Source organism: Chenopodium album, chromosome 3 (assembly GCF_948465745.1).
Source record: "Chenopodium album chromosome 3, dcCheAlbu1.1, whole genome shotgun sequence".
In the NCBI taxonomy this organism is placed as follows: domain Eukaryota; kingdom Viridiplantae; phylum Streptophyta; class Magnoliopsida; order Caryophyllales; family Amaranthaceae; genus Chenopodium; species Chenopodium album.
In genome coordinates, this window is record NC_137836.1 from 30,597,766 (window position 1) to 30,669,854 (window position 72,089).

Genomic DNA, 72,089 nt, shown 5'->3' on the forward strand with positions numbered 1-72,089 from the left:
GCAACTAATAAATGACCTAATATGTTCAGCATCTATTGAATTCTCATTTGCTTTCATGTTGCTTTTCCTCAAGTAACTTACGTGTTTCTCAACATATGGCATAACTTCATCCTAATTATGAAGAATGTATAAATGAGCCTTATGCCAATCAACATAGGATAGGTCACGTACTTTTCGACCTATGTGTCAAGGGAATAAACGTGTCGTCAATTGTCTATCCCTAGATCAAATACAATTTATACAACCTAAACAAACCTAATACGAGTATAAGGCAAGCATAGGGGTCGAACCACAGAGAACGGATAAACACCACCAAATGTTATCGACAATTAAGCTAGTCCGGAATAGGGGTTAAATAAACTAAAGTCTAAATATGCTAAAACAAGAAATAAAACATAAAGGAAAATGGTTTAGGTATAACATTCACTTGAACAAAAACAAAGGCATAGAAATTGAATTAATTATGAACTAAACATGCTCGAATATCGAAATAAAGGATCCAATCTAGCCGCCTTCCGGGGTGAATTGGCTTCTCCTAACATAGCCTCTATGTTTCCACATTAGAACCATATACTAGGAGGTACTATTAAATAACAATCGATAGTAATGAACCTTAACTAAGTCAACTTCCGTTTCTTGTTAGCAAAGATTCACCTTTAATCAACCAACAATGTGCACTTGCAAGAAGATTAAATAATATCAAGCATATAAAGACTTTAATCACAAATAAATCAATTCTAAACCCTATAACATGCTCAAGGTCCAACTACGCCACAACCATTCCCTTAATGGGGAAATTACTCACTAATCATGCTAATAACAAGATTAATTAACAAACAATCAAGAATAAACATGATTAACAAGAAATACCAACAACTAAAATAATAATCAAAATAAAAAAAATAAAAATAGAGGAGAGAGAGTAAGAGATTGCTCATTAATTGAAGATGAAGGTCTACAAAGGATTGAACAAGCTCCTTCTTCAAAATCCAAGTTCATTAATGAAGAAAGTCCCACTTTCTCTCTCTACCAATGAAGACTAATCCTAACCTAAACTAAAACTAATTAGAGAGTAGAAAAATGATAGTTATTCAATGTATCCCCCCTTGTTTTCCCCCAAAATTGGGTATTTATACCAACTTAATAAAACTAGGAAAAATAGAAAAAGAAAATAAAATAAAATAAATTAAAAAGGAAAAGTAAAAAAATCAGAAACTAAAATAAAAATAAAAATAAAAGAAAGAAAATAAGAAAAGGGAAAAGAAAAAGAAATAAAAATAAAAGAAAAAAAAATAAAAATAAAATAAACCCACGGATCCTAAATTCCTAATTCTCACCATAACCAATCAGACCCTATTTCCCCTTCTTCTTCGAAATTGGCTGCTTCAATATCAACACCACCGTTCATCAATAATCATCATAGAATCACCACCATCGATCATAATCAATGCTCCAAATCAATGGCTATCAACACCAATTGCATCATCATCGTTAGATCCTCATTAAAAATCATGTGCGAGGCTCGTGAAATGGTTCGATCGAACTACGGGGTTGGTTCGGTCGAACCATGGGTATGTTCGACCAATCCTCTTCGAATAACAAAACCCCCAAAGTCTCTAACTCGACGTTCGGCCGAACACTCATTGGTTTGCTTGAACTTGATTAATTTGCTAATTGCTTTGATTTTTGGGTCGATTGGTTGCTTAATTGGGGGTTTGATATGGCGCAAAGTGCTGCTGCTGGTTGTGTGTGGTGTTTGGTTGTGGTTGCGTGAGGTGGTGAGAGCTGGGGGTTGCGAATTGGAGCAGGGGCTGTTGCGGCAGCTGTGCGGTGGTGTGAGGGTGGCAGCAGGTGAGGATGGAGCAGGGGCTGTTGTGGTTGGTAATTGGGTTGATTGGAGGTGGTGGTTGTTACGGGGATGATTGGTGGTGTATTGGTGTGGGTTTGGTTGATGTGGCTGCGTGGTTAATACGGGTTTGGTTTGGGTTGTGGTGGTGCGGCTGCTGTTGCGGGGTGTTGGTGCGAATTGGAGCAGGGGAAATGGAGGTGAGTGGTGGTGCGGCTGCTGTTGCGGCTGGTGGTGTTGTGAGGGTGCCAGCAGGTGAGTATGGCTGTGGTTGGTGCAGGTTGCTGTTGGATGTTGCAGGTTGCAGGAGCTGGGGAGAAGGTGTGGTGTAGGATAGGATATGGTGGGGTGGAGGATAGGAAGGGCAAGGCAGCAAGATGAGCAGCAATTACGTGGAGCAAGAGGCATTACACATTTGACTCGAACCTCGGACCTCCGAACACGCGCGATCCTACAAAACAAAATATACACAAGGGAGAATCGGGAAAAATATAAAATGAAAATAAAGAGAAACAAAACAAAAACCAAAAATAAATAAATACGAAAATAAACTAAAACTAACAAAATTAAATACAACTATACAAGCAAATAAAGTGAAATAAAATAGACTCAAAACTAATTAAAATAAATAAAATTAAATTAGAATACTTTCAAGGAAAAATAAAGAACGAAATATAACAAATCAAAAGCAAATAAAATACGAAAATAAACTAATTCTAATAAAAACTACGAAAAGAACTAAAACACGACAAAATTACCAAATAAACAAGAAATGTTATTAAGAGAAAACAAGAGAAAGAAAGGGAAAATAAGATAAAATAAACGCGAAAATGACTCTAAAAATACTTCTTAAGAGTGACATAAATGTCACTCATCACTATGGTCCCCTCACCATCCATTCTTCCACTATGACTAGATACGGGAAGCCCTATTTGTATTGCATTTAAAAATAGTCATTGGAATAAGCAAAAACTTCTTCGTAAAATAGTAGTTTGGCAATACAACCTTTAGGATGAAAAGCGTTCTTCACATATCCCTTATAGGTTCTCATTTGCCTTTCAAAACACCATTGATTTCTCATGTAAAATGGACCACAATATCTTATCTCTCTAACCAAGTGAATCGGTAAATGGATCATGATATCAAAAAATTATGGAGGAAAAAACATCTCTAATTGACAAAAAATTGCAACAATTTTATCCTCTAATGCAGTCAACTCTCTTGGATCAATCACTTTGCTATAAATCACATGAAAAAATTCGCAAAGTCTAATTATAGCATAACGAACATTTTTAGGGATAATAGAACGAATTTCTACAGGTAACAAGTGCTGCATTAAAACATGGCAATCATGAGACTTAAGGCCTACAAGTTTCAAAGTTTCCATGTTCGCAAGGCTACAAATATTTGAAGAATAACCTTCCGACACTTTTACTCTAGCAAAGTTGTCACAAAACTCGATTTTTCTTTTCTAGACAATGTGCAAGCAGCAGGAGGCAAGTATGCTTGACCTTTCTCGTTCATAACAGCATGCAATTCATCTCTAATCCCCATATGCTTCAAATCATCTCTAGCTTTTTTACCATCCTTGGTCTTACCGGGGATATTGAGTAATGTACCAATCAAACTAACACACACATTCTTCTGAATTTGCATAACATCAAGTGAATGTCTCACAAAAAGAAATTTCCAATAGGACAGTTGCCAAAAATATGAATACTTTTTGAAAGCCTTCTTTGAAAGAGTGGATTTGTGTTTCTTTCCAAAAGTAATTTCTATGTCCTTCACCTTTGCGAAGACCTCTTCACCTAACATGACTTTTGTCGCCCTTTGAATTCTTATGTCCTATCAAACGCATTTTTTCTTCTTCGATATGGATGATCAGACGGCAAAAATTGACGATGAACTAGATAAACATGCTTTCCAAATTCCTTAACCATTGTCCTTTGCAATCCTCCATACCAATAGGACAAGCTGATTCCCCTTTCACAGTATACCCCGAAAGATTTACATAAGCCGGAAAATCTTGAATGGTATAAAATAGCATTGCTTTCATATTAAACTTCTCATTGAGATGTGCATCAAACACTTCCACACCTTCTTCCCAAAGCATAATCAAATCGTCAATAAGAGGTGCCAAGTACACATCAATGTCATTTCCCGGCTATTTTGGCCCTGAAATTAGCAACGAAAGGAACATATACCTTCTCTTCATGCACAATGATGGGGGTAAATTGTAGGTCACCAACGTAACGGGCCAAGTACTATACGTACTACACATGGAACCAAATGGATTGAAACCATATGTAGACAATGCAAGGCGTAAATTACGCTTTTCATGCACAAATTCGGGGTATTTTGCATTAATAAACCTCCACTGCGGAGAGACTCTAAGCATTCCATCGTCTATTCGACCATCAAAATGCCATGTTAACTTCTTTGCATCTTCTGCTTTTGAAAATAACCTCTTAAACCTTGGTACTCGTAGGCGTCGTTCGAAGTGCACCTACGTTAAGCATATGGTGAATATGCTAGGCACTCATAGGAAATGGGAATTGACATAATACGATTAGGGACAAGGAAAGTAGGGAGCCGCCAACAAGTTTTTAAGGAATTTGTAACCCGTTCACGGATCATAAAAAGCAACCACGATAAAGGGACAACGATAGGCAACAACGATTGACCCGTGAAGGTTACACCCCATTCATAATCCATGAGATTACTAACTCCATATGGTTCGGAACCACGAAAGGAGGATCGGGGATGATGGTACGAAGTGAGTCATGGAGTCACATTCACCCGTATTGGCCTATACTCGATTCTTATAGTGAAAAGTGATTCCTGTGATCTCAAAGGCATACAAACAAAATATTCAATTTGCTCCAAACTATTATTAGGCTAAATTGGTTAAATATTAATGCAACACATAATTCTAAAATATTTGTGATCACTTGAATAAAATAACAAGATTAAAAAGGAACCTAAACCGCTTGTCCAAATTATCTTATTAGGCGTGATTTTCAATTACATATTCCCTTTAACATGCAATATGATGATCATAAATAATAATAGAATACACATTTATATTGGTAGAAATTTAACAATAATAGTGTTAGTCAAATCGAATATAAAATAACCCTAATCATGATACTAGCAATATTAAAATAAAATAAGAGTAATTAAATTAATTAATTACTCACATTCCGCACGTTCCTTTAAATTGCTACATCATGAATAAACTGTTAGTAACTTCAATTAAAATATAAATCAAATGAAAATTAAATTAAATAAAAAGTAGAGTGGATTTTGTCCAAACCCTCTGTCTATTTTACCTTTCACGCCTTGGTTTAAGTATAGAACTTTGGGTATTATATGGACTCCTTGGAGTGCTTAAGGAACAATGGTATAATTAGGAATATAGGTTTAAGGCTTAGAATAAGAGAGAAAAAGAGAGAACATAATGATTTTTTGTGTAAAAGAGAGGAAGAGAGAAGGATTTGATTATCAAGCTTGTTGATGATTAAAAAAGGGGAGATATGACCTCTATTTATAGAGAAAAAAGAAGGGTCAAAAAACAAGATAAGATCCGAATTAAATCGGAATCAAACTCGATAGACTGCAATTTTTGCGGTTTTTGATTTTATCATATCTTTTGATCCAAAAATTGGAATAAGATAAATAAGATATCGTTGAAAAGCTCGTGAAGTTTACTTTATAACTCAATTAAAATCAGATTAAAATATTAAGTAGAATAAAACATATGGCGGAAATAGTGAGACAGTGTTAGTTTTGGATAGAGTTTGATATTTCATTCATATCTTTTCCGCTATAGCTCGGAATTGATATTATAATATATTATTGGAAAGATACTTTCAAGGGCTATCCAACCTTTTAAGATTCAGATAAAAACTTTTAAGAACGAAAATAATATCTGTCTATCTTTGAACGTCTTTCAATTCGAATAGAATTAGGACTTTCAAAAAAAGAAGTTTTATTCAATTTCAAACTATTTCATCTTATCTTTTCAAAAAGGATAATTAAGATCTCTTAGAAACTTATATAAGTTTCTAATTAATCCTAATTGGTTTAGGAATGAGATTAAATAATTTGGACCCTCCACATGATCATTAAGTCGTAGGTAAGGTGGGCTTAGGTTCGGTTTGGGCTCAATTTAATATTTTGGCCATAACTTATTCGTTATAACTCGGATTTGGGCTTAAAATATATCGCTGGAAAGCCCTTTTAAATCCCCATCCAACTATTTAATCATTGAACCCAAATAATGGACCAAAATAAAGTTGACTAAACGTTTTTATAAAAAGGACACGAAATGAATGATTTTAAAGTACACGAAATGAATTATTTTGGGTTTAAAGGAACAAAAAGAGGAAAATAAGTTATGGTTTGGAGAAATGGGATAGGATTTGGGTTTGTTTTATGAAATGTATTGGGATTGAATGTGGATTTAAGCACTCGAAAGATTAAATACTCAACTTGTCCAATATTGGCGGTTTTGGGGAGACATTTTTAGGTGTCTACAGTACTATCGGAAAATACCATAATGTTTTGGAAGGTACTCCCCGATCCCCTTTCTTATACCATGAGGCTTTACAAATTGGACAACTCTCTAATGATTCATATTGATTACAATACAATACACAATCATTAGGGCAAGCATACATTTTCTCATAAGGTAAACACATAGAGCTTAGTGTCTTTTTTGCCTCATATGTACCAATAGGAAGGACATTGTCTTTGGAAAGCATGTCTTTCACCAATTCCAATAACACATTAAAACTTGTGTCTGTCCAACCATGACCAGCCTTCAAGTTGTATAATTTGAGTATGGCTGATAACTTTGTGTACTTGGTGCAACCTTCATACAATGGTTTTTTAGAGTGGTTTAACAAGCTCTCCAACATGGAAGGGTTGTTATCAAATTGATCCTCAAATTCATGCAACATGTCGTCCAACTGATCACCCTCATCATTATTATGAACTTCGCGCACATCACCCCTTTTCTCACCACTACCACTATGTTGTATGTCCCTAAACTCTCCATGCCAGATCCAACGGGTATATGTTTTATCAAATGCCCATTTACTCAAATGATTGAGAATTTCATCGGGTCTCTTATATATGCAAAAAATTATGGCACATAAAACAAGGACAACGTAGCTTGGAGCGACCTCCACTGTTTTCTACTGCAAATTTAATAAATTTCTTAACTCCTGCTTCATATTCTGGGTCACCCGGCTTTGATGTTGATATCCAATTTCGATCCATTTCTAACCACATAGAAAGAGACCTCAATATATATATATATTATATATATATATATATATATATATATATATATATATATATATATATATATATATATATATATATATATATATATATATAACAATAATTGCATGAGTATATATTAATACATATATAAAACAATAAATATATAAAACGATAATTGCATGAGTATTTTGTTAAATACATATATAAAACAATATATAAAACAATAATTGTATGAGTACATTGTTTAAAAGTCGAGAAAAAATATTGTGATAAATTAACTTACTTATGCAAAAGAATAGTACCTCAAATACTAAATAACGGATTGAATACGCGCTTCAAAAAAAAATTTACTTGAAATTGTATTCCCTTAAAAAACAAATACAATACTCATTAATAAATAGCATTTTTGTATCCATTTTTCTATTCTTTTTTTATGGAAAAAATATATAATATACAAAGTAAAGAATACAAACATGGGACCACTAGTCATTTTCTACTTTGTTTTTGAATGTGAGGAACATGAACAATTTTGGGAGCTTGTAAGTTCATGTTTTGCCATTTTTTATAGCACAGATTTTTAGCCATGCAAATATTTTATCATTACATGTAGGGTTAGCTTATATACTTTATTATATACTTCTTTTACAAAGGTACAAATGGAACTTTTGCGGGAAAATCAAATTCCTAAAAGGCACTATACGTACTACTAGTAGCTCATAACTTACACAAAGCTCTACTCTAAGCCAAATCAAATAACTAGTAGTGTAAGAAGAAGATTGACATACAAATTTTATGCAAACAAATAAAACAGAAATAATGAAAAGAATTTTAAATTAAACAAACCAAACAAATTTCAAACTTTAATCAAACCTGCATTATGCAAATTCTTATGCATTTTTTACAACGTTAGAATTTCTATTTAGCAAAACATGCAAACAAGGCAGAATTCTCAACCAATTTAGCAAAACAAACAAACGGTAGAATATGAAAAAAAACAATCAATTTTATGAATTATATGTAGACGGAAAACCGAGAAAAATAAAAAGGAAAAAAATACCTTAGCTTTTCCAAAGTTATAGTTTTAATTGAACAATAGCAAAATTCTAAACCTCCAATTACTGAATTCAAAATCGGCACTTGAGTGGTGGAATTGCTATTGCGATGGTGTGCCAGCATTTGGAGTGTGATGAGTGTAGTCACGACGGAGTGGGATAAGTTCGGTGGTGTAAGTAAGCAAATGAGGTAAGCCCGCAAATGGAGGTGGAGGTACGGCTTTGACTTCGGCTATTGCGGTGACTTTCGCAGCCGCAGCCTGCAGGTGGAGGTACGCCGGCAACTCGAGATGTAGGTGGCGTATGAGAGGAGAAGTACGAGTAGTAGAGGAACGAACGCAAGCAATAGGATTAAGGAGGCAAAGCCAAAATATCAAATTGAAAAATAAAAAATTTAGGGATTTTTTGCTGTTTGAATGAGGGGAAGCAGAGACCGGTTGTTTCTTTACACTGGTCTCTGCCAATTTTTAATGAGAAAAAATAAAATAAAAACCACCAAGAGACTTGTTTTCTAAAAGAACCGGTCTCAACCTATATTAATTTTTAAAAAAAATAAAACTCTAAAAAATCGGGAGAGACTCATTATATTGAAAAAGTGGTCTTTTAAATTTTTTTTAACCAGTAAGTAGTGATAAAGGGTCTCTTGAAACAAATAGACTGCTTATGTATTTGACAGGTCTTTTATATTGGGTCTCCTTGGCAATTTTTGTAGTAGTGAATTTTAGGAATTAAAATAGAAATCCTCCCCAGTGGAGTTGCAAAAATACTATAGGGAATATTTCAAGCATTCTATAGTTGAGCCCCACTGTGATCATATACTTAAGCATGGTGGCGTCCAAAGGGAATGAAGTTATAGTAAAATATTCACCAACAAGTTTTAGGAACTAGTAAACCGTTCACAGGGTGAAGGTTACACCCCTTCACGATCCATGAGATCGCTAACTCCATATTGGTCTGGAACCATGACTGGATATTCGGGGATGAAAGTACAAATCCAACCTAAAAGAGATTGAAATGCCCTAATAATAGGCCTCTACTTTATTCTTCTCATATTCATGTGCGCTTTCTGACTAACATGCAATCATTAGGTTAACCCTAAACCTGGTTAATCTATGTTAGTTAAATATTAATGCACAAACAAATCTATTATTATTGACCACTTGAGTTATTATCATATTAGCCTAAACAAGATTTTTAATAATAGGACACATCATAGAAACATGATACTAAGAATCATAAAGACATCCTAGCATCATACTAGGAAACAAATTATTCAAAGCATGCTTTCTATATCCAAATAATAATTAAATTACTTACTTACTTAGATGATTGGTATCTCTTTCTAATAACAAAATACACATGTTAGTAACTTCAAGGAAAATAATCAACGAAAGAATTAAATTAAAAAATTGAAATAGAGATTTGGGACTGTTGGGAATTTTTCAAGTATCCCACACTTGTGTGCCATTGTGAACATACACTTAAGCATAGTGGCGTCCAAAGGGAAGGAAGCTAGAGTAAAATAGTCGCCAACAAGTTGTAGGAACTTGTAAACCGTTCATAAGGTGAAAGTTACACCCTTTAACGATCCAAGAGATTGTTAACTCCAATAGGAATGGAACCATGACTGGAAGTTCAGGGATGAATGTACAAATCCAACCTAAAAGAGTTTGAACTTGCCCTAAAAATAGGCCTCTACTTTATTCTTCTCGTATTCATGTGCGCTTTCTGACTAACATACAACCAATATATTTACTCTAAACCTGTCCAATCTATGTTGGTTGAATATTGATACACAAACAAATATATTGTTGGTGATCACTTGAATTATAATCATATTAACCTAAAAATATTATTAATTATCTTATTAAGCGTGATTACAAGTACAAATTCCCTTTAAACATGCATAAAAGGTGTGATAAAAAAATAAAAATAAGTAATATCAAGCAACAATGATAATTAGAATCCTCATCATAATATTCTCAATAAAGCGTAATGATAATAGCAAGATCCTAGGCATGATACTAACATGATTAATAACAAACCCTAGCATGTCACTAGCACATCAAAGACCAAGTCTTTAACTCTAACATGATACTTACATGATAGAAGGAAAGAATAGGACGCATCATAGAAACATGATACTAGGAATCATAAAGACATCATAACATCATACTAGGAAACAAATTATTCAAAGCATGCTTTCTATATCAAAATAATAATTAAATTACTTACTTACTTAGATGGCTCGTATCTCTTTCTAATAACAAAATACACGTGTTAGTAACTTCAAGGAAAATAATCAAGCAAAGAATGAAATTAAAAAATTGAAAAAGAGATTTGGGACTGTAGGGAATATTTCAAGTATCCCACACTTGTGTGCCACTGTGCTCATACACTTAAGCATGGTGGCGTCCAAAGGGAAGGAAGCTAAAGTAAAAGAGTCGCCAACAACTTTTAGGAACTTGTAAACCGTTCATAGGGTTAAAGTTACACCCTTTAACGATCCAAGATATTGTTAACTCCAATAGGTCTGGAACCATGACTGGAAGTTCAGGGATGAAGGTACAAATCCAACCTAAAAGAGTTTGAACTTGCCCTAAAAATAGGCCTCAACTTTATTCTTCTCGTATTCATGTGCGCTTTCTGACTAACATACAACCAATATATTTACCCTAAACCTGTCCAATCTATGTTGGTTGAATATTGATACACAAACAAATATATTATTGGTGATCACTTAAATTATAATCATATTAACCTTAACAAGATTATTAATTATCTAATTAAGCGTGATTACAAGTACAAATTCCCTTTAAACATGCATGAAAGGTGTAATCAAGAAATAAAAATAAGTAATATCAAGCAACAATGATAATTAGAATCATCATCATAATATTCTCAATAAAGCGTAATGATAATAGCAAGATCCTAGGCATGATACTAACATGATTAATAACAAACCCTAGCATGTCACTAGCACATCAAAGACCAAGTCTTTAACTCTAACATGATACTTAAATGATAGAAGAAAAGAATAGGACGCATCATAGAAACATGATACTTGGAATCATAAAGACATCCTAACATCATATTAGGAAACAAATTATTCAAAGCATGCTTTCTATATCAAAATAATAATTAAATTACTTACTTAGATGGCTCGTATCTCTTTCTAATAACAAACTACACGTGTTAGTAACTTCAAGGAAAATAATCAAACAAACTGACGTGTCCATTTTATATAGTAATTTATCCCCGTCCCTTGGTCATAATTAGTACTTCTTTTGGATTTTTCGAGACACTTTTATTACTAATTGGTGTTTTCTACCGTTTTTGTAGTCTTTGTTTAGTTTTGTAGGAAATTGCGCCTTTGGAGCATTTTCACGGGTTTTTCATGGAGCGACTACGGAAATTAGAAGAGCACGACCATCTTTGAAGCCCAAGGCCGGTTAGAGTCATCGAGCCGGTTATTAAGGGCTCGTAATCGGGATACCAAGGTATTTGGACCGAGTATTCAAGACCCGAAGAGGAAATCCGGATTGGGCCGAGGAATCAAGCTCAATCGAAGTCCAAGCCTCGAAGAGAAGCAAAGGCCCGATCGGGCAAGCATTAGCTCGATCGGGCGCGGTGTGCAGCTTTGGTGCTGCTGTGTTGCCTAAGGCGCGCCCGATCGTGCGAGCATTTAGCTCAATCAGGCGTTGCTGCTGAGAAGAGGCACGAGGAAAATGGCGCGCCCAATCGGGCGCGTGTTTTTCTTAGAGCTGATTAGATTAGTTTTAATTTTTGTTTTGAGGAATGTTTAAGTACGAATTATATACGTAATATTGGATTACCTTCTTTTTTAGATTTTCTCTCTCTTAAATTCTCTCTCAACTTTTGTTCTTAATTACTTCCATTAATCCAGATTTCCTTTGGTAACAATTTCTTCTCCTTTAATTTCTGCTATTTCATTTACTTATTTGATTATGTTTTGTTTTATTTATTTGATTAGTTTAGTTATGATTATGTCTGAGTAGTTTAATTCTAGGGTTTATGGGGATCCATAATTAATATGAAGGGATAATATGTTATTATTGATTATTGGTATTGCATGATAATTTGTTATTGAATTGTTTTAATTCTTTGCAATTAGATTATGAATCGAGCAGATGTAATTTGATTGTGAATGTTTAGCAATATTGAATTGATGAATCGAGCAGATGTTAATTTAATATTAAAGACTATTTTTAATAGGAACTTAGATCTAGTAAATTGCGAGAGTTTTTTAGATCTACGTTGATTAATAAATTGCGAGAGCCTGTTAATCATGTTTTTTGTGCAATGTCAATTTTTAATTATTATGTTTTATCCCGGAAAATTAATTATTGGTGAACCTGTGACCCTAGGCTTTCTTATTATTGTTTTTCTTTCTCCCTAAACTTATTCTTCGTAGTACAGAATTTATTCCCAAAAATATTGGTTATTTAGTTAAATTAGATTATAATAATTATTTAGGAGTAAAAAGACTTGTTTCCCTGTGGAGTTTGACCCTACTTCCCTATCTACTTTTGTTAGAGGACTTAGGTATTTACTTTTGATTAGGGGATACGACTTTACCCTGTCAAAATTTGGCGCCGTTGTTTTTAATTTTCTCTATTTTTACTTTTTCTTAGAGAGGTGAGGAGAGTGAATTTTACCTTTCATGAGTGTTTTTGTACAGGTTTAGATCACAAAGTACGGAGGTTTCAAGAGAAAAAGAAAAAAGAGGCGAAGATAGAGAACTCCAGGCCTGGGTACGGGCCCGATCGGGCAAGGTTCGCCAGATCGGGCGCGCACCTAAGGTCAGATTTGAGCGAAAATTTCGCCCGATCGGGCAAGGAGTCCCGATCGGGCGCGAAATGTTGATTTTGTCGAAGCTAAATTTTGCCCGATCGGGCGCGCAAGTGAAGAAAGAAATTGAGGAAAATTTCGCCCGATCGGGCAGAATTTTGGAGAAATCGAATTCCACAAAAAGAAGTATCGGGCGAAGCTCGCCCGATCGGGCGCGCACTTTAAAAATCCTCCTGAACCACTTTCGCCCGATCAGGCGCGCCTATTTTTGGGCGTCCCCTTTTATTCCTTTCCCTTCTTTCTTTCCTCACTTTCTTCTTCTTCCATCTTCTTCATTACTACTTTCTCTCTCTAAAACCTCCATTTTCACACCTTCAAACTCCCTTATTTTCAAGATATTCTCCAATTCTTCCATCAAAAATCAAATATTTTTACATATTCTTAATCCTTTCATCTTTCTCTACAATCTACACTAAATTCATAGCACTTTCTCTCAATTTTTCTCAAAACCCTAAGAGAGAAAAAGCTTCAATTCCTATCATTTCTCATCAAAAATGGATCTCAAAAGATCTAGGACCATAAGGGGGGAAAGCTCAAGGCAACAGGCACCTAGGATTGACCCGGAGTTGCAAGTTCCGGGATGGGAGAGGGTGGTCATCACCACCCAAGAGCAAAGACAACGGATGATTAATCTCACGTCAAGGCAGGTAATTCCTACACGCTTTGTTCATCACCCCACCCTTGCTAGATTAGGAAATGATAAACCCGTAGAAAAATTGTTTCAAGGAATTGGCATGAGTGGTTTGTTTAACTTGCATTATGATACTTATGACTATTTGACCTTGGAGTTTATTTCTAAATTTAATGTTATAAAATCTATGCTTTGATTACTCATGTTCAATTTAGATTGCTTAATAATGATGTTAGATTGTCTTTGAAAGAATTTGGCAAATTATTTGAGTTAAAATCGGATAGACCAATCGAACCTCCTCAAGACAACATTGTCGTTGTCTATCAATCCCTTACGGGGGATGCCAACTTGAACCTCCAACATGCCAAGGGCACTTGGATACAACATCCCGTGCCAAAGTTTTGGCAACGGTTTGTTGGCCTTACCATCTTTGGGAGGCATGAACCCGCCAACGTTAGGAGGGATGAACTAGAATTGTTAGGGTCATACATGATACCTAGGAGTGATAAGCTCAACATTGTCCATAGGATGGCCCAACACTTCCAAAGGGTGGCCAATGCGGCCGATGGGGGTAGGTCTAGGGTACCCATTTATTTTGGTGGTCTAGTAACTCCCATAACGGTCAAACACCTTAACTTTGTCCTTAACAACGAGGGGAAGGTAGCCGGCCCAACACTTATGAACCTAGCCTATTTAGGAAGTCTAAATTGGGTGCAACTCGTGGGGGGTGACACTTGGTGGATAGTCCACCGACAATCGGGTAGGAGGGACCAAGCCTTCTCTTTACCCAACCCCGCCTTGACCAAATTTGAGAAGGGGAAGCCTTCTTATACTTTCGAGATTAACGGTCAAGGTGAGGTTCAACCACCTCACCCTTCACCACAACCCCACCAATCTCCCCAAGACCATTCCCCCCATCACCATTCACCACACTACCCACCACCTCCACCCTTCACCTATGGTGTACCCACTTCCTCAGTCGACTATAACGTCGACCCCAATGCCCCTTATGACTTTTCGGCTTTTAGAAGCCAATTAGACCGTATCGAGATGGGGCAAGGGAGAGTTGAGGGTATGATGCAAAACCTAGATTCTAGGTTAAGCACCTTGGATGGGCGGGTAGGACACATATAGAGGAACCTCGGGAGGGGTCTATACCCCATGTACGATGATTATGCATGCCGAGGGGATATTCCCCCCGAGGCATTAGTTCCCGATTGGTTCCAATACCCCCAAGGAGGGTATTCTCACCCCGGTGCGTATGGTACTTATGTGGACTACTCTTCAGTCCATAAATATGGGGATATGGGGGGGGGAAATGTGAACCCTAACCACTTGGCAGGTGGTTCGGGTTATGGTGGTGCTGGACCGAGCCAGGGTGGTGCCGGCTCGAGCTATGGAGGAGGATATGAGAGGATGGATGACGATGAGGAGTAGCTCCTCCTAGCTACCCTCCCAAGTCAATGAGGGTATTGCTTGATTGGGCTTGGGGGGAGATTTCTTGTATATATGGTAACTTTATTTCTCTCTTCTCTATTTATTGCTTTCGTAGTGTAGTTTTTATTGCTTTCTTATATATGAAAAATACAAAAAACTGAAAAATAAAAAAAATCCAAAAATACGTTCCAATGAATTGTAAATCATACTTCCCTGTGCCCCTTACTTGAGAAATTTTTTTTTGATTCTTGGTTATTGATAATGAGAATTGTGGATTTGTTGGTCATGATTTGAAGTTTAATTGTTTGGATTCCTAAACATGCGTTAATTTTGCCAACTATTTGTGAATATAATGCTTGACTAGTTGATTTGGTTAGGAATGTGTGATAGTTCCATAGTTCCTGGTATGTCAATGAATTTGAGTATTGGTTTGCAACTATTAGTAATGTTTATATAGCTCAATATTATGCACATTGAGGAGGACGAAGGCATTTGTTCTCTTAGGAAGCCTTCAGACGATATAAGATACATTTGTTCCCTTCTTGTTACCCATGTTGTTGCTTGTGGCCTTTTATTGTTTATTTAGCCACATTACAAGCCTATATGAGCCCCATTGGTTACTAGTCCCAAGCTTGGCTTGGGGGAGCTATTAGTTGGTGAGGTGAGGGAGTGTGGTGTGCACATTATTTGCACAATGTGGGAATAAAAGAAGAGTGATTGTTCTTTGATTTTTTGATTGGAAAATATTGATATATTGTGTTACAAAGTTGAAATTTCCAATATGAGTTAAAAAGAAAAAAAGTGCAAAGGAAAAATTTTTAATGTTCAAATGTTCTATTTGAAGGTTGTTCAAGAAAAAAAAAAGGAAAAAAATTTCAAAAGAAAAAGAAAAAAAAAATTCAAGTTTGAAAAGAAGAAAAAAAAAAGAGAATGAGTTCAAAGTTTGTATTTCACTCAAGTTCTACATTATCATATTTGTATGAGTGAAAATTGTAAGTGTTGGGATTGTTTATATTGTTTTATTTGGAGTTGTATTTGGTGGATTTTTGTTGGAGTTAGTTATGTTGATGGAGATGTATGATCATCATTTATTTTGATCATGGGTTTATTAGGATTTGGCTCCCTTAATGCATAGATTTTCTCTCACATTTTCCCAAATTTATCCTACCCTTTACCCTAGCCTTACATTACAAGCTTTAAAGACCTTCCGACCTTTGTGCATAGAGTTGTGTGAATGTGAAAGTGTTGTTTATCAATGCAAGTTATGATTTGACATATTTCGAGTCGACTAGTAGGTTTAGCGTTCATTGTTTTAAACACACGAGAGTGTGAGATGGGTGGGCATTGTTCACAAGTAAAGGGGTTGGTTGGAGAGCGATCGAGTAAATCTATTACTCGCCAAATAAATGAGAGTTGAGTGTGTGAGTACTAGTCTTGAATTCTATATGCTCTTGTGGTTTGCTCTATTTGACAATTGTTGGGGAGGAAGGGTGATTGGATGAATAAGATTGATTGATGTTGAAGCATGTTCATTAGATTTGCCTTGAATCGTTTGTGCTAGATTTGATTATTGGGGTGAGGCATGTTTTATATGTTCATAGATAAGCTCTTTGCTTAGGGAAAAGAAAATGTTAGGCTTGGGGGAGTTTGATGTGTCCATTTTATATAGTAATTTACCCCCGTCCCTTGGTCATAATTAGTAGTGTTTTTGGCTCTTTCGAGCCACTTTTATTACTAATTGGTGTTTTCTAGTGTTTTCGTAGTCTTTGTTGAGTTTTGTAGGAAATTGCGCCTTTGGAGCATTTTATCGGGTTTTTCATGGAGCAACTACAGAAATTAGAAGAGCACGACCATCTTTGAAGCCCAAGGCCAGTTAGAGTCATCGAGCCGGTGATTAAGGGCTCGGTAATCGGGATACCGAGGTATTTGAACCGAGTATTCAAGACCCGAAGAGGAAATCCGGATTGGGCCGAGGAATCAAGCTCAATCGAAGTCCAAGCCTCGAAGAGAAGCAAGGGCCCAATCGGGCGAGGCGTGCAGCTTTGGTGCTGGTGCGTAGCCTAAGGCGCGCCCAATCGTGCGAGCATTTAGCTCGATCCGGCGTTGCTGCTGAGAAGAGGCACGAGGAAAAAGGCGCGCCCAATCGGGCGGCCTCTAGCCCGATCGGGCGCGTGTTTTTCTCAGAGCTGATTAGATTAGTTTTAAATTTTGTTTTAAGGAATGTTTAAGTACGAATTATATACGTAATTTTGGATTACCTTCTTTTTTAGATTTTCTCTCTCTACTTAGGATATTTCTCTGTCTTAAATTCTCTCTCAACTTTTGTTCTTAATTACTTCCATTAATCTAGATTTCCTTTGGTAACAATTTCTTCTCCTTTAATTTAAGCTATTTCATTTACTTCTTTGATTATGTTTTGTTTTATTTATTTGATTAGTTTAGTTATGATTATGTCTTAGTGGTTTAATTCTAGGGTTTATGGGGATCCATAATTAATATGAAGGGATAATTTGTTATTATTGATTATTGGTATTGCATGATTAATTCTTATTGATTTGTTTTAATTCTTTGCAATTAGATTATGAATCGAGCAGATGTAATTTGATTGTGGATGTTTAGCAATATTGAATTGATGAATCAAGCAGATGTTAATTTAATATCAAAGGCTATTTTTAATAGGAACTTAGATCTAGTAAATTGCTAGAGCGTGTTAGATCTATGTTGATTAAAAAATTGCGAGAGCCTGTTAATCATGTTATTTGTGCTATGTTGATTATTAATTATTATGTTTTATCCCGGAATATTAATTTTTGGTGAACCTTTGACCCTAGGCTTTCTTATTATTGTTTTTCTTTCTCCCTAAACTTATTCTTTGTAGTATAGAATTTATTCCCAAAAATATTGGTTACTTAGATAATTTAGATTATAATAATTAATTAGGAGTAAAAAGACTTGTTTCCCTATGGAGTTCGACCCTACTTCCCTATCTACTTTAGTTAGAGGAGTTAGGTATTTACTTTTGATTAAGGGATACGACTTTACCCTGTCACAAACAATTAAATTAAAAAATTGAAATAGATTGGGGCTGTATGGAATATTTCAAGTATCCCACACTTGTGTGCAACTTTGATCATACACTTAAGCATGGTGGCGTCCAAAGGGAAGGAAGCTAATGTAAAAGAGTCGCCAACAAGTTTTAGGAACTTGTAAATCCTTCATAGGGTGAAAGTTACACACTTTAACGATGACTGGAACTTTAACGATGACTGGAACAAGTTTTAGGAACTCCAATACGCCTGAACCTAAACAAGATTATTAATTATCTTATTAAGCGTGATTACAAGTATAAATTCCCTTTAAACATGCATAAAAGGTGTGATCAAGAAATAACAATAAGTAATATCAAGCAATAATGATAATTAGAATCATCATCATAATATTCTCAATAAAGCGTAATGATAATAGCAAGATCCTAGGCATAATACTAACATGATTAATAACAAACCCTAGCATGTCACAAGCACATCAAAGACCAAGTATTTAACTCTAACATGATACTTACATGATAGAAGAAAAGAATAGGACGCATAATAGAAACATGATACTAGGAATCATAAAGACATCCTAACATCATACTAGGAAAAAAATTATTCAACGCATGCTTTCTATATAAAAATAATAATTAAATTACTTACTTACTTAGATGGCTCGTATCTCTTTCTAATAACAAAATACACGTGTTAGTAACTTCAAAGAAAATAATCAAACAAACAATTAAATTAAAAAATTGAAATAAAGATTTGGGACTGTAGGGAATATTTCAAGTATCCCACACTTGTGTGTCACTGTGATCATACACTTAAGCATGGTGGCGTCCAAAGGGAAGGAAGCTAAAGTAAAAGAGTCGCCAACAAGTTTTAGGAACTTGTAAATCGTTCATAGGGTGAAAGTTACACCCTTTAAAGATCCAAGAGATTGTTAACTCCAATTGGTCTGGAACCACGACTGGAAGTTCAGGGATGAAGGTACAAATCCAACCTAAAAGAGTTTGAACTTGCCCTAAAAATAGGCCTCTACTTTATTCTTCTCTTATTCATGTGCACTTTCTGACTAACATATAACCAATATATTTACCCTAAACCTGTCCAATCTATGTTGGTTGAATATTGATACACAAACAAATATATTATTGGTGATCTCTTAAATTATAATCATATTAACCTAAACCAGATTATTAATTATCTTATTAATCGTGATTACAAGTATAAATTCCCTTTAAACATGCATAAAAGGTGTGATCAAGAAATAACAATAAGTAATATCAAGCAATAATGATAATTACAATCATCATCATAATATTCTCAATAAAGCGTAATGATAATAGCAAAATCCTAGGCATAATACTAACATGATTAAAAAAAAACCCTAGCATGTCACTAGCACATCAAAGACCAAGTCTTTAACTCTAACATGATACTTACATGATAGAAGAAAAGAATAGGACACATCATAGAAACATGATACTTGGAATCATAAAGACATCCTAACATCATACTAGGAAAAAAATTATTCAAAGCATGCTTTCTATATCAAAATAATAATTAAATTACTTACTTACTTAGATGGCTTGTATCTCTTTCTAATAACAAAATACACGTGTTAGTAACTTCAAGGAAAAAAATCAAACAAACAATTAAATTAAAAAATTGAAATATAGATTTGGGACTGTAGGGAATATTTCAAGTATCCCACACTTATGTTGCACTGTGGTCATACACATAAGCATGGTGGCGTCCAAAGGGAAGGAAGCTAAAGTAAAAGAGTTGCCAACAAGTTTTAGGAACTTGTAAATCGTCCATACGGTGAAAGTTACACCCTTTAACGATCCAAGAGATTGTTAACTCCAATAGGTCTGGAATCAGGACTGGAAGTTCAGGGATGAAGGTACAAATCCAACCTAAAAGAGTTTGAACTTTCCCTAAAAATAGACCTCTACTTTATTCTTCTCGTATTCATGTGCGCTTTCTGACTAACAAACAACCAATATATTTACCCTAAACCAGTCCAATCTATATTGGTTGAATATTGATACACAAACAAATATAGTATTGGTGATCACTTAAATTATAATCATATTAACCTAAACCAGATTATTAATTATCTTATTAAGCGTGATTACAAGTACAAATTCCCTTTGAACATGCATAAAAGGCGTGATCAAAAAATAACAATAATTAATATCAAGCAATAATGATAATTAGAATCATTATCGTAATATTCTCAATAAAGCGTAATGATAATAGCAAGATCCTAGGCATGATACTAACATTATTAATAACAAACCCTAGCATGTCACTAGCACATCAAAGACCAAGTCTTTAACTCTAACATGATACATACATGATAGAAGAAAAGAATATGACGCATCATAGAAACATAATACTAGGAATCATAAAGACATCCTAACATCATACTAGGAAACAAATTTTTCAAAGCATGCTTTCTATATCAAAATAATAATTAAATTATTTACTTACTTAGATGGCTCGTATCTCTTTCTAATAACAAAGTACACGTGTTAGTAACTTCAAGGAAAATAATCAAACAAATAATTAAATTAAAAAATTGAAATAGAGATTTGGGACTGTAGGTAATATTTCAAGTATCCCACAATTGTGTGCCACTGTGATCATACACTTGAGCATGGTGGCGTCCAAAGGGAAGGAAGCTAGAGTAAAAGAGTCACCAACAAGTTTTAGGAACTTGTAAATCGTTCATAGGGTGAAAGGTACACCCTTTAACGATCCAAGAGATTGTTAACTCCAATAGCTCTGGAACCATGACTGGAAGTTCAGGGATGAAGGTACAAATCCAACCTAAAAGAGTTTGAACTTGCCCTAAAAATAGGCCTCTACTTTATTCTTCTTGTATTCATGTGTGCTTTCTAACTAGCATACAACCAATATATTTACCCTAAACCTGTCCAATCTATGTTGGTTGAATATTGATACACAAACAAATAAATTATTTGAGATCACTTGAATATATAATCATATTAAGTTAAACAAGATTATTAATTATCTTATTAAGCGTGATTACAAGTACAAATTCCCTTTAAACATGCATAAAAGGCGTGATCAAGCAATAACAATAATAATCATTATCAACAAACAATAACAATCATCATCATATAAATAAAGATTAATATTAACAGCAAGACCCTAGGCATGATACTAACAAGATTAATAACAAACCCAAGCATGTCACTAATCAATAAAGATCAAGTAGCCCTAACATGATATTAGGAAAGAAATAGGATGCATTATAATAATATACATTATATTATAAATATTAGTTAACCCTACACATGATACTAAGAAGCAATAAAAAACATCCAAACATGATACTAGGAATCAACAATATAATCTAAGCATGATTTCTATATCAAAAGATCAATAAAGCAATTAGAGTACTTACTTCGATGCCTCGTACCTCTTTATAATAACTAAATACACACGTTAGTAACTTCATGGTAAATAATAAAATCTAACAATAAAATTAAATAAGTGAAATAGAGATTTGGGTCCAAAACCTCAGAAATATTAAACCTTTCACGTCTAGGACAAAGTCAACTTCGAACTTGGGTAGGTGTGTCAAGAGCTAATGTATGAGGAATTTTGAGAGAGGGAAGGTTTAGAAAAAGAATATAGAGAAAGCTTCTAGATTTTAGAGAGAGAATAGAGAGAGATGATGATTGTGAATGATTAAAAACGGGGAGATACGACCCTTATTTACAGAAAAAATAGCTCGGAATAAAAACAAGTCATATTCAGAATAAAATACCTCATGTCGCCAACGACAGGAGTAAGGGCCAGGATTTCGCTCTGTTTCCAGGCGACAGACATTAGCGCCTGGCGACAAGCTTGTCGTTTTTTGCTGATGTCGGGTTGTCCAAAATAAAACCCCTTCTTCCTCATTTTGCTGTTGTTGCTATTCGTGTGCTCGCAATTTGCTGGGAAGTTCAACTTGCTCGTTGTCCTCCGTTTCTCTACCAAATTTGCTGCAAATCAAAGTTTATTTTATCTAGTTTCCCGATCCATGTAAGTTTTACTCAAACTTATCTCGGGTTTGTTGAATTCGAACATATTCATCCGCCAGTTTTCGAAAATTTTTAACCTAATTGTGTTTAATTTTCTCCGTTTGTTGAATCTTGTTCCTTGAAATTGCTTGATTATGTTTATATATTACCTTTAGAGTATTTTGAGACTTGTTTTACTCAATTTGGTGAAGAAAAGAGCAAATTGCCATTGTTGAACCCCTTGAGTTCTTGAGAACAATGTGACATGTTCTTCGTATTTTTGCTAGCCATTCTTGTCCAATTTGTCACAATATTTGTCATAGCATTGCAAGAAATTGTTTGGTTGCTAAAATTTTCTATTTCTGCTTGAATGAAATTACACTCTATTTTAGTACTACGTACTCTGTTTTTTTCGAACATTGTATCATACGGCTAGGCGAACCTTAGAAACTATAGAATCTTTAATTTACTGTTTATTTTGCATAATATAGCATGGCTAGACGACGAGGTTCCGGTTCTTGTTCTAGGGAGGCTCATCAAGAGGACGATCCCGCTGATGCCGGCGTAGGGACCTCTTCCTCTCTAGAAACGTTCCTATAATTAGACGAGCGCACTCTTTACTTTGCACCCGAGTTTCAAATCTCGGAGCGCGTTAGTCGTGGGATCCATAATGGGAGAGTTCGTAGCCATGGTTCTAGCAACATGATCGTTGGCTCCTTGTACAATACTTACTTCCGCAACCATGACGGTCTGCGCCACCTATGGTAGTCTTGTGGCTTGACTCTTATGTTGCGAGCCACTCGGTCTTTGCATTCTTTAGGACAGAGCCATTACGTGGTCCGAGCTTTGGTGGAGTTCTTTTCGGGCACCACCAACACCTTCTATTTTCCATGGGGTGAGATGAATGTTACCCCTACTAACTTCAATCTTATCATGGGATTATTGTTTAGTTCGATCGCGCTTTGTTTTCATAGCGAGATCTCCATCTTTTCTCCAGATTTACTAGAGCTGTTGGGCCTTATCACCATTCAGACTCGTAGTGAGGCTTAGCCGACACACCTTAGCTCTTAGTGTATTCGCCGGTCCACTCTTACGGCAGCTTTTCAAGACGGTGTGACCACCCCAGAGCAGCGGGTGCGCATCTTTGCTCTTATCTTGCTGTATGAGACCTTTTTGCCTGACAAAGGTAGTCGAATGCTACTCTACTACTTGCCTGCTCTTCGTGACCTTCACATGGCCGGGTCATATGATTGGGCTAGATTGGCCTACACGGAATTCCTAGTGGATTGCAACTTTCTAGTCGTCACGGTTCCTTCGAGGGAGATATCACGCTTTCCAGCTTTTGGAGAATTGTAGAGGTACACTTTATTTCCATTATTAAAGTTAACATTTCTTTGTGTTAACATTTATTGACATTTCTTTATTCTCATAGATTTAGTTCTACAAGAATTTTCCGTCTCTCGCGTCGGCGTGACCCTAACCTCGCGAGCTCTTTGTTGCTGCCGGTTGGGGAGGCCGTCAGAGTGATGTGGCTACTACTTAGCGCGTTCGAGATTTGATGCTCTCGGTATGTTCCTCGAATACTTGCGTTTTTGTACCTTTAGTAGGATTTTATCTTATGAATATGCATTTTGTAGGAGCCTGCCGTAGAGTTTCAGCCGTGGGCCGATTTTGATATTCTTGTGCTTGCTGCGCAGTACTGTGCGCACTGTCGGTACTTCCAGGGGACGTATGATACTGCGGTATATCTAGGCGAGAGAGTGGCTGTTCAGCACTCCTCAGAGGCTTTTGTTATTCCTGTTTGCCCTCCTCTGTACATGTTTGAAAAGGCGAGATTGAGTACCCTGGGGAGTGGGTCGCCAGTGGGTACACCTTGGCCGACTCACGCCAGTCAGGAGCTATGCTACATGGAGGCGTAGCTGCCGCTTTTGGCTACACCACCTAATTTCCTAGTGGAAGCGGAGGAGGTATTCCTCATTTTCCGTTTTTGCCTTTTGTATAGCCCCAAGTAGGTATTGACTACTCTAATTTATTTTGTAGGATTTGCGCGCGTAGTTCGTTGCTCCACCTATATCCATCACCTATCAGGGGATGTTTGTTCCTTTTGAGTAGATGATTCCTCTGGCTCCTCCGGATATCTATTTTATTGACCGGTCAATACCTCGGCACCAACTTTGGTGAGTTATTTATTTGTCGTTTTACTTATACATATATGATTGATTTTTACTGACTTGTCTCTTGACAGTTCTCTCGCGAGGTGGTAACGACGATGGCAAGGGGTTGGGACGTCTTTTGCTACCAGCTGGTGAGATTGAGGGACCGAGCGTCTTGTCATCATGACGACACTGCTGTAGTGGTATTTCTCTTATCCTTACCTCATGTTTTATTAACTCATTTTTCATCTTACATGATTTACTTTAGAAGGGATAGCCTATTCCCCTCCACATACTCGGACGAGACCCGAGTCTAGGAGAGAGAGATCCGAGTCTGGCTCAAGGCGTCATCGTACCTCTTCTAGGGTTTAGGGTGACCGATCGGAAACAGCTCCTACTTAGAGATTAAAGGGTTCTAGCTCTTCGTCTGAGGGTGCACATGTTAGGCCGATAGGCCAAGGAGGCGTGACATCGGCTCCTTTACGGGGTGGTGGGATGTACGATGTTGACTCGTCGTCACAACAGCCGACGCAACAGGGTGAGCCCGGATAAGCTGGCCCTACTTTATCGATCCTGACTATCGGCGATCCTAGTGCTAGTCAGGGACATACCCCATGATCTACTTTGTTTGTTGACACTTTGGGAGTGCCTCCCCATTTGCGTCTTCTAGCACCGTAGTTGTACATGTATTTATTTTATTTTACTTGTAGGACTTTGCTAGCTTCTATTATATGACTTTTATGTTAGACACACTGTATATACAAATTTATTATGATTATTTTATCTCTGAATTTTAATTTTTCATTTTATGTGCGTATGAGTGTGTGAAAAATTGTGACTAATTTTGCGTAAAAATTTCCGTCATTTTATTGTCAATGGAGGGTATCCGACTTTCTCCCCCAAAAAGAAAAAATGAAAAATAAAATAAATTTTGACTAAAATAAGTTTAAAATTAATTAAGCTTAAATTAATCGAAAAGTGTTTGGATAAGGTTTTGAGACAAGAGATGAAAAAACGTAAAGTCAATGTACAAAATCGAGTCGTAATCGAAAAAAAAAATTAACAAGATTTTCATAACGCGAAAAGCTGGCGTCGTGCCGATTCTCTATGACCAAACGCTATCCTTTGTCGCCAAACGCTGACCTTTGTCGCCAGACGCTGCCCCTGTCATCTAGCGCTAAACTTTTTTCTCCGAATCCTTTCGGGAAAAAACTATGCCAGTTTTGTGCATAAATAGCCCCCAAATCTGCTGATTTTTGTATATTTCGAACAGATTATAACAATAGTTATAGCTTTAATTCTCATTAAGCAATCAAATCTAACAGTTTTACTGATTTCACTCGTGAGTTGTGCTGATCTTTGACTACTAAGGAGAGAAAAGAGCTTGATTACTTTCACTTGGGAGGTATTTATGGTATTAAGGGGGCAGACATAGATATAGATTTTATTCATACCGCCTTAGAATATTAGGATCCATACACCCATTGCTTTAGACTAGGCTACGATGAAATTAGTCCTTTACAGGAAGAATTTGGTGTCATTCTAGTCTTCCCTTCCATAGATCTTGCATAAATTCCAAATGTGAGCGAATATTATTATAAGGATTTTGAGCGTTTCTTTAATCTTAAAATCAGAGATCTAACAAATATTGTAGATGGAAATGTAGTTAATCTGAAAGAATCTGCGCGCCATTACTTTGATACACCATATTAAGAGTCTTTTCATGTTTATAAGAGGAGAGCTTTCCTCTTTTGTATGTTTAGCCAATATCTCCTCACTAGTGGAAATAATCGTGAGGGTCAAGCAATTTTAGTCTCTGTCATGGAACAAATTGAATCAGGGAGGAATCGAATGCCATTAATTGTTGGAGAAACTATGCTTAGTTTTGATGAATTAAAGAAAAATAAAAAAGCACCTCTTCGAGGCTCTACAATTTTATTACAGATGGAAAAATAATGTTTTTTATTACAAAAATAAAAAATAAATATTTTTGTATAGTAATACTAATTAATTGCATTGAATTTTTGCAAATGTTGCTAATGGAGAGGCTAGAATTAATTAGTCCTCCTGACAATATTGACAAATATACACTAAATTGCTTTGTTAGGCGAAAGAAACGCTTTTCCATAAACACGGGCCACCGAGAGTGGAGAAAAATATTTGCCTATTGTGATTTTGCTATCAACTTGGTCATCCCTTGGTGGAAAATTGATAAGATGGTTGGTGTCAACAAACAACCCTTTTGCTATCTTCCTAGCTTATCAAAGTTGACATTTTATTACCCCTGTAGGGTAAAAAAATAGTATGGCCTTATTCAAACCATCCCCTCTGGAGAACTTCGTTTTCCTTATTAACACAAGACATGGAGAGATTTGATAATTATTGGAGGGAAAAATTGCCTAGAATAATCCGACCTTTAGCTAATCTGCCCAAAATAATCCCACCTTCCCAAAATAATCCCACCTTTCGATTATTTTTTAATAATCCGACCTTTATATCTCTTCCGTTTTAAATGGTCCTAACCGGTCATTAAACTTGTTATTACAAGTTGTTAAACGCGTGTCAGCCTATGATTTGTTTTAAAAAAAATAAAAAATAAAAATAAAGATATTAAAAAAAAAGAAGTTTTTTTTAAAAAAAACCCTAAAATCACATCCAGCAGCCAGCCTGCAGCCTTTACCCAATTCCGACCACCATATACCCTCCTTGTCCGGCCACCAACTCCCCTCCCCTTCCCAACCCCTGTTTCGACCAACTTCGACCCCGACACCAGCCCACTACACCACTAAAATTGCAGTGACACTGCTGCAACTTCGGAAACGCACCACCCACATTCAACCCCAAAATCGCGAACACTCAATCAGCCCCCAAAATGCATCATACAATCGGTCCCAAAAACGCACCATCCAATCAGCCCCAAAATTGCATCATCCAATAAACTCTAGAATCGCAGACGCAAAACACACCACCCAAAATCGCAAACACCAAACGCATCACCCAAAATCGCAAACAGGGTCAATTTCGGTGGTTGGGTTGGGAAGAAGAGGAGGTTCGGTGGTTGGTCTGGGTAGAGGAGAAGATTTCGATGGTTGGGCTGGGTAGGGGAGGTGGTTTCGGTAGGGTGTGCCAGAGATGGTGGTGGCCGTGGGTTTTTGTTTGTTAATTTTTCTTTTTTTTTGTCCAATTACGTGGTGACACGTGTGCAACACAATCACAAGTTACAAATGGTAACTTTTTTAGAGAGTTCAAGTCACTAGGGACTATTGGGAGCAGATCGGACAAATAGGTCGGATAATTAAAAAATAATCGAAAGGTGGGATTATTTTGGACGGAAGAGCTAAAGGTTGGATTATTCTTGGCAATTTTTCCTTATTGGAGTGCTAGGCCTTTATGGGAAGTTGTTACCTAAAAGGTTCCTCCTTCTTTGTCTAGGGATGTGAAGGATTGGCTACTTGATAGACCTAAAAAGGACAAAAAGAGAGTTCAAATTAAAACAAACGTGAAGAATCGTCTGGGAGACAAGATAGCTCCTGTTAAGGAACGCCTAGGTAAAAAGGTAGAATTTAAGACTCCTATTATGCCTAAGAAGAAAAACACTACTAAAGGAAAAGAGAAAATAAAAGCTTACTCTACGGAAAAGAAAGTGTGGGTAGAGAAAAAACATGCAGTGATGGCTAAAGGGGAGACGGTCAACACCAAGATTGAATGCAGATCCTCTAAAGGATGCTTGCTATCAAAAGTGATGGAAGAAGAAGAAGAAGCTGACAAGAATTAGAAGAGGGCAAAGAAAGAGAAGAAAGATTAGAGCATTGCTTTACTTTCAATTTATTAGACAATTTTAATTTTAAAGTTAATTTATTTTCTAAGCGTTCATTTAAGTTCCATCAATAATGCAATTTTATTTTATATTAATTTACTTTAAAGCATTTTAAATTAAATTAACATTTACATTTTAATTTCCATTAAAGCAATTAAAACACTTAATTATTTTTCTTAAAATTATTCGAGTGCAAAAGTAAAAAATTTCCGAAATACACCGAAATTTGCCCAGTTTAATTTAGAATAATCGGCGCTGCAGTTTTAAGCCTGTCGCCAGACGCTTCTGTTCGTCGCTTGGCGCTATATCTGTCGCCAGACGCTGTAGTTGTCGGTCAAAGCTGATGTATGTCGTTAGGCGACAACTTTTCTAACATGCGTTGGTCTTAAAATTTTTCGAGCCAATTGTTCTAAGTTGACTCTTCGACTCTGGGAGACAAGATTTGTATAAATTAAAGTGGCCGCACCTTATAAAGGTTGCCTACGTATCCTTTCCTAAGGAATTAGGTTAAGCGTAGCTCTCTTGAGTGTCCTAATCAAGTAATTATAGGTAGTATTTCTTAAGCTATTCAAGATTTACCATGTTTTAGAACTCATTGCCGTGCATATCATTCAAGTTTTGCAGCACCTTCTGATAGGATAGTTTTGACAATATATGGCCCAGACCAATTGGGTCTACACTTGCCTCTTGGTTCTAAAACATTTTTCCTTAATGCTTTTAACACCAATTTCCTACTTTAATATTTCTTGCCATGACTTTCTTGATTAAGTGTCTAGCCATACCAGTTTGATAACATTGAATATGATGTAGAGCCTCGAGTAACTTTTCATCAAGTAGAATTAGCTCTTCATATCTTGCTCTAGTCCATTCCACTTCATCGAGTTTGCTTTCCAACGCGATGCGTAGGGAAGGTATTTCTAGTTCTACAGGTTGTACGACATCCATCCCATAGACTAAGGAACATGGCGTATTTCTTGTTGACGAGCAAATTGGCGTGCGATAACCCCACAAAGAAAAGGGGAGTTTGTTAGGCCAATCCTTGTATTTTTTCGTCATCTTCTCAATAATAGTTTTTAAATTTTTATTAGCTGCCCAACTACACCATTTGCGTGAGGTCTGTATGGAGAAGAATGATGGTTTTAAATGCCATACTTTTGTAATAATTCTTCACATTCTACATGAAAGTGAGTTCCATTGTCACTTATCATTTCATGTGGGACTCCATATCGACAAGTAATGTTTCTTTCAATAAAGAGTGCAACATTTTTTGCAGTGAGTTTTGCATATGATTTTGGTTCAACCCATTTAGTGAAGTAGTCAATTGCTACTAAGATGTACTCATGGCCTTATATTCTTGGAGGAGTAATTTTTCCAATAGTATCTATTCCCCATGTTAAGAATGGCCATGGTGATGGATAGGTGTAGAGGAGGACTGGAGGAAAATGTTGTAAGTTAGCGTTTATTTGACATTTAGGGCATCTTTTTACATATTGATGACAGTCCCTATTCATGGTAATCCAATAGTACCCTTCGCGCATCATTTTTTGGACAAACATTTTGCCATTTACACGTGTTCCACATACATCTTCGTGTACTATTGTCATAGCCCTTTGGGATTCCTTTTTGCCTACACATAGAAGAGCTCAACCTTTAGGTAGCCTTTTGTGTAACTTGTCGTTTATGAGCACATATTGGGAAGCCAAAAGTCTTAAAGCTCGGTTTTCTCTTTTGTGTAACTCGTCATTTATGAGCACATGCATATTGAGGATGTCCGTATACCAAGGTTCTTCTTCTTCTTCCTCTTTTTCTTGGACCACTTCATCATCCTTTATGGCTTGAATATAAGCCGGTTTATGCCTTTTTTATATTGTTAAGGGCATTTGCTCAATTTCTGTAGGAATCCTAACCATTGATGCTAGTCTTGCCAAGGCATCAGCAAATTGATTTTCTTCTCTAGTTAGATATGTGTACTCTACCTTTTCTAGTTGATTTGTGAGAGTTTCTAGATAGGTTTGGTTAGGGGCCAAGCTTTCACTCCTTACTTTCCATCTTTTGGAAATTTGATTGATGATCAATAAAGAATCTCCGAATATTTAAAGTTTCTTTACTCCCAATGTTAATGCTGTTTCGAGGCCTACCACGCATGCTTCATATTCTGTAGCGTTGTTGGTAACGTCGAAATCTAGATTTATGGAGATTGGAATATGTTCTTCCATTGGTGATACCAATAATACCCCTACACCACATCTCTTTTGGCTTGAGGCTCCGTCGAAATATAGAGTACAAGTATCATCTTCTATGACCATCAAGTATTCATCTGGAAAGTCATTCTCGTGTATGGGTGTGGATTCTTCTATTGGGAAATCTGCTAAGAAATCTGAGACCACGGATCCTTTAATAGCCTCTTAGGGCATGAATCATACATCAAATTAGGCATGAATCTTACATCAAATTGGGCTAAGTTGACTATCTATCTTGATATCCGCCCATTTAGTGTAGATTTCTCGAAAAATATATTAAAGTTGATCCATTCGAGATACCACAAGGAATGTGTGAGCGAGCATGTAATGTCTTAAATTTGTTGTGGCCCACACTAGTTTGAGGCACAATTTCTCAAGCGGTGTGTATCTTATTTCATACTCGAGCATCTTTTTACTTAGATAGTAGATGTTATTCTCCTTTCCTTCTACTTCTTGTGTGAGCATAGCCCCCTTGACGGTTAAGTACAACCTAAGAGGCATTCCTGGGAGTGCTGGTGCTAATACTGAAGGATTAGCGAGATAGTATTTGATCTTTTCAAAGGCTTTTTAACACTCGTTGTCCCATATTACTGGCACATTCTTCTTGAGCTTCTTGAATAATTGTTCACATATTGTTGTCAATTTAGATATGAACCTACTTATGTATTGCAACCGGCCAATGATTCCCCGAATTTGCTTTTTGGTTTTGGGCGGTGGCATTGACATGGTTTCTTTGATCTTGGCTGGGTCGATCTCTGTTCCTCTCGAGCTAATGACGTATCCCAAGAGTTTTTTTGAGGTGACTCCAAAAGCACACTTGGATGGGTTCAACCTCATGTTGTCTTTTCTTAGTCTTTCAAAGAATTTTCTTAAGGCTACCAAATGCCCTAGGCGATCCTTTGATTTCACAATCTTGTCATCTTTATAGACTTCAACTTCCTTATGCATCATGTCATGGATTAAAGTAGTCGCTGCTCGTTGGTAAGTGGAACCCGCGTTTTTCAACACGAATGGCATTATCGTGTAGCAGTATGTGCCCCAAGGTGTTATGAATGTTGTCTTCTCCATGTTTTCTTCTGTCATGAGAATATCGTTATGCCCCGCGTATCCATCCATAAATGAGAGAAGTGCATGGTTTCCTAAATTATCTACTAGAATATCAATGTGTTGTAAAGGGAATTTGTCCTTTGGACATGCCTTATTTAGATCTCGATAGTCGACACACATTCTTACCCTTCCATTCTTCTTCAATTATTGGTTTTTGTTTCCAAGTGTTTCCATTTCTTCAATTATTACCTTGTCATTTTCATTTTTAGTTAAGCCATGCTCGTCATCTTGGATTAAAGAGTGACACGAGGAGTAAGCAAAAAAGGACATATTATTAAATTCGGAAACAATTACATCACATTTCTTCAATTATTGGTTTTTGTTTCCAAGTGTTTCCATTTCTTGGACTTGATTACTAACTATTCTAGGAGAAGGTGCTAAAACAAAAGAACTAAGAGAAGGTGCTATAACTAAGGACTTAGAAGACTCGATAGGGGAAGACTCTGACTCGGACTCTAACTCAGATGATTCTTCGAACATTGGTCCTTGTCTTGTTGTTATGGAGATCATTTTTCCACTTGGAATTGTCACCTTCACGGTCTTTTGCCATCCTTGAACTAGACCCTATGCTGGAGTGATAAGCTTGGAAGGATCAAAGTTATCATTTTGTAGTACTATTTGAATAAGTAAGGAGTTATCCTCGATATAAGTTGGATCATTCTTCTCATGCCCAAAGAGAAGTCCCATGACATTAAAGCAAAATCATGGGGGTGCTTTCTCCTTATGGATAGGAGTTGGTACTGAAAGGAATGGTGTCCTTCAAACAAGTGTATTATTCTGATACCGGGTTCAGAATTATTAGAAAGCTAATATATTCAATAAGGTCAAGTGATCGGAATGCCTAGGTGGAGGCCGCTTCCGAAGAGTAATATTAATATAATTAATATTACAGCTTAATCTTGACTGAACCCTTCAGGTCACACCCAAGCAAAATATACGAATCGACTCGACGAATTAATTCGGAAGAAATTAATTCGCCGCCCGAGTGTTAAATATTTAGACGTCGGTAATTCGAGCTTGGAGCGTCGAAACCGATCGTCGGAAGTCGAGTCAAAAATAAAAAAAAAGACGAGACGCGCAAAATAATAATAAATCCACCATATTCCCAAAATACCCCTAGCATCGGAATGCCCCGAGCATCCGAATTCTAGGGGAAAAAATGTCCAAGCATAGGTGGCTAGCAAGCGCACCAAGCCGAGCCTAACATGGCTGGCTAGGTGCGTGCTAGCGCACCGTGCTAGCAGCCATGCACAGCAGCAGCTAGCAGCCGCTTGCACGTGGTGCGTGCAGCAGCTAGCTGCCGCAAGCTAGGCGTGCTAGCAGAGCACGCACTAGCTGCCACGCACAGCAGCAAGCCCACACCAAGTGCGTGGCTTGCGCGCACAGAAAAGCCCGCATCTTGGTGCGGGGCTGGGTTCGTGGCTGGGCCATAGGGACGGTCACTATGGGGAAGCTTGAGGAATATGGGAGCAAGTGGGTAAGGACATGTTGCACAAGGAGAGTATTGAGTGGGAAGCAAGTACGGTCCCTTACTCTCCATGAGGTCCTCACCAACCCATTTCACATGGTAATGCCACTTGTAGATTTATTATTAGTTTGCAATTTTAATTTAATTTAGTTTTAAATTAATTTGTGGAATTTCATGATCTCACATTGATGGGATAGAAATGCCCAGTCATACTTTCCTTTATAAATACCAACCTTGGGATTTGGAGTAAAGTGCTTGAGTGGGAGTTAGAAAGAGCATTCCATATTTTAGGAAAAACTCTTAAACTCCATTAACACTTGGGTTTTGGTCGGACCTTGCTAACTCCAAGGTAGCGGACCTAAAAAGTCGTGTTGGTCCTTTGTGGGTGGATACCGTTGGAGGCACGTCATTTGCGGTGCTCAAGGCTTTCAAGTAAGAGCCCGTTTTGAGAGGGTGAAGCTCGCTTCAAGGGTATGATTCGTTCTTCCTTTTCTTGTGTTTATTTATTTATGCTTTATGGTTTTATTTTGGCTTGGGTCGGGGTTGTTTCCGCGGTGAGTCGGACTCACCAAAGCCCAACAACGGTATCAGAGCCCCGCTCGTTTATTTTTATAATCATGTTTTTTCAAGGTTTATTTTGGCTTATTTTTCTGGTTTAAGTTGCTAATTAGATTAGTAGCTCGGTTTTATTTATTTTAATCCCGGTTTTAATGTCGAATTTGGCCAGAACCCAGATTTTCGCCCAAAAATAGTGAATTTTGGGTGGAAAAGGTGTTCTGGAAAAGTTGTTGCCCCTTCAGGCCTGTGATTTTAGCCAAATTCTGACCAGAAATGCCTTTTTCGAGGGATTTTTCGTTTTTGACGAAAAATTTGAAGTCTTTTCTAACCTTGAAATTAATGGCATAACTTGTTGATTATGTGGTTGATTATTTGCATTATTTTCTGCATTTTTAAGTCCCCTTAAAGCACACTTACTTGGTAGTATTTGATGCTTAAAGGTTGATTTATTTTCACATAATTGCAAACTAATTGCTTTTTATTGTGAAAATTTTTGTTTTAAGGCTTCCTAAGTGTTAAAGATTCAATCTTTATTTGTGATAAGTGATTGAAACTTTAAAAACCACTAAATTCCATGTTATTTTGTGTTAAACTTTGTTGTTTTAATCATTTTGAGTTGATTGGAAACATAAAGTTTCAATTTTTGTGATAGAAATTTGGTTATCTTCATGTTGGAAGATATAATTTTCAAGGATTCACAAAATTTTGATGTTGGAATTTTCTTTTAAACATTAAAGTTCATATTTTTCCAACTTCCCCTTACTTTGTCAAATTCTCAAGTTTAATTTAAATTGATTAAATTCAAAGTGAGAAATTGCCTCAACTTTGTTGTTGCACCAAACTAAACCAATTTAATTAAGAATGGTTCTTGGAATTATTTTGGTTATTTTCACTTTGAAATTTTATTAAGTTAGACTTGTTTAAAATTTTTATTTCTTGCTCATTAAGTTAGTTCTAAAATTAATTTAGAATTAATTAATTATGTCTCGCAAAATGGGATCAAATCCCAAGGCCATGGCACGCAAAACGAGGCAAAGAACCAACCTTGGCTAGCCGGGCTGCATAGCAGCCCGCATGTGGCTGCCAAGGTGGCTGCCCTGCCTTGCGTGCGGCCACACGCGCGACAGCAGCACTTGGCCGCAGCAGCCATGGCTGTGCGTGCGCGTGCGTGCGGTAGTGGCAGCAGCCCATGGCTGCTTGCTGCGGGCCGTGTGTGCGGAGTTTTTTGTGTGTGCATATGCTTGGTGCGGTGAGGTGAATAGCCGTAGTATGCTTGGTTTGCATGAGCCGCGATTATTCGAGTTTCCTTGGCAAAACGCTTAAAGCAAAAGCCACTTGAAATGCGGTTGGCTTAATATTGCTTATTTTGCCGTTTTATTTATTTTAATTAAAATTTTGGGAGGCTAGACCTCGGTTTTGAGCGGCATTGGCAAAATTTTATTTTGACAAGTTTGTGTGCTACCGACTTAATTAATTGGATTAATTAAGGGAAATGCGGAATTTAGTGGGAGCTTCAATTAATTAATGACGTCAATTACATAATCGGTTAAACATCTTTGACTAGTTTTAATTAGGCGTGTTAATCGGATTAACCACCTAGATTAGTTACTAGTGCGCGCGTTGTTTAAATGTATTTTACTTGTTTGATATTGTAAATTGCATGGGCCATTCACAAATAGTGAATGGATGAATGGAATATATATTCTCTCTCACAGGTTTTATGAAATGTCAACTAGTGGGACCTGATTAGGATAGAAACTACGGACTACGTGCCGTTATGTATTTTTGTAAATCTAAATACGGTCTACGCACCGTTAAGTATTTTTGTACCTTAATATTTAGATTATTCCTAGTCGTAGACACTAGTATTTGCATAGTTTGGTTAAGTCTTGAAGACGATGTATCTTGGAAGAAAAAGCCTTGAATTGCAAATGAAGACCTTTTGAAGATTTGAAGAATTCAAGGGGTCATGCTAGTTGCCAATATGCATCTATAATTTCGCTTTATATTTTATGCTTATATATACATGTGAATTATTCGTTAGATGCATGTTTAGGTTTTCTTTATGTTGCGATGATTAGTTAAGTTAACTTAAATCAACCAACATAGAAATCCTAGGTCCCTAAAAATATTGAATCAAACTTGCCTTTCCAAAACAACACTTACCAACCGAACGACGGTGATGGTAGGCTACGCCAAAGCGAGGTGCCATCACTTCTCCAAGGCTCATAAGGCATACCGGGTGTGCACGTTGGTTTTGGTTTAACTCATCGGTATGAGTGAGGAGTCCTCACATACCGTGGCAAAAGAGATACATCGTCAAAGATGCATTAAATGCGACGATTGTCTAACCAAGAGTGGCTTAGAGCCATTAACAAGGCAATGCTTACCCTAGAAGATTGAGTGTTAAGACAAGCCAAAGCATGCTTAACCACTCTTTGTTTCTTCGGATCTTGGAATCGCCTTATTTTCACAAAATAGGGACAATTTTACGTGTAAATAAGACGCTAAATAAGTATTGAAAATTTGCATGAATAAAATTCAATCTTATTTAAGTAATTTTGAATGGTTTTTTCATTAAAATTCTTTCAATTGTAGAATCATGTCTTCAACTAATGACAATGACCTTATGTACCCGGAACTTCCCGAAAAGTTACCATTTTTGCTCAATTTGGTGAACTTTAAGGAATGGGAAGATGAACTCCGAAAGACACTCAGAAATTGCTACCTAGAGCATATCTTGGACACTCCGATCCCTAGTTTCTACTCGAAAGGGATCATGAGTGATGAAGCTCATGAAGTATGGAGCATGGATTGCAAGAGAGTTTTGAAACTCATGGCAAACTCCATCCCGGTTCGATGGAAGGAGATTTTCTCCGGCTATTTTCCGGACATGATGCTCAAAGCTCTTGAGGATGTAGTCAATTTGAGGGTCACCAAAAGTGCTAGGGGCAATTATGATGGTCACGTGGAGGATGTGACTAGGTCACTCTCCAAAATGAGGATCAAGCCACCGCAAGATGGTTGTCTCTTGAAAGAAAGACAAGAGGTGTGGGGAAAAGTCTACAATGCGAGACTTAGGCCCGGAATGCCACTTCAAGCTCATGTAATTAACATGACTAGGCTATTCAACCATCTGGAGCTAATTGGCAAACCAGTGGAAGACGAGCAAGCGGATCACATGCTTCTTAGCTCTCTTCACTCGGGATATGTGGGGCTTAAAATGCGCCTCACCGCCAATAGGGATACACTGTCCTTAAGGGAAGTCATCCAAGAGCTCCAAAAGACCTATTCTTGCAAGAAGGCTAACTTTGCCCTTAGACCAAGGAAGAAGGAGTTCAAAGACAAGAGGAAGATGCGCTGCTTCTATTGTGGTAACCCCGGACACTACAAAAGAGAATGCAGCAAGTATCTGGATGATGAGGCGAAAGGAAAAGTAACCTCCACCTAAGGTATCATCTTAAACACTTGAATATAAGCAATTTTAAAAGGTATTAGATACCGGAAATTTGACTCACAATTCACTCCTTTTTCAGGAACCAAGTGAGCGGTTCTTTTTCATGTGGAAATGAGTACACAAGTAGGATGAAGGTGATCTATGCAAGAAAACTTGTAATCTCATGATTTTTCTAAATAAGTAGAACTTACTTAGTTTTATGCACCATACTTTTGATGTATTTCCGACGTTAGACGTCGTTTTCATCAACCAAGGCTTTTGTTTTGATTTCTTGAATATATTTATGGAATGACACTTTCACGTGTTTTTAGACAAAATGTTTGATACTAATGCAAAGAAAGCTAAGACTACACTGTCTAGTCAAACTTACTTGTGGCACTATCGTCTTGGCCACATTAACATCAAACGCATCAAGAAGCTTCTTCAAGAAGGAATTCTTGACTCATTTGATTTAGAATCCTTTGAGAATTGCGAAGGATGTTTATTAGGCAAGATGATAAAGCAACCATTCTCCAAGTTGGGAGAAAGGGCCGGTGACTTGTTGGTACTAATACACACCGATGTATGTGGGCCAATGAGTACACCCGCAAGGCGTGGTTATCGGTATTTCATAACCTTCACGGACGACTATAGTAGATATGGTTATGTCTATCTAATGTCGCACAAATCTGAATCGTTTGATAAATTCAAGGAATTTCAGAACAAAGTTGAACACCAACTCGGCAAGAAAATCAAAGCGCTTCGATCGGATCGAGGTGGCGAATATTTGAGCCAAGAATTCGATGACCATCTGAAAGAACATGGAATACTTTCAGAGTTGACACCTCCGGGAACTCCTCAATGGAATGGAGTATCTGAAAGGAGGAATCGAACCTTGTTAGACATGGTCCGATCGACTATGGGTCTTAGTGAACTTCTAATCTCTTTCTGGGGACATGCACTTTTAACTGTGGCACTTACACTGAATCGTGCTCCGTCAAAGGCAGTGGAAAAGACTCCATATGAATTATTGACAAATAAACCTCCAAGGTTGTCTTTTCTCAAGATTTGGGGATGCGAAGCATATGTCAAGCAACTCATTTCTGACAAACTTCATCCGAAATCTGACAAGGTTTACTTTGTGGGTTATCCAAAAGAAACCAAAGGGTATTACTTCTACAACAAATCCGAGAACAAAGTGTTTGTTGCTCGTGATGGTGTCTTTTTGGAGAAGGAGCATCTCTCCAAAACGACAAGTGGGAGGAAAATCGAACTCGACAAAGTTCGAGAGGACGAGCAACAAGGACAAGTTGACAATCAAAGTGCTCACGAAGCATTTGTTGACATTGGTCAAAGTCAAAATATGCAAAGTCAAACTGATAATGCAAATGCTCAGTCCCTACGTAGGTCAACTCGGCCAAGATCTCAACCTGACAGATATCTCGGTGTTGTATTAACCGAAGATCAGGACATCCTAGTAGTGGATTGAGATGAGCCAGCAACCTACAAGCAAGCTATGACGAGCCCCGACTCTGCAAAATGGCAAGAGACCATGAAATCCGAAATGAACTCCATGTTTGAAAATCAAGTATGGGACTTGGTTGATTTACCCATAGGTTACACACCTATCGGATGTAAATGGATTTTCAAGATGAAAACCGACAAAGATGGAAATGTATTCATTTACAAAGCAAGGCTGGTAGCAAAAGGTTACAGGCAAATTCACGGCGTTGATTATGATAAAACCTTTTCTCCAGTAGCTATGCTTAAGTCCGTTCGAATTCTTCTAGCGATTGCTGCATAGTACAATTATGAAATATGGCAGATGGACGTCAAAACCGCCTTCCTCAATGGAATTTCGGAAGAAACTGTGTACATGACAGTCAAACTCGGATTTCGAGAAACACTTCTGGACGTAATAGAGATGACGAGTAATCTTACTCTGTAGTTCATGAAGAGACATAGGAAAGGGGCTATACACTAAATGCACACTTGTCCGGAAGGACAAGTGGGAGATTCAAAGAAATGGTGTCCTTCGAACAAGTGTATTATTCTAATAGCGGGTTCAGAATTATTAGAAAGCTAATATATTCAGTAAGGTCAAGTGATCGGAATGCCTGGGTGGAGGCCGCTTCCGATCAGTAATATTAATATAATTAATATTACAGCTTAATCTTGACTGATCCCTTCGGGTCACACCCAAGCAAAATATACGAACCGACTAGACGAATTAATTCGGAAGAAATTAATTCGTCGCCCGAGTGTTAAATATTTAGACGTCGGTAATTCGAGCTTGGAGCGTCGAAACCGATCGTCGGAAGTCGAATAAAAAATAATAAAAAGACGAGACGCGCAAAATAATAATAAATCGACCATATTCCCAAAATACCCCTAGCATCGGAATGCCCCGAGCATTCGAATGCTAGGGGCAAAAATGTCCAAGCATAGGTGGCTAGCAAGCGCACCAAGCCGAGCCTAGCATGGCTGCCTAGGTGCGTGCTAGCGCACCGTGCTAGCAGCCACACACAGCAACAGCTAGCAGCCGCAAGCTAGGCGTGCTAGCAGCGCACGCACAAGCAGCCACGCACAGCAGCAAGCCCGCACCAAGTGTGTGGCTTGCGCGCACAGCAGCAGCCCGCATCTTGGTGCGGGCTGGGCTCGTGGCTGGGCCATAAGGCCGATCACAATGGGGAAGCTTGAGGAATATGGGAGCAAGTGGGTAAGGACATGTGGCACAAGGAGAGTATTGAGTGGGGAGCAAGTATGGTCCCTACTCTCCATGTGGTCCTCACCAACCCATTTCACATGGTAATGCCACTTGTAGATTTATTATTAGTTTGCAATTTTAATTTAATTTAGTTTTAAATTAATTTGTGGAATTTCATGATCCCACATTGATGGGATAGAAATTCCCACTCATACTTTCCTTTATAAATACCAACCTTGGGATTTGGAGTAAAGTGCTTGAGTGGGAGTTAGAAAGAGCATTCCATATTTTGGGAAAAACTCTTAAATTTCATTAACCCTTGGGTTTTGGTCGGACCTTGCTAACTCCAAGGTAGCGGACCTAAAAAGTCGTGTTCGTCCTTTTTGGGTGGATACCGTTGGAGGCACGGCATTTGCGGTGCTCAAGGCTTTCAAGTAAGAGCCCGTTTTGAGAGGGTGAAGCTCGCTTCAAGGGTATGATTCGTTCTTCCTTTTCTTGTGTTTATTTATTTATGCTTTATGGTTTTATTAATTACGAATGGTTCCTTGGGTCAGGGTTGTTTTCGCGGTGAGTCGGACTCACCAAAGCCCAACATTTACATCATCTAGAAATTTGCAATCCAAGAATATTTCAAACCCTGGTTGTCTTATCCCATTATTAACAAAGCGTTCAGGAAATTCATGGCATGGATAATTCTCTCCTTCTTTCATGAAAAGTTTATTTAGGGTAAGAGGATAATTATCCATTGGGATTGCTTTCTTTTCGGTACGAAAGTTCTTACGCACATTGGCCTTTTCCCGGGCTCACTTAAGGTCTTTCAGAGACGGTTCAAATCAAAGTCCAAATGTGCCCAATTTAGGGAGGCCATGTAGTCCCATTTGCTTTTCTATTCCTTTCTTCATTTCAAGAGTCATTCCAGGAAAGTGCCTATGTTTATTAAGGATAGAATCACTAGTGGAAAAAATCTAATCCGTAATAGGCTATTTGTAACGGGCAAAGCTTTCCTCGTTACAATTAAGATATTCTTAACTGGAAAAATAATGTCCGTTACGAATACGTATGTATTTGTAACGGACAAATTAGTGCCCATTACGAATAAATAAGTATTCGTAAAGGACACTATTTTGCCCGTTATGAATACTATATTACACGTAAATGACCAAACTTGGCCCAACTGATGAGAGGAGCCCAATACTTGGCTTTTTAGGGTTTCACCACTTTCTCTCTCATCAGTCCCTCACTCCCTCTCTCTCTCCTCTCCTCTCCTCCCCTCCCTGTCATTCACCTCTCTCTCTTTTCAAACTCAGGCCCTCTCATTTCGAGGAGCAATGAGAAGACCTCTGTTCTGTTGGTTGTTGTTTTGGTGGTTAACTTGAGCAGCGATTGCTTTCATCTTGAGATGAGCAACTTCACCGGCGGCTTCATACAAGAGCTCCCCAGCGGCGTCATTTTTGGGCGGAGGTGTAATTGGCGGTTATGGAACTCTTGATCGAAAACCGTCTCTGGTTCAACTATGGTCCGAACCTGATTAGCGTCAATTGTGGCGACGTTGAGAACAACCAAGCCCATAGGCTTCTTCCTCTTTAGATCTAAGTCGTTGAACGAACCGATGCTAGGTAAGATTTTTCTCTTTGTAATCATCGAATATTAAGTTGGAAGATTTATCAGCTTGAATGTGGTAAACGATGATTGTCTGAGTTGATTCAACTTTATTTTTTGAAATTTATGTTGTTTTTAATTAATTTAAGTTTCAGGGTACTGGATTTTTGGGATATTTTTTGCTGAATTTTTGCAGATTAAGGAATGATTATTGTTTTTTTTAGATCTAAAGTTTTTTATTTTATTCCAATTCTATCTTCATTTTGTATTTTAATCTCCTCAATTATTTTTAGCTCTCTAATTTGAGTGATTTCTGATTTTTCATTTTTAGTTTTATTTTTTATTTGAATTATGTTAGATATAAAATTTTTGATTCTCATTTTAAAATTACCTAGATCTATATTTTCTGTTTTGATGCAATTTGTTATGATTTTGTGCGTTTGATGGTGTAGTTGTGGTTGTTGGTGCGGTTACTCTTATTTGTTATGATTTCCACGCAATAAATCTCTTGCTTGTCAAATTCTCCTCTCTCTGAGTTGTTATCCTTGATGTTTGCGTATAGTCTTTGGATTTCTAGAATCTGGTCTTTGAATGATGTAACTCACCCTTTGTTAAGTGATGGAATCAAGGAATTGGGGTGGTGGGAATCTAATATATATTATTTATTTTAATAAAGCAATCCTCTCTTCCTCTTGATAGTGTTTTCCTGACAAGTACATGTATACCTGCAAGGTTAGCTAGTACTTGGGTGCTGACCAAGGCTCTCTCCATATTGTTCCTAGCTGAAAATTTAAGCTTTTAATTCTTTCTTCTTCCTCTTCATTAATTGAACTTCTGTTGTATGAATTTAGGCTGTCTATCCAACTTATGTGAGTGGCTGATTTGAAAATCATATAAGTGAATTGGAATGTTGTTCATGGATAAGAGAGGTATCCCATGTTTGAAGGCTGAGGCTCGGAGTGGGTCCAGTATCCTAAGTTGTATCTCGAGTCTGTTTTGGTCTGCATGATTATGGCTTAAACTGCTGCAGTGGAGTTGGCTTAGTCGTGCTTGATAAGATGCAATTATCCCAATCCTTGTCAATTAGAGAGAGGGCGGGGGGTAGTAAGCCGTTTAAAGGAGAAGTCTTATCCTGCTCTGTTGAAAGCTATAGAAGTTCGTGTTATCCGACTTTCTTCATTGAGTACTTTTTTTCAAACCTCATTTATTGTGAGGGATCGGATACTAAAGGCAGCAGTAGACGTATATGATGCATTGCATCTTATTTACTCTACCTCGACATTTGTATTCATATCGAACTTGTGTGTGAAGTTTATGATATGGATGTATAAAAAACTTAATTGGAACAACCTTACTAGTTACTAGGAAATTGTTGCTTCAGGTTATCTTATAACTTGCATGCAAATTTTAGTTCTCATACTGCTTACATCTATGGTTTTCCAACTCGGAAATCCTAACTTATTATCATAACATTGGTGTTAGGGAGGTGAACATGAGATGGAAGTTGATACTGCAACATCTGTTGTGCAACCTTCAGGGAAAAGCACTTTACCAGAGCTGGAAATCTTCTGTTACTTGATTGTATTGTTGTTTCTAATTGATCATAAAATGCACAATGAGGTGTGCTCTGTTCCAAACACTACTTTTGTACACTTCATTGTCATATGTGTTTCAAGCTAACTCTGAAAATAATCATGCTAAATCTTGTGCTTCTGCAAGCATTGCTCGTTTAAAATCATTGAAAAGAAGGGTTGTTGATGTGCTGGCATCCAAACTGTATTCTTTCTATTCATTGAGCTATGAGCTCACTGGCGATCTTGCTGAAATCCGTTTGCTATTTGCCTTAATATCTTGTATTGATATAAGATTAACCCTAATATACATAGGCAATCAAGAAATATGTTTCATAAAGTTATTGATTTTGTTGTGCTTCTGCTTTAGCGCTTTAATTTAATTCTTTTCTGCTCTAGTGAAGTTCTCACCTTGCATCGGCTGGCTACATTGCACCATGATGAGCTTTTATGCGGTCAGGTTATATTATTAGCAGATTCGATATAATATAGATAATTTATTTTATTAAGCTAAATTATTGGCTTGAAGCACTTTACATTGATCTATATTTTTTTAGTGAATGGATTGTTCATCTTTATAGCCAATAATGTATAAAGCATGAGAGATGCATACAAGTCTAATTGATTTGATGTGCTATACTTTAAGGGAATCAATCATCATTATTACTAGGCTAAACTTAAAGAAACTCCAACCCAAACCTCCCTTTCGCACAAGTACAACTTTAGAGAAATGATGATGGAACCAGAAACACCAAGAGAACCTAGCTCTAACCTAAACCATCCTGAAAGGTTGAAGTCTTCTCTAGGGTTGGAATGTTATATTATCTAACAAAAATGCAAAATTTTGAATATATTTCATGTACTAGTAGTATTCAAATAATATTGATGTCTACATAACTTACAACATAAATTTGAGTTCTTTATCCATATAAAATTAACCATATGGTGAACACATACTTTTCATATAAATATGCATGCATGATAAAGAGAAGCATACCAATGGTTGTCTTCCAATTCGTGCCTTGCAAGCTTTAGATACTTGGCTGGCAGTGGGATTCACAAGTGCCAATGTGGGTTTTGAACAAGTTAAGTGAATGAAAGAGAAGGCATGAAGGATAGATGAAATCTATGGAGCAAGAAATTTAAGTTTTAGGAATTGAATGAACAATAGAAGCTTGGCCATCACTGTCTTCCTTCTCTCTGTCTTTCTATTTTTGCTTTCTAAATAATGTAATCTAGTGCTTTTCTCAAGGGTTTTTGGTTAGGGACCAAAGCCTTTATTTTACACTTGGGCATACATATCTGCTCTACACATATGATGCATACGCCTTTCTTAGGTAGTTAGGTTCCCCAAAGTGTGAGATAAATTCTTCTATTAAATACGGCGTGTAATTTAAATACAACGTGTGATTTAGTCATATTCTTTGCTGTGGAATGATTGTAACTGGTTTATTTGATTGTAATTCAGAAATCAATGTACATGTACTATCTTGCGGAAGTTGTGTTTATGGCTGCCTTGATATGTGTCACACTCCTTGCGTTCCACACTCATACGTCGAGGTCTACCTTTGTTGGGAAATTTTGTGACGTCTTTGGGATCATTCTCTATGGTGCACCTCTCGCTGTTATGGTATGAATTTTTCATATGTACTTGTATTTTTCGATGTTAGCTTTGTAACATTGATATTAATTACAAGTTGCATATCATTTACTGGATTATGAAAATGTTTGTTTGGCACAAACAGTACAAGGTCATAAAAACGAAGAGTGTTGAATTCATGCCATTGGCTCTTTCATTGGCTGGTTTGTCTAATGGAGTTATTTGGAGTGCGTAGGCCTTCATTAGATTTGATCCTTACATTCTGGTAATAACGTATACCTCATTTCATCTAGTGATTCTCAATGTAAGCGTTACAATGCTTGTAATTTGTATCCTAATCCTTTGTTTCTTTGTTGCGCACATATTGGCAATGGGGTTGGAGGCATACTTGCCGTAGCACAACTGATCTTGTACACTTGCTACTATGGGTCTACACCGAAGGAGGGGAAGCCCGTGAAGGACCCGGTGAAGCCAACAGCACCACAAGTGCAGATGACTTTGTCTTCCGTCTAAAGATTATACTTAGTTTATTCTAGCTAGGTCCTTAGCCATTTTAATCTGTTCTTGTGTTGGCTAGCTTGTGTGTTTTTTGCTAGCGTAGGTAGTGATTTTGGTTATAGCTTAAAAATAGTAATATTAATATGGATGAGACTAGAAGATTTTGATGTTTTAACTAAAATTAAAAAAGTGTTCAAAATCCAGCATTTTGCTGGATTTTTTTTTAAATTTTATTATACAGTATTCGTAACTGGCAAACCATGTCCCGTTACGGATAATGGTGTGCAAAATCCAGCAATTTTTTTTTAAATTTGATTATACAGTATTCGTAACGGGCACCTGAAAAGCCCGTTATAAATAACTCCGTTATTTGTAACGGGCTTTTCAGGAGCCCATTACGAATAACCTATTATTCGTAACGGGCGGTGCCCGTTACAATTAACAATGGCCATCCGTAACGGTTGCATACGTAACGGACGCTGCTCGTTACGGATGGGCAGTTTTTGCTTGTTACGGATGACCTATTTTCCACAAGTGAATTTATTGTCATGTTAGAGTGGAGGTCGTAGTGAAAAGGGGTCCTTTCACCCTCCTCAATTAAGGAGACCTCTTCGTTAAAGCCCTTCAAGTCTTCGTCATCTTCATCGTGCTCCACATTTATGATGGGATTCTCGATAGCCTAGAATTTCATTGGTGAAGCATCGATTGTAATATGGATTCCTCCAACTACAGCCTTCACTTGTTGATGAAGGGATGAAGGGACGACCTTTAGGTCATGAAGCCAAGGGCGTCCCAACAATAAGTTAAAAAATGCTTTAATGTCCACTACTTGAAAAGTAGTAGCATCTTCTATGACTCATGTCATTACATTAATAGTGATAATTCCAAGAGCTTGGCGGCGAGTGTTGTCATAGTCTCTTATTCCCTGTGTAGACAAAGACAAGTCTTCATCCCCTATTCCTAACATTCACGCAGTTTAGAGTGGACTAATCGCCGATCCATTATCTAGAAGAGTCATTGGGACATTCATCCTCTTGCAGATTACTGTGAAATTTAATGATTTGTTATGTTTATCACCCTCTATAGGTAGATCCTTATCAAAAAAGGTGATAAAGTTCATGGGACTACAGAGATCACTCGTGAGAAAGTCAGCCAACCCTTCAGGAGTGGTTTCAGAATCTATTCCTATTTTATCCAAAGCATTCATCATTGCCAACCTATTTTGATGGGATGTAGCTAAAAGTTTCCATACATTCATATCAACTTTAGTTTTCTTTAGTTGTTTGACAACATAGTTGTCTTCTACGATGGGTATGGGAACTTGCTGAAGTTTTTGCACGATAGTGGGAGGTTATATTCTCCCGTATCTTGTACGAACATCTATGGGTGAATCTTCTTCATCCCAAATATCTTCCACTTGATATATTGTGGAGAGTGAGGTTTCTTCCATATCCTTGAGGTAGACGTCCTCATCGTTGCTCTCCCAAACTCCATTCGTAGTAGCATCTTTCTCTTATGGAATTTGGACTAACTCTTTATTATCAATCAGTTTCTAAATTAAATCCTTAAATTTATGACAGTGTTCTCACTACACCAAAAACTAGATTAGAGATCGCAAAATATAGAACAGTTACCAAAGATAGGCGCTCTCCAGAAGAATATAGAACGTATTGATATAAGAGGCGTTCTGTATGTAAATATATATGGAACGGTTAGCATAGTTAACCGTTCTCTATTTCTTTTTACTAAAAAAATTTTAAAAAATAATTAATTATTATAGATTATATAGAACGGTCATCTTAACAACTGTTTTGTATTGTATTAGTTAATTATTTTTTTTTTAATTATTAGGAGGAAAAAATATACGGAGTAATAATTTGCCCAAATTAATTAAAGGCAGCTAAAAGGAATATTGAAGCACACGCTCAATTTCAATTTCACTTTAACTAATACCTTAAAAAAAAGTATTGCATGTGTTTATTGCTGCGTGAAACCTCCATATAGTATAACCTTCAACCTCCAAACGATGATTGTTCGCCATACCACCGCTCCACCGCCGCACCACCGCTCCACCGCCGCACCACCGAACCACTGGCGCACAACATCTGAGCACCGCACCACCCGCACTCCGCTAAGGTAGGTTCGAATCTTCTTGTTATAGAGTAATTGAATTTTGATTATTTGTCAATCGAACCGCATGAGTCTTTCGAATTATGAAGGAAACATAATTAAATTCATAGTTTTCATCTATTAAATTAAATTGCAATCTGAAATTTAGGTGATTGAAAAAAACTTCAAAGTTCTAGTTTTAGGGTTAAATTCAATCGATTGTTTGTATGCAAATATTTCAGTTAAATTGTTGTAAGTTCAATCAAATTATCCATAATTTTGTCGAATTTACATTTAATCTTACCTAAGTTCAATTTAGAACCCTAAATCTCAAATATCATGCAAAAAATATCTGATGGAGCTTTGTAATTACCTTTTTTTAATGCCATGAAGCTTGTTTGCAATTCATTTTTGATTCGATACGATGTTTATTGTAGATGTCGTATGAATAATTATTAAGAAAAAAAAAATCTTTTGTTAAAAAAAAAAAAAAAAAGAGAGATGTGTAACTGAAATTGAATCATGAACTATTGTTCAGCAATCAATTTTGTTTATCTTGGAGATTGAGACAATTAATGATGGGGATATTTTAACTAATTAATTTTTTTTTTTTTATTGACGTTGTCAATGGAGTAGAAATTGGTACAACAGGTGGGGTTTCACCTCCTATCCCAAGGAGATGTTCATATGCTGGCACTGAAACTCCTAAATCAAAGAAAGCAATGGCAAAGTGTAGGTCATCTTTGTCTGATGGTCCAGTTGCCACTATTTAACCTTCCATGTCTCCAAGCACTCAAGAGAGTATAGGACTTGAGACGCCGCAAAGGAAGGAAACTCTGTCGAACAGCAGATAATCCTTGTCCAATGACTCAACTGTCACTGATTCTTCTTCGGTCTCTAAAAGTTCCCCTGATGTTGCCTTTGAAGCTGCTCGGTGCCTCAGTCCAAAAGGACCGTGTCCAAGGACAGGTCTTCTTTGAAGGCCAAAGATAAGAAGTCGAGGTTGTACTAAAATGCTGAGCCTAAGAAATTGTCAAATTGGAAGGTTGAATTAGCTGCTCTTGCGGCTTCATCTGAGACGGTTGGATCAGATGTGAGCAGCAACTTTGTAAAGAAGTCCTTTGAAGGAAAGGTGGAAAAGGTGCCAAAGGTTAATGCTTTCAAACCTGGGTCTCGTGTTTTTCCTTTCTCCGAGGAAGATGTGCCTAGAAGGTTGGACTTTGATGGAGGAGGAAATGAAGAATTCGGTGAAATCAATGCAGACTCTAAGGACCTGTCTTTGATCAGAAAACAACTTCTTCTGATAGAGAGACAACAATCTGATATGATGGTTCTCATCCATGTTAGCTGCATACTCTTTCTGTATTCCGTTGTTAATAAGAACTGGCTATTATGTATTCTTTCCTCTTTTTGTGTTGATTTACACCCGTATAACAGACAACTATAATTATATGAGTAATGTGAGAGTAGTGCAAAATGATTATTGTAGTTTCTGCATTTTTTATTTGAATATTGATAACTAACATAAACCTTTTGCTTTGCAATATTTAGATATTTATGGGTAATTCTCAAAGTGGGGTCGACTCTTTGGAGAACAGAGTATCTGGCCTCGAGAGAGCATTGGATGAGATCTCACACGATTTAGCTGTGCAAAGCGGAAGAATTGCCAACAATGAGTCAGTAGGAAGCACTTGATGTCCTAGTACGGAATTCCTTACTCCGAAATTCTTGAGAAGAACAGAAGGAAGGTCGTCCTCTATTCATTCCTAAGTCACCTTATTCAGGAAGTATGCCTAGTAGAGATGGTAGTCTTGAAGCTGCTCCACAGATGGATGGTTTTAAGCACAACGAGTAGAAAGAAGGCTTTTACCAGGAGTCATGGGGAAGTGTCAAAGGCATAGGCCGAACTGCCCAGAGAGGAAGAAATTGCAGTCCCAGAAGCTTTGATTCAGGTTCCACTTCTGCTTGTTTTAATTCAGTGGTTCGTGGAGCATAGACTACGTGTAAATTTAATTCGCTTTCTACCCAATTAGTCTGCAATTTTGTCAATTCTTTTGCCTTGCCATCATATCTTTTGCTATAGGTAGTTGATACAGGCATTTAGCATTTCATTTGGCAAATCGATTATTATTTTTGCAATTTGGCAATGGGGTTGATGGTGGTTCTTGTTATCTACAATGTGATCATTATATACTGTTTCTGTTTTTATTAATCAGTTTCTGTAGGTGTTCTACTAGGATGGCTGAACATCAACAAATATTAAGTAGATTATGAATAAAATAAGTGTAAAATAAATTGACTAAAGTAAAATTAGCAATGTACCACCGTAGTATCCTTACTATTGGATCCTTTGCACATCTCATTAGCTAAGTGATTACTGGGGTAAGTTGATAATGTGTATTTCCAAGGCAAAGGTGACTAATTCTTCAACAAGGGGGGGGGGGGGGGGGGTGGTTTTAACGAAACGACTAATGTTCTTTCATGTTGCTGAATGTTCTTATACCCTGGACTAACTTGTATTCTTATGCACTAACATAAAGTATTATGCGTATGGTTGTTATGTGTATTATGAGTAGCCTTTTTGGTATAGTATTGTTGTTCTTATGAACTTGATAAAAAAAAGATATACTTATTTATATTTATTTAGATGAATTTATTGTATATTATTAACTAATATGTATGTATTTTACATTGTTTTGTAGTATTTTAAGCAAGTTCCTCCTACATTTTCTCATTAAATGATCGACGAGCTTAGGAAAAGGTGGATTTTATATGTTATTGGATACCATCAACCAAATGACGACGACGATGATTTATGTGAATTGCAGATCAATATGCTACGGTATTGGTTTATCTAAGCATAATTTTTTTAAAGTAACATTTAACTAGAAAGGTGTTTTGATATTTAACTCACGTATGTGTTTGTATAGTACAAATTTTTGTTTGAATGATTCAAATTTTGTATGAATATCGGTATTAAACCCAAAACTCCCGGCGGAAGGCAGTGACCCAAGAAAACGAAAGAATCGGTTACATTTTTCATATGATCTCCTCTTATACATAAACTAAAAAATCGTGGTTGGATGTTTTAAATTATATATATGAAGTATATTTTGATGGCTTTCGTCATATCGGGAAATATTTTTGTTAATTTTATTATACAGAAATTTATATTGCACGTATACAAGATCATGGATTTTCTTAAAGGATAAATGTACAAGATACAAAACAGGAATACAACAAATACAGGTCTAAAATGAAATACAAAAATAATATAGATTATTAAAATATAGTATTAATACAATACAAAGTATAAAATACGCAAAAGGGTAATTTGAATAATTATGGCCATATTTTAAAAAAAAAAACATTAAAGAACTGTCATCTAACTTAACCGTTCTCTATTGTAATGCAATATTTAACGGTTAAGTGGCCTAAGCCCTTCTTTATTCCTTCCTTGGTGTACGAATTTAAGAAGGGAAAAGAGAACGGTTGTGACTAACAACCGTTCTCTATTCGTTATTATATAAAACCCCTAAACGACCCGTTCTCTATACTTTATACATCTCTTAGCAGAAGAACGCCCCTAAGGCGATCTGTAAAGCCTATTCTAACAGTTCTCTAAGGCCTTTTTTGTAGTAGTGTCTATTGTGTGTCCCCCTGATTGATGATATGGACAGTAGAACCTGTCTGTCCTTTTTAGCGATTCAAATGGTCTCGTTTTGAGAGGTTTTATTTTGCCACTCTTGGAGAGAATTTTAAACATATTCGCATAAGTGGTTCTAATTAAAGTGTAGGACTTATTGCTCTTTTGGGTGTTTCGACTACTTGAAAAGAAAATGGCTTCTTCTTAGTAGTCTTTATGGGTGTTACCTCTTCATTGACATGTTTACTTTGTTCTTGCTTTGTGCGTTCAAGAACTTCTCTACACAAGCCTATTGTTTTTTCCATCGTATATATGAAGAGGAACACATCTTCTTTGGCGGCCGGTTGTTAATTGGGGATCATTCATTCATGGCGTCGAAGAATACTTCCTCTTCATCTTCTTCAAGGGCATGAGCTTCTTTAACCGGTTTGATAAAAGATGAGGGATCAAACACAACTTTCATCATCAAAAATAGCTAAGGAGTCAGAAGGTGGTGCACTGTTGATGCTTGGCTTCTTGCTTACAGGCGATCAAGTCCTGGATAGCTTCCTTTAGCTTCCTGCCATTCTCAGTAAGATGACCCCTACCTTGATAGTATTTACAGTGTGCATTGGGGTTTCGAATTAGCTATTCACCTTTGACTAGTGGATCCCTAAATGGTCCAATAGGAGTTATAAAACCTTTTGTATAAGGACGGTCAAATGCGATGTCATAACTCATACCAATAGGAGTAAAGTTTCTCCTAAATTGTTTCTTTTGTTCTTGATTATTCAAGGCGAGGACTTCATTCAAATTAAAGGTGTTAACATTATTTGATTGGGTGGTTTTTAAAGAAGAAGGATTTTCGTTCTTCTTTCCTTTCCAGCCACTATTGGAGTTAGTGTTAGCAGCTTTTTGCTTTGCAAGGTCGTCTTCAATATTAATTCCAATGTCATAAATGGCCTTGAAAGTATTCAAATTGCTTTGTTACATGAGATGTTTGGAATATTTTTCCAGGAGATTCTTTATGAATAATCTTACAGATTCCTTTTTAGTAGGTTCTTCAATCATCTTAGCAAAAGTATCCTTCCATTTATTAAAGAAAGAAGTAAAACCTTCGTTCTCTTTTTGCTTAAGTATTTCAAGTTCTTTATGATCAGTTTCAACTTAATATTACATTTATACCTATCAATGAAAGCGTTTACAATGGCATCCTATGAAGAGATTTTCTCTTTCTCATGGGACAAGAACCATTGTTGACAAACGGTTTCAAGAGATAGAGAAAATAGTGAATGAAAGACTCTCCTATCTATCCCCTTAATGTTCATTTTTTGTTTCGAAAGCTCTTAAGTAGAAGGAAGGATTGTCTGTTGCCTTTAACCTGGGGATGTCATTGGGATGGAACTTTTGCAGAAGAAGTTCCTTGTCCACTGAGACCCCTTGTAAGATAATGCCCTGGAATCTATAATCATTGAATATTTTGCTCAAGATTTCTTGCATGAGCTCCAGTTGTTGTTGTTTCACAAAGTTATTGATTTGAAGAGCCATACTCATCATTAATTCAGTTAGGTTGGCCACGTCATTCCTGAGTTCATTGACTTCTTATTGAGACGCCATTATCTTCTTGGCTTTTCTTTTCCGACTGATTGGTTTATAAAAAAGGAGTACTTGAACAAATGTATTATCTTTGATTAATCGTCCTTACTTTCTTTACCAAGCGCTGTAAATTAAATCATTTATTTGTTTTAATGACTTGACTCAAATTGCCATTGAATTTATTGGTTTTAAAAAACAAAAAACTAAAAATAGGGTGTATTTTTTAGTATCAAGTAGGGGTTCAAACAAGTACGGTTTAATTGGAGGATTAATATCCGACTTAGCCCCTTAAAAAAGGACGGAAAATACGCGCATACAAAACTCTCTAGATATGGTCAAGATGTGACATATTATGTGTCTGCTTTAATAGTGAAAGTGAGTGACATACTTTGACTCTTGTGTCAGACCATGAGACTATTTGTCTAGGCTCAATTATGGACTGAACATGATTACTGTTAATAAACCGATTAAAATATTTAAGCAAATTGATTAGTTAGACTCATCATGAAGACTCGAGAAAAAACATTGACAGTTGCCAGACACTAAGGATCAACGACAAATGACAACATTGTTGCCTGGGGCTATAGTCCAGACCTCTGCGCCATTGCTGGAACATTAATCTAGGAATGTTTGTAGTATTTTACTCTAAAGGGACAAGCCTAAAAGTCGTACTAAGTCAAGTTTGATCAATTTATTTAGACTTTAATCATTTATTTATTAATTAATTACTATAGCAAAGTCTTTTAGTCAAACAAACGGTTAGAGGAAAACACATATAAATTATGCACAACAAATAATGCACAAGTAGTAACATAGTCACAATATGATGCAATGAGTTTGCAACCTAACCATGGCTCTAGTTCACTAAAGGTCAGGATATGGGTTATTCAAAGAGGGTCCATAGTTATGACTCCTTGTACACTGTGCGGAAGCCTTACCTTTGGAAGGGTTGGCGCGAGTGGATGGGACTCCACGAGTTAAACTCGCTTCCATTGTTTGGTGAATTTAACAAACTCGGGTGTACCTTTCGTTGCCAAGACCGTTCAATTAAGAAGATGAATCGTGAATTCCCTGAGGGTTATGGCCATATGTACGTAGAACACATATGGGTTTCGGAGAAAAAGGAAAAACTCAATCAGGAAGTAAAACCGAGCAATACGTACTAGAAAACTGGTCAAAACAAGAAGGTATATTTCTTGTTCAGTATTGGAAGAATTCGGCGCGAGAAGTAGCGTATGTTGCCAGACGATGCGATTGTCACTAGACAACAAGTGCTATCTCGAGGCAACAACGCCATCGTTTGGCGCTGACGCTGTTTTCTTAGCGCTAATTCTTACATTCCTCGACAGCTTTCTGTTCTAGAATTTTCTAATTTATTCATAGCAGTATTTCGACTTTAGTTGTGAAAGATATTTTCCTAGTTTCCTATGTGTAAAAATCTTATGTTTTTGACGCATTACATATGGTCTTTCCGATGTGAACCTTTTTATGCTTATGCCAATAATGTTAGTCAAAATTACTCACATGAAATACTTAGAACTTTTCGAGTCTCATCCACTCATCCTGAATTATTGCCAAAATAAATTTTAGGAATTTAAATAGAAATCCTCCCCAGTGGAGTCGCCAAAATACTGTAAGGAATATTTCAAGCATCCCACACTTGTGCCCCACTGTGATCATACACTTAAGCATGGTGGCGTCAAAAAAAAGGAAGCTAGAGTAAAAGAGTCGCTAACAAGTTTTAGGAACTTGTAAACCATTCAATAGGTGAAGGTTAAACCCTTAACAATCCAGGAGATCGTTAACTCCAATAGGTCTGAACCATGATTGCAAGTTTTGGGATGAAGGTACAAATCAAATCTAAAAGAGATTGAATCTACCCTGAAAATAGGCCTCTACTTTATTCTTCTCGTATTCATGTGCATTTTCAGACTAACATAAAACAAAGATATTAACCCTAAAAGGCGTGATCAAGCAATAACAATAATAATAAATATCAATCAACAATAACAATCATCATCGTATAAATAAAGCATAATATTAACAGCAAGACCCTAGGCATGATACTAACATGATTAATAATAAACCCTAGCATGTCACTAAGCAATAAAGATCAATTAGCCCTAACAAAACACTAACATAATGTTAGGAAAGAAATAGGAAGCATCATAATAATATACATGATATTCGAAATATTAGTAAACCCTAAACAGGATACTAGGAAGCAATAAAAACATCCGAACATGATACTAGGAATCAACAAAATAATCTAAGCATGATTTCTATATCAAAAGATTAATAAAGCAATTAAAGTACTTACTTCGACGCCTCGTACCTCTTTCTATTAAAATATACTAACTTTAGTAACTTCAAGGAAGATAATAAAATCAAAGAATTAAATTAAAAAATTGAAATAGAGATTTGGGACCAAACCCTTAAAAATATTAAACCTTTCACATCTAGGGCGAAGGAAACTTCGAACTTGGTATGTCTAGAGCTAATGTATGAGGAATTTGAGAGAAGGAAGGTTTAGAAAAAGAATAGAGAGAGATGATGGTTGAGAATGATTAAAAACAGGGAGATACAACCCCTATTTATGGAAAAAATAGCTCGGAATCAAATCAAGTCATATTCGGAATAAAATACCTCTTGTCGCCAACAAAAGGAGTATGCGCCAGAAGATAGGAGCAGCGCCAGGCGACAGCCTTGTCGTCTCGCGCTAAGTCAAAAGTACAAAACGCTTTGCACGCGGAATCATCTTCTTAATACGATTACGCAACTAATTTCGCGTTAAGCAAATTAAAATCATACTTCCTCTGTTCTTTTTTACTAGACCCGGTTTGATATTTACACTATTCACCACCCCTCCTTTGACCGTGTTTTTTGAATAATATGTAAGGAAAAACATATTTATGTTGGATCATTTTGAATTCGTCTCAATAAGTACAATTATAATATATAACTTTTATATTTTTTAATTATGGAGAATTAAAGTTACTAACCATTAAAATTTTGCTTTGGCAAGTGTGATAAAAGAAAGAAGTCAAGTAAAAAAGAAAAGAGGAAGTATTTGTTACAAATCAATAGTTTTATTCAAAATAAACATCTTTAAAATATAATTATCAATCTTAATCTCATTAGAATTAAAAAGAACCTTCTAGATATTCTAGAAGATCAAAATAAACCCTAATTAATTTAGGAATAATAATTAATAAGACCTCCTCTAGAGCATTCGGCCACATTTAAAATCATTGGGCCTAATTTAATTTAATCCATAACTTCCTCTTTATTAATCGGAATTGGGCTTATAATATATCGTTGGAAAGATCTTTTTGATCCTAACCCAACTACACTACTATTAGACCCTTATCATGGACCAAACCAAATTGGACTGGCTATTTTCATAAATAATGTAAGTAAAGAAATATTTTTGAAAACTAAAAAAGAGATATTTTTTAGTAAAATATCCTCATCACTAGACTTTTAACACTTTCACTTCGTTTGATAATATAATTATGTGAAAGGTATTCAACACTTGGTTTGGTTTTTGGGAGACACATTTGGGTGTCTACATTGACCAAACCCTCAAAAATTATCAACCTTTCACGTTAGGGTAAAGGCAACTTTGAACTTGGCTAGGTGTGTCTACAACTAATATAAGTGGAATTTTGTGAGAAGGAAAGTTTAGAAAAAGAATAGAGAGGGAGAAAGCTTCAAGCTTTTAAAGAGAGATGATGCCTGTGAATGATGATTGTGAGTGAATGAAAATAGGGAAATGTCCTATTTATAGAAAAAAATAGTCCGAAAACAAATCAGGTCCTATTTGAAATAAAATACCTCCTGTCGCCAACGACAAGATTTAGCACCAGACGACATACTTAGCGCCAGGCGACAGCTGTCAGCGCCAGGCGCCAATTGTAAACGACATGAGACAGCCTTGTCGTCTTGCGCTAAGTCAGAAATCAAACGCGATTTGTACGCGGAATCCACTTCTTAATACAATTAAGCAGCTAATTTTGCGTTGATCAGATAATCCTCTTCTTAATACAATTAAGCAGCTAATTCTGCATTGATCAGATTAAAATCAGGTTTGTGACAAATCACCTATTTTATTCAAAATAAAACTCTTTAAAATATAATTATCAATCCTAATCTCATTAGAATTTAAAAGAACCTTCTAGACTAAAATCAATCCTAATAACTTTAGGAATAATAATTAATATGTCCTCCCACTAGATCATTAAGACACGTATAAAATTCATTTTGGGCCAAATTTAGTTTAAGCCATAACTTCCTCATTTATTCATCGGAATTGGGCTTATACTATGTCGTTTGGAAAGCTCTTTTCAAGCTCAATCCACCTACACTATTATTGGACCCTTATCATGGACCAAACTAAATTGGATTGGCTATTTTCATAAATAGAGTAAAGAAAGAAATATTTTCTAAAATAGTAAGAGAGATATTTAAATAAAAACAACCACATGACAAGAGTTTTCACACTTTCACTTTGTTCGATAATCAAATGACGTAAAAGGTATTCATCACTGGGTTTGGTTATAGGGAGAAACATTTGGGTGTCTACACCAATTTCAAGATCCATGACGTAAAAAAACGTTACTAAAATTGAGAAAGTGCGCTAACTACTTCAAATTTCGACACTTCGTATCAAACTTTTGCTTGTCCTCAAGAAAAAACCAAAACAAGTAAGGGAAAAATGATGAGCGTATTCAAACAAACAAAAGAAGAAGAGAAGAGACGAGAATATACACTAACTCACTTTCGTAGGAATCACGGTCAATTTTCGCAACTACAAACAAGCCATTTAAACCCCTAGATTGCCCTAGTGGACGAGTGATGCTCTCGTAAGGGTTTCCTAAGAGATTGACCCATTACTCTAACAAAACCAAACAAAAAAGGCAAAGCATGAAATTGAAGCAAAATGAAAAGGAAAGAAAACAAATGTTCATGAGTGGACTTTTGCAAATGAACAAGCACAAATGGATGCAGTTCTTTCTAAACAAGTAAGGGAGTGCACGTTCTAAGATATCTAAGGTTGATTGAAACATATGATATGCTTAGCATAGAGAACTAATGAAACACAATTCACTTTCATCTCAAAACATGTTTTATACATTCTCCTAATTAGCTTCAAATACACCTTTAGCAAGCATCTCTATGATTTCTCGAAGGAACCGGAAAAAGAAAGGGATTTAAGGCTTCTTGACATATCGACTATTGCACAACTCTCTATAGGCTTGACTCACGTCTCCCTCTACCGACTTGTGACTCAACCAAAAAAGTCAAAAGGTCCTGAAAAGGGTTGTAATGTAAGGGAGAAAAGGGTGAAGGTAGGCTAAAATTACCTAAATTGTGAAGCAAAGATTGGCCAAATCTCAACACCAAAACCAAGTAATCACTAAAGAAAAACACCAACATCCTTAAGCTTATTCAAAACCAAAATAAAAAACATATATACAAAAAGCGTAAGAATGCTTCCCCCTAAGGTTGAACAAGGAATTGTCCTCAATCCTTAAAATAAGGATATAGTATAGACATCTACTTTTGGCCTCCTGTACCGACAAGAATTGCAATGACGATAAATAAAACCATCTTCGTGTTGGATCGAAGTGAAGAATGCTTATGGATGACTTGCTAAATCGCAAAGGCACAAAAAGACTTGCCTAACCAAAAACAAATACAAAACAAGGTCCAATTAACAAAACCCGATCATAATTTGGCTAAATCCCGTGCTTAAGATCCAATAATGACGGATTTAGAAGCGCCTAGGCTAAAATTAAAGCTGCCGCAGAAAAAGTCCGCGCGCATCTCAATGAGTCGCGTTGGTCTGGCGCGCGCAATTAATTTAGTTGTGCGCAACACCAAGCACATCTGCTAGAGATGCCCTCGCGGAATATTCAAAATTTTATAAAATATAGAATCGAATGTTACCATAAAACCGCGCGCAAGACATTCAGTTGCGCTGCCCATAGCAACTCATCTAAATCACTTGCGTTGGGATGCCGCGCGCAACTCATCTAGATGCGCGCCATCTGCTGCGGCAGAATGCTTAAAACCCTAATTACACCCATTCACTATAAATAGGGGCTTAATACAAGGCTTAAACACACAGAAATTAACCTAAAATCCTGGCAGAAACTCTTGTGAACTTGTGCTTTCAAACCCTCTTGTCCTAAAAACTCACCCCTCTTAATCTTTCTTACTACGGTGGAGGTTCCCGAACAAGAAGGAGTCTTTAAGTGTTCTAAACAGAGATCTAGAAAATAGAAGTTGTAAATTCCCGAGCACTTAGATAAATCATAATTACTTTTCTCGTTTAAAATAACTTTAATCAATAAAGTAGTGTTGTTTGACCTCTTTAAAAGGACATTTAATGAATCGATTTCACATATTATCTTGTGTTAAATAAGATTAGAATTGAATAATTAATTGATTAATTGATCACCTAAGCCAAGGCGAATCTTGTTTATTTTAGCTCTTATCACGACTTTGCAATGTAATTCCTACGTGATTAATGCTTTTAAATAAAATCAACTAACTTAGTTTTATGTATCACGTTGCATATATTGTTTGGTGATGAAATTTTAAAAAAGAAAGAGCTAGTAGAGGTCGTACTAGAGCTAGAATAGCGATTCTCTTTTAAAGGGAACATTATTTTAGTACCCTCGCCCCCGAACTCATTTCTGGTTTATGTAGACCAATTTAGGCATGGGTAAACTTATTATTTGTGCTAAATATCCCATGAACTCCACATGGGAGAAAGACATGAACGAGGTTTATAGGTTTTTCTCAAAACTCATTGGCGACTCCTACTTGTTCTTATAAAAAAAGCGTGATGATAGAATCAATTCTAATTCAAGGTCCCCCAAACAGTGAGGAATTCAAATCCTAATACACCCTAATTAGTGTAAAGTCTAAGGCTTTTAAATGGCCATGGGCATTTGAGGAAAGACTCCCTACGATGGGATCACCCTCCTTACAGTGGCGACTCTACTGGGGACTTAGAGGTTACATGATTAGTTCTTAGTTATGGTCCAAGGTTTCCAACACCAGGTTGCCTATGGATTGAAACGGGAATTAACTTGGATAATATCTAGTTAGAGAGTGTGACTTGAACGCATAATATCTTCCTTTTGCGCAAAAGTAAAAACCAATCAAGCAACATTGCATCATGCATAATCATAGCACACATTAGCCTTTGGGGATTGTCTCATTGACTACGGGCTTCCATCACCAGGCTTTTATCTCGAAATTAATAACAATCATCCCACCCATATCGTCAAAAAAATGTTGAGTGAGCAATGTCATGAGTCAACACGTTGAGTGATTGATTTGTGCATCGTTTCTTAAGATATGGTGCCCTTAGACACCCAAGCCTTTGACCTTAGGATGGCATTATGTGTATATTGGCTTATGGTATGCTTATGTGATTACGTGACTATATGCGATGTGTTAGAATAGTTTTCTTTTTTTTCTTTTAGTTTGGTTTAGGTTCCCAATTACGAAGTTGTCTCTTCGTAATTTTAAGTCATATTCGAAGGGTAACATAAAAAAAAAAATTGAAAAAAATGATGGAAAATATAAAAAAAACGCTCGAATTTAAAAAATCTTTACGAGCAGATGGCATGCACAACTCAATGAGTTGCGTGACCCCATTCATCGCAAGTGATTTGGATGCGCGCGCCAGCCGCGCGCAGCTTAGTCACTTGTGCGCGCCTACTATTACTAGCCTTTTTTATTCTTTCCAAAACAAATCGGCACGTTCAAAACAATACCTTTGTTGAAGAATTGTTTAAAGGTGATGTTATCCATTCGAATATATTTTGCGTTCTTTCTCCTTATTTTTCTAAAACAAGCGTATTAATTTACTTATCCTTTCGTACTTCTTTTAGGGCCGGTTCTCAAGCTTGGGAATGAAGACTCGAGGGCGCTCGCATTCTATGTTTACCATCAAACAACCCACCCCTTTCAAACCACCTTCCCTCGAGAACTAGTCCTAGTCCAAAAACAATATCAACCATTGAGCAACTCCAAGAAGAGATTGCTCGCTTGAGAGAAGAAAAGGCTCAAGACTCCAAGGAAAGAAGATTTAAGAAACTTGAAAAGGATGAAAAGAAAAATGCCGAGACTCTAGCCTTGCAACAAAAGATGGAACAATTATTCGTCAAAGAAAAGTCGTTGGAGAAGCTTGTTCTTAATTCTACCATGGAACAAGTAATTCGACGCAGAAAAGTTTGCTCCTCGCCCAGGACTTGGTTTATAGGAAAAGTTTATAGCTACGGACTTGCCAATATTTAAGGTGACCAATGATCCACAAAACCACTTAATGTGTTTTACTGGCACCATGGCATTAAAGGAAGTTGATCATAAGCTTTATGCTTTGACATTCCCTTTATCTGTAGACCCAACCGTAAAAGAGTGGTACTATGGGCTAGATCCGAAATTTAAAACATGGGAAGATGTAGTTTCAGCTTTCATTACCCAATGTGAGAGTAACGTAGAGTTTAAATGGACTCTACATGAATTTGAAATTCTTAAGCAAGGCGACGATGAAGGTTTCCTTGCTTTCTATGGTAGATGAAGAGAAAAGGTGGCTCACCTATCCTAAAGGCCACCTGAACTCGAGTTAGTACAAAAATTCATTGACAATTGTCATGAAAAGTACAACAAGCATCTTCGTTACCTTGGTTTAGACACTTTTTAGACGGTCTATTCTATGGCTTCTAGGATTGAAGATGATCTTACTAAAGAAAAAGCAAACAAACCTTATTATCATAATCCTAGGAATAACTACAAAAGGGAAATGATAATACTTCATCCTCTATTGATGTATTTCAAACTTCCACGCGATATAATAACAATTATGATCCACGAAGAAGATGGACAAAAGAAAGAAAATTTACACCATTTCCTGTGAGCTATGAAGATTTATTAGAAAAATTGAGCGAAAAAGGTCTACTTACACCAACATGGCCAACACCACCCACTCCACAAGAAAAAAGGTACGCTCAATGGGATGGTAGTGCTTATTTTGCTTATCATTGGGGCGTTGGGAATGATACCGAACGTTGCTATGTCTTAAAATACAAAGTACAAGATCTAGTAGATGATGGGAGGATTCCCACGCCTAAACTCAACAACAATTTATCCCCACTAGGGGTATTTCACATTGATGAGGACCATATGAGAAATGATACGTTCAATCCTTTGGACTATATCACACCTATAGGGAAACCTCTAACCATAACATTCCTAGGGGAAACTAATGAAGTGTGTGGGTTAGAGGACGACGACTTTCAAGACTTAAATGTCCCAAAGTATGCCGCCATCTTGTCTCCAATATGAGCCTTCATCTTGTCTCTAAAATGAAACAAATGGAGCGCTCGATTGGGATCATTTCTTAGGGAAGTCACAAGACTTATCAAATCTCTCCTTTGATGAACAATAGCATCAAGATCAAATCATAGAACATCTTGAACTGGAGGCACATTCAAAGCCTCTAGTAGAAAGTTGGTTCATGAGTCCTACACCTAACCCAAAAGAAATAGATTTTAAAACTCGTTCTGGGCGAGTTTACCAAGCACCACCAAATGGATCTTCGACCACACAAAATCAAAATCAAGGTCAAGTACAAAACCCAATACCACCTCCACTTGAGGTGGAAGATCCATTGGTCAAACAACTTCGCCAATCCAAGGCGAATGTTAGCATTTGAGAACTCCTAAGTACTTCAAAAGAACATAGGAATTCTCTTATGAACGCTCTAACAGCTTTGTATGTAAGTACAGACACGCTCTAATTGCTAGATGAACAATAGAGTAATTAGAGGCTGCCTTATATAGAAGCTTGGCCATCACTGTCTTCCTTCTCTCTCTCTTTCTTTTTTTGCTTTCTAAATAATGTACTCTAGTGCTTTTCTCAATGGTTTTTGGTTAGGGACCAAAGCCTCTATTTTACACTTGGGCATATATATGGGCTCTACACGTGTGATGCATACGCCTTTCTTAGGTAGTTAGGTGACCCAAAGTGTGAGATAAATTCTTCTATTAAATACCGCGTGTAATTTAAATACGACGTGTGATTTAATCATATTCTTTGTTGTGGAATGATTATAACTGGTTTATTTGATTGTAATTAAGAAATTAATGTGCATGTACTATATAGCGGAAGTTGTGTTTATGGCTGCCTTGATATGTGTCACACTCCTTACATTCCACACTCATACGTCGAGGTCTACCTTTGTTGGGATCTTTTGTGACATCTTTGGGATCATTCTCTATGGTGCACCTCTCGCTGTTATGGTATGAATTTTACATCTGTACTTGTATTTTTCGATGTTAGCTTTGTAACATTGATATTAATTACAAGTTGTTACACGCATATCATTTACTGGATTATGAAAATATTTGTTTGGCACAAACAGTACAAGGTCATAAAAACGAACAGTGTTGAATTCATGCCATTGGCTCTTTCATTGGCTGGTTTGTCTAATGAAGTTATTTGGAGTGCGTAGGCCTTCATCAGATTATATCCTTACATTATGGTAATCAATTATACCTCATTTCATCTAGGGATTCTCAATGTAAGCGTTACAATGCTTGTAATTTGTATCCTAATCCTTTGTTTCTTTGTTGCGCGCATATTGGCAATGGGGTTGGAGCCATACTTGCCGTAGCACAACTGATCTTGTACACTTGCTACTATGGGTCTACACCGATGGAGGGGAAGCCCGTGAAGGACCCGGTGAAGCCAACAACACCACAAGTGCAAATGACTGTTTCTTCCGTCTAAAGATTATACTTAGTTTAATCTAGCTAGGTCCTTAGCCATTTTAATTTGATCTTGTGTTGGCCAGCTTGTGTGTTTTTTGCTAGCGTAGGTAGTGATTTTGGTTATAGCTTACAAATAGTAATATTAATATGGAGGAGATTAGGATATTTTGATGTTTTAACTAAAATTAAAATAGTGTGCAAAATCCAGCATTTTGCTGGAATTTTTTTTAAATTTGATTATACAGTATTCGTAACGGGCAAACCATGTCCCGTTACGGATTATGGTGTGCAAAATCCAGCATTTTTTTTTTAAATTTGATTATACAGTATTCTTAACGGGCACCTGAAAAGCCCGTTATAAATAACTCCGTTATTTTATCTGGCTTTTCAGGTGCCCATTACGAATAACCTATTATTCATAACGGGCGGTGCCCGTTATGATTAACAAAGGCCATCCGTAACGGCTGCATACGTAACAGACGTTGCCCGTTACGGATGGGCAATTTTTGCCTGTTACGGATGGCCTTTTTTCCACAAGTGAATTTACTGTCATGTTAGAGTGGAGGTCGTAGTGAAAAGGGGTCCTTTCACCCTCCTCAATTAAAGAGACCTCTTCGTTTAAGCCCTTCAAGTCTTCGTCGTCTTCATCGTGCTCCACATTTATGATGGGATTCTCGATAGCCTTGATTTTAATTGGTGAAGCATCGATTGTAGTATGGATTCCTCCAACTACAGCCTTCACTTGTTGATGAAGGGATGAAGGACGACCTTTAGGTCATGAAGCCATGGGCGTCCCAACAATAAGTTTAAAAATGCTTTAATGTCCACTACTTGAAAAGTAGTAGCATGTTCTATGACTCGTCATTACATTCATGGTGATAATTCCAAGATCTTGGCGGCTAGTGTTGTCATAGGCTCTTATTCCCTGTGTAGACAAAGACAAGTCTTCATCCCCTATTCCTAACATTCTCGCAGTTTAGAGTTGACTAATCGCCGATCCATTATCTACTAGAATCATTGGGACATTCATCCTCTTGCAGATTACTGTGAGATTTAATGCTTTGTTATGTTTATCACCGTCTATTGGTAGATCCTTATCAGAAAAGGTGCTAAAGTTGATGGGACTAGAAAGATCACTCGTGAGAAAGTTAGCCAACCCTTCAGGAGTGGTTTCAGAATCTATTCCTATTTTATCCAAAGCATTCATCATTGCCAACCTATTTTGATAGGATGTAGCTAAAAGTTTCCATACATTCATATCAACTTTAGTCTTCTTTAGTTGTTTGACAACATAGTTGTCTTCTATGATGGGTATGGGAACTTGCTGAGTAGTATGAATAAGTTGTTGCACGATAATGGGAGGTTAGATTCTCCCGTATCTTGTACGAACATCTATGGGTGAATCTTCTTCATCCCAAATATCGTCCACTTGATATATTGTGGAGAGTGAGGTTTCTTCTATATCCTTGAGGTAGACGTCCTCATCGTTTCACTGCCAAACTCCATTCGTAGTAGCATCTTTCTCTTGTGGAATTTGGACTAACTCTTTATTATCAATCAGTTTCTAAATTAAATCCTTAAATTTATGACAGTGTTCTCACTACACCAAAAACTAGATTAGAGATCGCAAAATATAGAACGGTTACCAAAGATAGGCGCTCTACAGAAGAATATAGAACGTATTGATATAAGAGGCATTCTGTATGTAAATATATGTGGAACGGTTAGCATAGTTAACCGTTCTCTATTTCTTTTTACTAAAATAATTTTAAAAAATAATTAATTATTATAGATTATATAGAACGGTCATCTTAACAACTGTTTTGTATTGTATTAGTTAATTATTTTTTTTAATTATTAGGAGGAAAAAATATACGGAGTAATAATTTGCCCAAATTAATTAAATGCAGCTAAAAGGAATATTGAAGCACATGCTCAATTTCACTTTCATTTTCACTTTCACTTTAACTAATACCTTAAAAAAAAGTATTGCATGTGTTTATTGCTGCGTGAAACCTCCATATAGTATAACCTTCAACCTCCATACGATGATTGTTCGCCATACCACCGCTTCACCGCCGCACCACCGAACCACTGGCGCACAACTTCTGAGCACCGCACCACCCGCACTCCGTTAAGGTAGGTTCGAATCTTCTTGTTTTAGAGTAATTGAATTTTGATTATTTGTCAATCGAACCGCATGAATCATTCAAATTATGAAGGGAACATAATTAAATTCATAGTTTTCATCTATTAAATTAATTTGCAATTTGAGTTTTAGGTGATTGAAAAAAAACTTCAAAGTTCTAGTTTAAGGGTTAAATTCAATCGGTTGTTTGTATGCAAATATTTCGGTTGAATTGCTGTAAGTTCAATCAAATTATCCTTAATTTTGTCGAATTTACATTTAAACTTACCTAAGTTAAATTTAGAACCCTAAATCTCAAATATCATGCGAAAAAATTCTGATTGAGCTGTGTAATTACCTTTTTTGAATGCCATGAAGCTTGTTTGCAATTCATTTTTGATTCGATACGATGTTTATTGTAGATGTCGTATAAATAATTATTGAGAAAAAAAATTCTTTTGTTAAAAAAAAAAGAAGAAGATATGGAACTGAAATTGAATCATGAACTATTGTTCAGCAATCAATTTTGTTTATCTTTGAGATTGAGACAATTAATGATGGGGATATTTTAACTAAATAATTTTTTATTTATTGATGTTTTCAATGGAGTAGAAACTGGTATAACAGGTGGGGTTTCACCTCCTATCCCAAGGAGATGTTCATATGCTAGCACTGAAAGTCCTAAAACAAAGAAAGCAATGGCAAAGTGTAGGTCATCTTTGTCTGATGGTCCAGTTGCCACTATTTAACCTTCCATATGTCTCCAAGCACTCAAAAGAGTATAGGACTTGAGACGCCGCAAAGGAAAGAAACTCTGTCGAAAAGAAGATCATCCTTGTCCAATGACTAAACTGTCACTGATTCTTCTTCGGTCTCTAAAAGTTCCCCCGATGTTGCCTTTGAAGCTGGTCGGTGCCTCAGTCCAAAAGGACCGTGGCCAAGGACAAGTCTTCTTTGAAGGCTAACGATAAGAAGTTGAGTTTGTACCAAAATGCTGAGCCTAAGAAATTGTTAAATTGGAAGGTTGAATTAGCTGCTCTTGCGGCTTCATCTGAGACGGTTGGATCAAATATGAGCAGCAACTTTGTAAAGAAGTCCTTTGAAGGAAAGGTGGAAAAGGTGCCAAAGGTTAATGCTTTAAAACCAGGTTCTCGTGTTGTTCCTTTCTCCGAGGAAGATGTGCCTCGGAGGTTGGACTTTGATGGAGGAGGAAATGAAGAATTCAGTGAAAGAAACGCAGACTCTAAGGACCTGTCTTTGATCAGAAAACAACTTCTTCAGATAGAGAGACAACAATCTGATATGATGGTTCTTATCCAGGTTGGTTGCATACTATTTCTGTATTCCGTTGTTAATAAGAACTGGCTATTTTGTATTCTTGCCTCTTTTTGTGTTGATTTACACCCGTATAACAGACAACTATAATTATATGAGTACTGTGAGAGTAGTGCAAAATGATCATTATAGTTTCTTCATTTTTTATTTGAAGATTGATAACTAACATAAACCTTTTGCTTTGCAATATTTATACATTTATGGGTAATTCTCAAAGTGGGATCGACTCTTTGGAAAACAGAGTATCTGGCCTCAAGAAAGCATTGGATGAGATCTCACATGATTTAGCTGTGCAAAGCGGAAAAATTGCCAACAATGAGTCAGGAGGAAGCACTTGCTGTCCTAGCACGGAATTCCTTACTCCGAAATTCTGGAGAAGAACAGAAGGAAGGTCGTCCTCTAGCTATTCATTCCTAAGTCATCTTATTCAGGAAGTATGCCTAGTAGAGATGGTAGTCTTGAAGCTGCTCCACAGATGGATGGTTTTAAGCACCACGAGCAGAACGAAGGCTTTTACCGGGAGTCATGGGGACGTGTCAAAGGCATAGGCCAAACTGCCCAGAGAGGAAGAAATTGCGGTCCCAGAGGCTTTGATTCAGGTTTCACTTCTACTTGTTTTTAATTCAGTCGTTCGAGGAGCATAGACTACAGGTAAATTTAATTCGCTTTCTACCCAATTAGTCTGCAATTTTGTCAATTCTTTTGCCTTGGCCATCATATCTTTTGCTATAGGTAGTTGATACATGCATTTAGCATTTCATTTGGCAAATCGATTATTATTTTTGCAATTTGACAATGGGGTTGATGGTGGTACTTGTTATCTACAATGTGATCGTTATATCCTGTTTTTGTTTTCATTAATCAGTTTCTGTAGGTGTTCTACTAGGATGGCTGAACATGAACAAATATTAAGTAGATTATGAATAAAATAAGTGTAAAATAAATTGACTAAAGAAAAATTAGCAATGTACCACCGTAGTATCCTTACTATTGGATCCTTTGCACATCTCATTAGCTAAGTGATTACTGGGGTAAGTTGAAAATGTGTATTTCCAAGGAAAATGTGACTAATTCTTTAACAAGGGGGGGGGGGGGGGGGGGTTTAACAAAACGACTAATGTTCTTTCATGTTGCTGAAAGTTCTTATACCCTGAACTAACTTATATTCTTATGCACTAACAGAAAGTATTATGCATATGGTTGTTATGTGTATTATGAGTAGCCTTTTTTGTATAGTACTGTTGTTCTTATGAACTTGATAAAAAAAAAGATATACTTATTTATATTTATTTAGATGAATTTATTGTATATTATTAACTAATATGTATGTATTTTACATTGTTTTGTAGTATTTTAAGCAAGTTCCTCCTACATTTTCTCATTAAATGATCGACGAGCTTAGGGAATGGTGGATTTTATATGTTATTGGATACCATCAACCAAATGACGACGACGATGATTTATGTGAATTGCAGATCAAAATGGTACGGTATTGGTATATCTAAGCATAATTTTTTTAAGTAACATTTAACTAGAAAGGTGTTTTGATATTTAACTCACGTATGTGTTTGTATAGTACAAATTTTGTATGAATGATTCAATTTAATTGTGGTTGGATGTTTTAAATTATATATATGAAGTATATTTTGATGGCTTTCGTAATATCTGGAAATATTTTTGTTAGTTTTATTTTACAGAAATTTATATTGCACGTATACAGGATCATGGATTTTCTTACAGGATAAATGTACAAGATACAAAACAGGAATACACCAAATACAGGTCTAAAATGAAATACAAAAATAATATAGATTATTAAAATATAGGATTAATACAATACGTAGTATAAAATACACAAAAGGGAAATTTGAATAATTATGGCCATATTTAACAAAAAATATTAAAGAACTGTTATCTAACTTAACCGTTCTCTATTGTAATGCAATATAGAACGGTTAAGTGGCCTAAACCGTTCTTTATTCCTTCCTTGGTTTACGAATTTAAGAAGAGAAAAGAGAACGGTTGTGACTAACAACCGTTCTGTATTTGTTATTATATAAAACGCCTAAACGACCCGTTCTCTATACTTTATACATCGCTTAGCAGAAGAACTCCCCTAAGGCGATCTATAAAGCCTATTCTAACAGTTCTCTAAGGCCTTTTTTGTAGTAGTTTCTATTGTGTGTCCCCCTGATTGATGATATGGACAGTAGTATATGTCTGTCCTTTTTAGCGATTCAAATGGTCTCGGTTTGAGAGGTTTGATTTTGCCACTCTTGGAGAGCATTTTAAACATATTCGCATAAGTGGTTCTAATTAAAGTGTAGGACTTATTGCTCCTTTTGGGTGTTTCGACTACTTAAAAAGAAAATGGCTCCTTCTTAGTATTCTTTATAGGTGTTACCTTTTCATTGACATGTTTACATTGTTCTTGCTTTGTGCGTTAAAGAACTTCTCTACACAAGCCTATTGTTTTTTCCATCGTATATATGAAGAGGAACACATCTTCTTTGGCGGCCGATAATTAAATTGGGGATCATTCATTCATGGCGTCGAAGAATACTTCCTCTTCTTCTTCTTCAAGGGCATGAGTTTCTTTGTCCGGTTTGATAAAAGATGAGGGATCAACACAACTTTCATCATAAAAAATAGCTAAGGAGTCAGAAAGTGGTGCACTGTTGATGCTTGGCTTCTTGCTTACAGGCGATCAAGTCCTGGATACCTTCCTTTAGCTTCCTGCCATTCCCAGTAAGATGACCCCTACCTTGATAGTATTTACAATTTGCATTGGGGTTCGAATTAGCTATTCACCTTTGACTGGTGGATCCCCAAATGGTCCAATAGGAGTTATAAAACCTTTTGTATGAGGATGGTCAAATGCGATGTCATAACTCATACCAATAGGAGTAAAGTTTCTCCTAAATGGTTTCTTTTGTTCTTGATTATTCAAGGCGAGGACTTCATTCAAATTAAAGGTGATAACATTATTTGAGTGGTTGGTTTTTAAAGAAGAAGGATTTTCGTTCTTCTTTCCTTTCCAGCCACTGTTGGAGTTAGTGTTAGCAGCTTTTTGCTTTGCAAGGTTGTCTTCAATATTAATTCCAATGTCATAAACGGCCTAGAAAGTATTCAAGTTGCTTTGATACATGGATGTTTGGAATATTTTTCCTGGAGATTCTTTATGAATAATCTTACAGATTCCTTTTTAGTAGGTTTTTCAATCATCTTAGCAAAGGTTTCCTTCCATTTATTAAAGAAAGAAGTAAAACCTTCGTTCTCTTTTTGCTTAAGTATTTCAAGTTCTTTATGATCAGTTTCAACTTGAATATTACATTTATACCTATCAATGAAAGCATTTACAATGGCATCCTAAGTAGAGATTTTCTCTTTCTCAAGGGACAAGAACCATTGTTGACAAACGATTTCAAGAGATAGAGAAAATAGTGAATGAAAGACTTTCCTATCTATCCCCTTAATGTTCATTTTTTGTTTCGAAAGCTACTAAGTAGAAGGAAGGATTGTCTGTTGCCTTGAACCTTGGGATGTCATTGGCATGGAACTTTTGCGGAAGAAGTTCCATGTCCACTGAGACCCCTTGTAAGCTAATGCCCTGGAATCTATAATCATTGAATATTTTGCTCAAGATTTCTTGCATGAGCTCCAGTTGTTGTTGCTTCACAAAGTCATTGATTTGAAGAGCCATACTCTTCATTAATTCAGTTAGGTTGGCCACGTCATTCCAGAGTTCATTGACTTCTTATTGAGACGCCATTATCTTCTTGGCTTTTCTTTTCCAACTGATTGGTTTATCAAAAAGGAGTACTTTAACAAATGTATTATCTTTGATTAATCGTCCTTCCTTTCTTAACCAAGCGCTGTAAATTAAATCATTCATTTGTTTTAATGACTTGACTCAAATTGACATTGAATTTATTGGTTTTAAAAAACAAAAAAAGTAAAAATAGGGTGTATTTTTTAGTATCAAGTAAGGGTTCAAACAAGTACGGTTTAATTGGAGGATTAATATCCGACTTAGCCCCTTAAAAAAAGGACGGAAAATATGTGCATACAAGACTCTCTAGATATGGTCAAGATGTGACATATTATGTGTGTGCTTTAATAGTGAATGTCAGTGACATACTTTGACTCTTGTGTGAGACCATGAGACAATGTGTCTAGACTCAATTATGGATTGAACATGATTAGTGTTAATAAACCGATTCAATTATTTAAGCAAATTAATTATTTAGACTCATCATGAAGACTCGAGAAAAAACATTGACAGTCACCAAACACTAAGGATCAACGACAAATGACAACATTATTGCCTGGAGCTATAGTCCAGACCTCTGCGCCATTGCTGGAACATTTATCTAGGAATGGTTGTAGTATTTTACTCTAAAGGGACAAGCCTAAAAGTCGTACTAAGTCAAGTTTGATAAATTTATTTAGACTTTAATCATTTATTAATTAATTAATTCATTAATATAGCAAAGTCCTATAGTCAAACAAACGGTTAGAGGAAAACACATATAAATTATGCACAACAAATAATGCACAAGTAGTAACATAGTCACAATATCATGCAATGAGTTTGCAACCTAACCATGGCTATAGTTCTCTAAAGCTCAGGATATGGGTTAGTAAAAAAGGGTCCATAGTTATGACTCCTGGTACACCGCGTGGAAGCCTTACCTTTGGAAGGGTTGGCGCAAGTGGATGGGACCCCACGAGTTAAACTCGCTTCCATATTTTGGTGAATTCAACAAACTCGGATGTACCTTTCGTTGACATGAGCGTTCAATTAAATAGATGGATCGTGAATTCCTATAGGGTTATGGCCATATGTAAGTAGAACACATATGGGTTTCGGAGAAAAAGGAAAAACTCAATCAGGAAGTAAAACCGAGGAAACAGTACTAGAAAACTGGTCAAAACAAGAAGGTAGAATTCTTGTTCGGTATTGGACGATGCAACTGTCACTAAACGACAAGTGCTATCTCTAGGCAACAACGCCATCATTCGGCGCTGACGCTTTTTTCTTAGCGCTAATTCTTACATGCCTTAACAGCTTTCTGTTCTTGAATTTTCTAATTTTTTCGTAGCATTATTTCGACTTTATTTGTGAAAGATATTTTCCTAGTTTCCTATGTGTAAAAATCTTATGTTTTTGACGCATTACATATGGTATTTCCGATGTGAACCTTTTTATGCTTATGCCAATAATGTTAATCAAAATTACGCACATGAAATACTTAGAACTTTTCGAGTCTCATCCACTCATTCTGAATTATTGCCAAAATAAATTTTAGGAATTTAAATAGGATTCCTACCCAGTGGAGTCGCAAAAATACTGTAAGGAATATTTCAAGCATCCCACACTTGTGCCCCACTGTGATCATACACTTAAGCATGGTGGCGTCAAAAAGAAGGAAGCTAGAGTAAAAGAGTCGCCAACAAGTTTTAGGAACTTGTAAACCGTTCACTAGGTGAAGGTTAAACCCTCGACGATCCAGGAGATTTTTAACTGTAATAGCTCTG

The 72,089-nt window shown here is 36.6% G+C and overlaps 2 pseudogenes; both read left to right on the forward strand.

Annotated features, from left to right (window-relative positions):
* The first annotated feature begins 13,556 nt into the window (after window positions 1–13,556).
* Window positions 13,557–49,067, forward strand: LOC145624980 (uncharacterized; annotated as a pseudogene).
* A 15,373-nt stretch (window positions 49,068–64,440) lies between these two features.
* On the forward strand, window positions 64,441–67,193 carry LOC145624982 (uncharacterized; annotated as a pseudogene).
* The last annotated feature ends 4,896 nt before the right edge of the window (window positions 67,194–72,089 follow it).